The 71,599-nt window shown below is 46.2% G+C and overlaps 1 protein-coding gene across 1 annotated transcript; it reads left to right on the top strand.

Annotated features, from left to right (window-relative positions):
• The first annotated feature begins 11,395 nt into the window (after positions 1-11,395).
• GPATCH2L (G-patch domain containing 2 like) lies at positions 11,396-45,674 on the top strand. The gene is made up of 10 exons (XM_065403865.1): positions 11,396-11,441; positions 11,559-12,226; positions 16,626-16,690; positions 23,335-23,511; positions 24,104-24,183; positions 26,304-26,371; positions 27,278-27,332; positions 30,198-30,283; positions 41,333-41,430; positions 45,502-45,674. Exons 2-10 carry the CDS (start codon positions 11,568-11,570, stop codon positions 45,672-45,674), a joined length of 1,461 nt encoding a protein of 486 aa, XP_065259937.1. The 5' UTR covers positions 11,396-11,441; positions 11,559-11,567.
• Positions 45,675-71,599: the final 25,925 nt, after the last annotated feature.

The raw sequence follows: 71,599 nt of genomic DNA, 5'->3' as shown, positions 1-71,599 counted from the left end.
CCTTGGTGAATCCATGTTGACTATTCCTGATCACCTTCCTCTCCTCCAAGTGCTTCAAATTCCTTGAGGACCTGCTCCATGATTTTTCCGGGGACTGAGGTGAGGCTGACCGGTCTGTAGTTCCCTGGATTCTCCTTCTTCCCTTTTTAAAAGATGGGCACTATGTTTGCCTTTTTCCAATCATCCGGAACCTCCCCCGATCGCCATGAGTTTTCAAAGATAATGGCTAATGGCTCTGCAATCACATCAGCTAACTCCCTCAGCACCCTCGGATGCATTGCACTTGGCCCCATGGACTTGTGCATGTCCAGTTTTTCTAAATAGTCCTTAACCTGTTCTTTCACCACTGAGGGCTGCCCTCCTCCTCCCCATACTGTGCTGCCCAGTGCAGCAGTCTGGGAGCCGACCTTGTCTGTGAAGACCGAGGCAAAAAAAAGCATTGAGTATTTCAGCTTTTTCCACATCATCTGTCACTAGATTGCCTGCCCCATTCAGTAAGGGTCCCACACTTTCTTTGACCACCTTCTTGTTGCTAACATACCTGTAGAAACCCTTCTTGTTACCCTTCACATCCCTTGCTAGCTGCAACTCCAATTGTGCTTTGGCCTTCCTGATTACACCCCTCCATTCCCGAGCAATATTTTTATACTTCTCCCTAGTCATCTGCATGGCCGTCCCTAGCCATTTGGGTGCCCTACGCAGCCCCCCTGGGGGGGGGGGCTGTGTGGGGCCCCAGATCTCCCTCCCCCCCCAGGGTCTGGGAGGCAGGAGCTGTGGGGGGCCACTTTTGGGGGCCCCACAGGCCCAGAGTGGCCCGGGGGATTAGCGCGGGGCCGGGAGCAGCCCGCTCTGCTTCCCTCGCCCCGTCCCCAGCCGTGTCGCTCAGGGGAGGGGTTTGGGGGAAGGGATCCCCCACTCACCGGCAGCGGCGGGAAGCGGAGCAGCCCGGCCCCAGCCCGCTGTAGTCCGCCAGCTCCCAGCCACGGCGTTCCGCTTCCCAACGTCGGTGAGAGCTGGGGGCGGTCCTTTCCCCAACCCAAGCGACATGGCTGGGGCTGGGGCAAGGGAAGCGGAGCAGGCTGGGGCCGCGTCTCTCCGCTTCCCGCCGCCAGTGAGTGCAGGGGGCGATCCTTTCCCCGCACTCACCGGCAGCAGGAAGCGGAGCGCCGCTGCTGGGAGCTGGCGGAGTAGAGCTGGCTGGGGCCAGGTTGCTCCACTTCCTGCCGCTGCCGGTGAGTGTGGGGTCGCTGGGGGAAGAGGTGGAATGGGGGCGGGCTGGGGGCAGAGCAGAGGGGAAGGGTAAGAGGCAGGGCAGAGGGAGTTGTCCGGGGCCCCACACCCCCGTAGGGACGGTCCTGCCCCTTGCAGGGGTGGGCCGGCCGAGGGATAGGGCTGGTCACCGGGGCTGGTGCTGCCGCGTATGCAGCATGCAGCTGCCTAGGGCCCCATGAAATGTGGGGCAATTTTGTGCCCCACATTTCATGGTGTCCTACGCAGCTGTGTATGCTGCGTATGCCTAAGGACGGCCCTGGTCATCTGTCCAAGTTTCCACTTCTTGTAAGCTTCCTTTTTGTGTTTAAGCTCACTGATTTCTCTGTTAAGCCAAGCTGGTCGCCTGCCATATTTGCCATTTTTTCTGCATATCATGATGGTTTGTTCCTACGCCCTCAATAAGGCTTCTTTAAAATACAGCCAGCTCTCCTGGACTCCTTTCCTCCTCATATTAGCCTCCCAGGGGATCCGGCCCATTAGTTCCCTGAGGGAATTAAAATCTGCTTTTCTGAAGTTCAGGGTCTGTATGCGGGGGGGATAGCTCAGTGGTTTGAGCATTGGAACTCAGGGTTGTGAGTTCAATCCTTGAAAGGGACATTTAGGGATCTGGGGCAAAAAATCTGTCTGGGGATTGGCCCTGCTTTGAGCAGGGGGTTGGACTAGATGACCTCCTAAGGTCCCTTTCCACCCTGATATTCTGATTCTGCTGCTTTCCTTTCTTCCTTTTGTCAGGATCCTGAACTCAAGCATCTGCTAGCCTGGTTCCTGCTCCCTGGGGCAAACACCCAAGTCAGCTCCTGCTACCACTGCTTCTTTCTCTTGCAAGCTACGCCAGAATTTGCCATCTATACTCAGGCAAAACTCCACCAAGAATCTGATTAGAATGATGCTTCATAATTTGGCCTGCTATATCCAAAATTTATGCCCCTAATGAAATAGTTTGTTCATGAAGAGAGTGGCAGTGAAATACTTGGGGGGAAAAGGTACAAGGAATGGAAAACCTAAGAGAAACTACAGCAGGCATCTGCTATAGACTTTAACACCTCTAGCACATATGAACATAGGAATGGCTACATAATTGTCTATCTAATCCAACATCACATCTATAACAGCAGCCAAGACCAGATACTTCAGAGGAAGGTGCAAGAAACTCTGAAGTGGATACTGATGGAATAACCTGCCCATAAGGGATGTTTCTTCTGAAACCTCAGCATTTAGTAGCTGTCTTACATCCTGAAGTATGAAGGTTGATTGCAGTAGTAGAAAGGGATTAGATTTTAGGAGGGATCTAAGATTTTAGGGTAAAAAACCCTGTACGGGAAATGGAAAAGTGGAAGGGAAAGTAATATACTGTGATAAAGCAAAATTAGTTACTGCCATCAAAAGGGTTAAAAAAGAGAGTAAGAAGGAAATTTACAATTAAATTAGTGCAACAAAAGTACCAGAAAGTATGTCCATTGATAAATGAGGGGGGTGGGTGGGTGGAATCAATAACTAAAAAATTGTCTTGATAGATTTTTTTTTTTTAAGTAAATCACTTTCTTCAACAAGAAAAAAAAGGTAAAGAGCCTCACAGTTAGGAAGTAATGAAAACTTTGTCACTGAAATGACTGGTGAAAAACAAGTAAGGGAATACTTAGGAAAATAGCTTGTATAGAAATCAGCATTGTGTGGTGGTGTGGGGATCAGCTAACAAACTCAATGAACTGCCTGAACTTTCTGGAACATCATAACAAACTAGAAAAGGTGCCAGAGGACTTTAAAAAAGCAAATGTAGTGCCATACTTTTTACAAAAAAAAAAAAAAAAAAAAAAAGTGATCCTGGAAAATTATCACTCTGAGTCTAACTTTTGTTCCTGGTAAATTAATGGAATAAATAGTAAAAGAAAAGAAAAATGTAAACATCTAGACGATAACAGAACTATGAGTAATAAGAAGCAGCATAGCTTTATAAAGAACAAATCACGTCAGTCAAACCTGATTACTTTCTCTGATTAAATTTACAAAATTAATGGATGAAGAGAATGCCACAGATGTAATATATCTGGACTTAAGCAAAGCCTTTGATACAGTGCCTTGTAAAACGTTACTTGAAAAATGAATTGATATTGGCTTGAATATGAGCACTGCCGCATGGATAAAAAACTAGCAGAAGGACTATAAACAAAAGGAAATACAAAATGGCAAAGAACTGGGTTGTGGGGGTTAGGCTTGTTTTTATTTAATGTCTTTATTGATGATCTGGATGAGAGACATGTTAAAGAAATTTGCAGTTGATACTAAACTGGGAGGAGCTGCAAACCCTAATGAGGACAGAGAACACAAAGGATCTGCCGTTAGAAATATGGGCAGGAAATAACAAAATTAAGTTTGACTTGGATATATGTAGTCAGTGGTAGAGCCAGAAATAGAACCCAGGAGTCCTCGTGCCCAACTCACTAGATGCATGTTTCCCATGACCAGGGCCGGCTTTAGGAAGTGTGGGGCCCAATTCGAACATTTTCGGCGGGGCCCCGGCAGGGATGGATAAAAAAAAAAAAAAGTGTAAAAAAAAAAAAAAAGAGCCTTTCATTTCTTAGCAACCAGTTCCCTATAACAAGTTCTGATTTAAGGGATGTGCCACAGTATGTATTTTTTGTACCAATAGGGTTACCATACGTCCGGACAGCGATTTAAGAACCAAAAAGCCTGACATGTCCGGGAAAATATGGATGTATGTTAACCCTACCTAAAGTTCTTTTTTAAAAAGATGGGCCTGAACTAGAAATGAGCTCAGTTTCACATGTGTGGGTCCCCGCCACTCCCTGGGGGTGTGTGCACATGTGTGGGTCCCAGCTGCTCCCTGCCCCCCTCATTGAAGCAGGTGTGTAGGGTTACTGCCCTGGGAACTGCAGGGCACCACTGGACATGGGGCTGGCTGGAGGTAGGGCAAGGGGTGCGGGGCTGGCTGAAGACAGGGGCTGGCTGCGGGTAGGGCAGGGGGTGCAGGGCTGATGCGGGCAGAGGGTGTGGGTACAGCCCACCCTGTACGGTAAGTGCCTCCTCCTCCTCCCTACCCCCACTGGGGTAGCAGCAGCAGCCCGGGGCTCTGGGGCTATTTAAAGGGCTCGGGGCTCCCCTGCTTCCACCGCCCCGGCCCTTTAAATAGCCATGGGAGCCCTGGGGAAGCGGTGGGGCTCCAGCGGCTATTTAAAGGGCCGGGGCGGTAGAAGCAACGGGAGCCTTGGACTTTTTAAATAGCCCCCAGAGCCCCGCAGCCCTATCCCAGGGCTCCAGCAGTGGGGCTCTGGTGGCAATTTAAAGGGCCTGGGGCTCCAGCCCCTGCTGGGAGCCCCAGGCCCTTTAAATTGCCCCCTGGGGAAGCCGGGCCACCCGGGTACAGCACACTGGCTCTTGCCGGTACACCGTACCAGAGCTTGGGCGCGGGGCCCTCTTAGGGGCGGGGCCCAATTCAGGGGAATTGGTTGAATTGGCCTAAAGCCAGCCCTGCCCATGACTAAAAACCAAAAGAAAACAAACAACAAAAGAATAAGCAACCGGTGCAAGCTGTGAACACACAGCTTCCATTAGCAGCTAATGATCTGTAGAAACAGGAGCTGAAACTCCAGCAATGGGACCTACCAAAGCACAAATCTTCAGAAAATCAATACAGGAATGTCAGGCTTTCAATAGGGAAGATGTAACTTTCATTCAAACCAGGGCCAGAGGTCAGACAAGCTAGTTGCTGATATTTCCATAAATAAGAACTTCATAAACAACCTGTGGTGACTGATAATATACACCCACTAAATCAGAAAATGACTGAAGATTAGACACTGAGTCAAGCACGGGGAGATACAGGCCCTTTTCCAGCTGGGTTTGAGAGACCACATATGCAGCCACAGCTCCTCTGACAACCTTCGGTCAGGCTGGGGCACAGAACCATCAACTAGAAGAGGTTAAAATAAAGACTAACTGGTGCTCTCTGTGGGAGGAGCAGTGGCTGTCTGTGAATGTGACACAAGAACTATGCCATTCCCTGACAGCTATGTATATTGGTCTAACGTGCCCACCTTCCAGGCAATGTGGGGACACGTGTTGTGGCATGAGAGTGTGCTAAATGGTTGTAAGCATAGGTGGTGCGTGAGCCTTCTGTTTGGGGAGGCTCACATGTGAGCACTGGAAGCTCCCTAGAAGTGGTGGGGGGCACCAGTTCCTGGACTATGACTCCACCCTCCTGAGGCCCTGCCTTCACTCCGCCTCTTCCCTCCCCCAACCTCCCCACCTGCTCTTCTCCACTGCCTTTCACAAGCCCCCTTTTGCCTGCCTGCTCCTCTCTTCCTCTTTCTCCATGCCCCCCACTCACAAGCCACTTGCTCCTCTGTGCGGCAGATAAGAGCGAGTGGCGGGCGGAGGGGGCTTAATGAGAAGAGGCGGAGCAAGGGCAGGGCCTCAGTGGAAGAGGATGAATGGGGGTGGGGCCTCGGGGCCAAGCATGGGTGGGGCCACAGTCTGGGCACCAGTGGCCCACTCACTTCTAGGGAGTTTCATTTCTGGTGCTCCAAAGGCAGCGGATAGGAATACCAAATTTCTAATCACATAAAACTGAACACCCTAGCCCCACTCCTTCCCCAAGGTCCCACCCCCGCTCACTACATCCCTGTTTCTCGGTGGTTCGCTCTCCCCAACCCTCACTCACTTTCACTGGACTGGGGCAGGAGGTGGGGGGCAGGAGGGGGTGAGGGCTCTAAATGGGGTGCAGGCTCTGAGGTGGGGCTAGAAATGAAGGGTTCAGGGTGCAGGAGGGGGCTTCGGGCTGGGGCAGGGAGTTGGGGTGCAGGAGGGGGTGAGGGCTCTGGGGTGGGACTGGGGATGAGGGGCTTGGGGGCAGGAGGAAGCTCCAGGCTGGGTGGTAGGGCCGAGGGATTCGGAATGTGGGAAGGGGCTGCGGGTTGAGGCAGGGGGTTGGGGTGTAGAAGGGGTGAGGGCTCTGGACTGGGGGTGCCAACTCTGGGGTGGGGATGGGGATAAGGGCTTTGGGGTGTAGGAAGGGGCTTCAGGTTTGGGGGGCTCAGTGCTGGGGCAGGGGGTTGGAGTGCAGGCTTACCTTGGGCGGCTCTCGGTCAGTGGCACAGCGAAGCTAAGGCAGGCTGCTTGCCTGTCCTGGCTCCGTGCTGCGCCCCAGAAGCAGCCAGCAAGTCCGGCTCCTAAGTGGATGGTGGCAGGAGCTCCGTGGTGCGCACTGATCTCACCCACAAGCACCACCCCCCCAGCTCCCATTGACTGGTTCCCGGCCAATGGGAGTGTGGAGCCAGTGCTCAGGCAGCGCATGGAGCCCCGTGGCCCCTCTGCCTAGGAGCTGGACCCGCTGGCCGCTTCCGGGGCACAGCGTGGTGCCCCAGGACAGGTAGGGACTAGCCTACCTTCGCACCGCAGCACCGTCGACTGGGCTTTTAACGGCCTAGTCGGCGGTGCTGGCTGGAGCCGCTAGGGTCCCTTTTCAACCGGGTGTTCCGGTCAAAAACTGGCATGCCTCCAAAGGGAGCATTTGCCCTCCTGCATGGCCAGCCTTTTTTGGAGAGGCTTAGCCTCCCCCAGCCTCTTATACATGCCGCCGCCCATGGTTGTAAGGAATGTGCCAGCGAGCAGACAACTGGGCAAGACACCAAAAATCAACCAGTGGTGAGAAAATTATTTCTATCTCATAACCTTCAACCGCAGAATCACAGAATAAATCAATGTCCTGCTTATTCTGGAGCACCCCCAGATACCCCGTTTTTCTCTGCCTTTTACTTTCAGTTTAACTTCCTCAAGTTTCTGTGATACCACACTCCAACTGATACTGCTGGATGCAGCTCCATCCAGTTTGTCTCTATTGTCAACCTGGGAGTGGGGGGAGGGGTGTTGCTCTGTCCCTCTCCAATAGGATAAAGACCCAATCCTACACCCATTGAAGTCAGTGGAAAGACACTCGTTGACTTTGCTGGGCATTGGATTGGTCTCTAAATGCATTGTCTCCACACTGCTCTGAAGTGAGTAAGCAAGGAAGGAGATTTGTTTACCGTGTCCAAAGAATGAACTAAAGAATGAGGGGATGAAGTTAAGAAAAGGAAAATTTAGGCTGTACATGAAGAGACATTTCCTAATGATGAGGTTTATTTGAGTTACTGGGCTAGAAGTTTTATGCTTTCCTCTGAAGCATCTGGTATTGGCCATTTTTTGGGACAGAATAGCAGCTAGACAGGCCACTAATCTGATCAGTCTGGCAATTCCCGTGTTAGTTTCCCAAGAGAAATGGTGGAAGCCCCTCACTTGGAATATTTAAAACTAAACTGGACAAAATCCTGGAAAAATTAATATAGGGAACAATCCTGCAGTCATCTCCAAAGGAAGGGCTAGATGTTTTCTAGTAAATGCCAAAATAAATGCAACATTACCTCTGACCCATGTGCTTATGCAGTATAATACAGTGTGATGGCATCTACAGGCCCCACTCTGAACCAGGACTGGGAGTACAGCAATACTGGGCTAGGGAGGTGCAGGGCATGTTCTCAGTGGAGGAACAGTTTAAAAGGACATTGGTAGCCCAGGAAAAGGGGGGAAATGAGTTGCATGTGGCATCAGGAAGCAAGGCTGTGGCTGTGGCTGTGGCAGGAGTGGCAAAAACTTTGTGATGGCTGCTCTAGTAGCAGGGACTAGGCTCGCTCCCCCTCTCTGGATGCTGAAAAACCCTAAAAGAGATTGATTGAACAGGGCTGTCAGAGACTGGGGAGAGTCTGCTAAGTCAGACACCATACCCCAAACTGAGGAGCTCTAGTGTGGTAGGAAGTACCCAAGGGAAAACCTAATTTGGAGTAGCTCAATAAGTGGGCTGGGTACTTTGATAAACCCTAGGGCCCTGTGTTGGGACCTGGTGGCGTGGGTGTGGGTCCCCCTATCTTCCCCTCCCCTGCTCCACTGTAGTGACAGAATCTCTGAGGGAGGTTTGGAGTATATGGGGGTGATTGTGGCCCTAGTCAGCCTTCTCTGGGATGACTAGGCTGACAGAAGATATAAGGCCATGAGCTGACCACTAGACCAGGGTGGTCATTGGACATGCAGTCTGTAATTACATGATTACATACACCTCTACCCCAATATAACACGACCTGATATAACACGAATTCTGGTATAACACGGTAAAGCAGTGCTCCGGAGGGAGGAGAGGGGCTGCGCACTCTGGCGGATCAAAGCAAGTTCGATATAACGCAGTTTCACCTATAACGCGGTAAGATTTTTTGGCTCCCGAGGACAGCATTATATCGAGGTAGAGGTGTACTATTTTTTTCTGCAGGACCCCCATTCATTCAGTGTACAGGATGGATAGTGAATGAGGCAGGAGTGTGCAGAGGTTGAATGGTGTACATGGGACCGTATGTTCCTATTGGATTCTGGGAAGTGGGCAGGCTTATGCCAACCCACTGCTAAAGGATCCTCCCCCAGCCTTAGGGGAGGATCCACAAGGTCCAGGTACTCAAATAATTACAGGGGACAACCAAAAATGTAACAGGCTGGTGTGAAGGTCAAAGGGTCAAACAAAGGGAACCTGAAGGGGACACCGAGCAGAGTGGGACCATATGTTGGTAGGCATCTGCCTTATTCACTGTCACTGTTCAACATGTGCATGGAATGAGGTAGAGAAAACAGTCCATGGACATGTAATTGAATGCTGTATGGTAATATGTGAACAACCTGAATGTTGCCACTCCCTGACTTTTGAGTGCTGCACTCTCCCCTGTAACAAACAGCCATTTTGTATGTAACATATGTTTGCAATACTGCTATGTGAGGTATCCACTGCCTGTTGTGTTTGGGGGCCATCTGTAAACACAGACAATAATGACAACTGGGCATAGAGGATATAAGCCCATTCAGTAGGATAAAGACTGATGTAATCCCATGTGTCCACTTCAGGCCAAACACAACATTCTGTAGATGTAGCATACCTTGGGGGCAGGTACTAGCTGGGTCACATCCACCTCTGATAGAGACCCAAGCCCTCAATCTCCTCACACTTTAGTAACACACACAGATTTTATCATGCCAAGAACGATTTTGGCTTGTGTCTCGCTTGCCTATCATCTTGTCCTGTGGTGAGCTCCTTGGGGCAGGAGTCTTGTGCTCACACCTGTACAGAAGCAAGGATGAGTCTCAACAAATAATCTGAGCAGGGTAAGAGAGTCCCACCCAGCCCTGAGAGTTCTCCACTGCAGCCTGCTTAAAGCCAGGTCCTCGTCTAGGGCTTTTGGTGGGGGCATGGTAGAGTCCCCTGAAGCTCATTGCCTTGGGAGGGAAGGAGGCAGTGGTTCCAGTTCCCTGGGAGAGGATGGACAGGCTGGGTCACACCAAGCCCCCCGCTCTCTGTTTAGGCAGCACAGCAGCGGGGCCGGCCCCCTGCCTGACAAGCTGTTGCTGCTGCAAAGAAAGAGTCCGACAGGAGCAGAGAACAGAGCGCAGGCATCGTCCTGCCCCTCTCGCCTGAGCTGCGCAGCCCTCAGGCGACCCCCCCACCCCACCATGTGCCTCCCACAGCCGCTCATCATTCGTACACCTCCCGCCTCGCGGGGCGGAAGTGTGCACGATGAGGGGGCGTGGCGCTGTGCGGGGCGGAAGTGACCCCCGCGACCGGAAGTCCTGTTCCGAGAGGAGGCTGAGGACCCGGAGAGGCCGAGGCGGGCGCTGGGTGAGTGAGTGAGACCCGCCTTGGCCTGGCCCGGCTCGAGTCTCGGGGGGTTGGTTAGTGCGAAGGTCTGACATAGGTCGGGAGATGATGCTAGGGCTTGGGGTGGTGCCAGACAGGGACGGGGGGCAGCTGGGGCCCGTGTGGGGGGTAGGGCCGGGGTATGGCGCCCAGGCAGGGAGGGCGCCGCGGGCGGGCGGGGCGAGGGTGGTTCCGGCCGAAGGGTGATAGCCGGCGGTGGGGAGATGACCTGGGGGAGTAGCTGAGGAAATGGAGCATGAGTCGTGGCATCGGTCTGTGCTGGGGTTGGGTGATGGAGGATTTTACCTACTTCTCCGACTCCTGGGTTAGAAAGGTGCCCAGAGCTTCAGTCCTGTGTGTTTCCCTGAGGCTTCTCAATCCCCAGGTCCTGGCCCCATCAGGGCTCTGGGGGAGGGCAAGGCCCAATGTCCTCTATTTCCTGAGGCAGTTCTGCCCCAGTGTACACAAATCTACTGTAAATATTCCCATAAGGTGTTTTCAGTTTTCTGTGTTGTTGGTGCAGTTTGTTGCTGTGGTTAGAAAGTGTCAGCATCTTAGTAGGAGTGAAGTATCAGAGGGGTAGCCGTGTTAGTCTGGATCTGTAAAAAGCAACAGAGAGGTCCTGTGGCACTCTCTGTTGCTTTTTAGTAGGAATGGATTTATTGTTTTTGTTGGTCTTTTGGCCTCAAGATGAAAACCTTGCCTTTGTTTCTGGGACCTTGAAGTGAAAAAATTCTCACTCCAAAGTGCATTAGATTAAAGACACGCTGTGTATCGAGTGAGCAGTCATTTGTGGGGTGGGGAACCACAGCTGTTTGATAGTGCACAGCAACACTACACAACAGTTTTGGGTGAGAGATGAAGAACAATCCTGTATAGAACTGCAATGGCTGGGGAGATGTAACAAACTAGACTATAATTACACAGACTGAAATTTGATCAGTACTCCAGGAGTTAATGTCTGATTCCCCCACCTCAAAAAAAAAAAAAAAAAAAAAAAAGAGGGGGGGGAAGCATCATGGAATCTTTTCCTCTTTGGAAAGACTGACCCTCATGCAGCATAGAGTCTTTAATACCCACTGTGCCATTGGTCTGAGCCAAGTGTGCCACCTATTAAGTCACTCAGTCCCTACGTGACTGGTAGAGGCCTCCAATCCATGTATTGAACAGGCCCAATCTTGTTTTTTGGTTATAACAGCTGATGGTATGACATCACATGGTGTTCTGAATGCAGGCCATTTCACTTTTAGGCTGGATACTGGGACATAGTGCTTCAAGGAAGAAAATGCAATCTCATGTCTGTATCAGGCATAAACTTGTCTCTAATTGCTATAGCATGAGGTGCTCTTGGCTGGAAAGGGGAAGTGGTAGCCCTAATTTTAAAGGGAAGACTGAGCTGTAGCACAAGAAGAACAGTTTGCCGACATTAGACCTATTGGGCAGGTCCAAGGTGAGTGTCTAACCAAGTTGCTGATGTGAAGAAGGCTCTAGTTTATGCTGGTCTAGTGAGGTGCTCTTACAGTGACATTAGTGGCTGGTGCTAATTGTTTGTTTTCGTGTTTAGTAGACATTTCCCATGGATGAGCTGGTGCATGACTTGGCCTCGGCCTTGGAGCAGACCTCAGAACAAAACAAGCTGGATGAGCTGTGGGAAGAGATGGCCCTGAGCCCACGGCAGCAGCGGCGGCAGCTTCGCAAGAGGAGGGGTCGTAAGCGGCGCTCAGACTTCACGCACCAGGCGGAGCATGCCTGCTGCTACAGTGAGGCTTCGGAATCAAGCTTGGATGAAGCCATGAAGGACTGTCGTGAGGTGTTGACTGCCAACTTCAGTGACTCAGATGACATGGCTGTGGCCAAACGCCACCCTGCTCTGAGTGCCACCCTAAAGAGCAAGCAGCATTCTTGGCATGAGTCGGACTCCTTCACGGAAAATGGACCCTGCCGACCCCTCAGGCGTCGCCGGAAGGTGAAACGTGTGACCTCAGAGGTAGCTGCTAGCCTCCAGCAGAAACTCAAGGTGTCAGAGTGGAACTATGAGAGAGGCTATAGGTTCAAGTCAGCCAAGAAGCAGCGTCTGTCACGCTGGAAGGAGAACGCTCCTTGGACTTCATCCAGTCATGGCCTGTGTGAGTCAGTAGAGAACAGGCCCTTCCTCAGTAAAGGCGGGAGGAAGGAGAGGATGGAGTGTGAAGCGGATGAACAAAAACAGGGTTCTGATGAAAACATGTCTGAATGGTGAGCTCTCCAGGCCTTTCCTTCCCCTACCACAATCAGATTATCAACTTCCTTTACAGCTGCTTGCAAAGACTGTGCCCTGCTCTAGGTAATTCCCTCTCAAACAAAAGTGCTACTTTTCCCTTAAAGATACAAGAAAAAAAAAATCCCCAAACCCTTCATATGGTGCAAACCCTTGCCTGCAGTCCTTGCGAGCAATCCTACGGTGCTAAATCAATGTGCATGTTGTCCTCATGACCCAGTAGTGACGTGTATGTTGTATTCATAACAAACTGGTGCACTTCTGGCTCCAATGAGAAGTCTGTTGTCTCTGTCTTCACAGTGACAACCAGCATGCTAGTGGCTCTAGTCTTTGCAAGTAAAACCATGTTGACAAGTCTGTGAGTGATGGATGAGACTGATTTCAGTTTCATGATTCCAAGGGTTTATGAGAAACAGCAAAGGAAAACAGAACAAATTTCCTGTAGTGACCAGTTAGCCTTGTTTGCAGTTACTGTATGTACCTTGATCAAAACATTGTTCTGTTTACAAGTTAGTGCATGTTAGTTGTCTAGTGTAGTTGTAACAAAGGCATAGATCAAGGTGAGGCCTTTCTTACTGAAGAGAGGATGCTTTTTTTGCCATCTAAAGATGGGAAAAGACATTTTTATCTAGTAGTACCAGAGAGGAGATATCGAGTAGCACCTTGAGAATGTACATCAATGACAATGGGCAGATAGATTCCCTCACTTGATGGAGCAGTAATAGATATTGCTAGCCTCCTCGAGGTACTTTCTACACCAATCAGTATCTCTTCCATCATGTTCAATTGAACTTAAACCAGCTGGCTTTCATCCAGCCTTATCTATGCCAGCCATTGAGAAAGCAAACACACAGCTTTGTTTTGGTCCATCACCTGAGGAATGCGCTGGGTGATTGTTTTGTTTTCCCTCAGTTGGTTCCTTTCCCTCAGACTAATAAGGGTATGTCTACACTACAAAATTATGTTGACCTAAGTTACCATGACATACAGCCACTGCATTAATTAAATCGCTTTTGCATGTCCAAACTATGCTCCTAGTGTTAGCGGTGCGCATCCTCACCAGGAGTGCTTGTACTGATTTAACTGTCAGTGTGGGGCGGCTTCTGAAAATCAGCAACAGTCGATGTAAGCAACACAGTATCTACACTGACGCTGCGTCGACCTAACTAAATCAATCTAAGCACTACACCTCTCACAGAAGTGCAGTTACTAAGGGTATGTCTACACTGGAAACTTCAAAGAACTGCGGGAACGCTCCTGCGGCAGCGCTTTGAAGTGCGTGTGTGGTCGTGCACGAGTGCTGGGAGAGAGCTCTCCCAGCGCTCCTGGTAATTCACCTCCACGAGGGGATTAGCTCTGAGCGCTGGGAGTGCGGCTCCCAGCACTTGGAGCCTGTCTACACTACTGCTTTAAAGCGCTCAGACTTGCTGCACTCAGGGGGGTGATTTTTCACCCCCCTGAGCCAGCAAGTTACAGCGCTATAAAATGTAAATGTAGACAAGCCCTAAGTTGCAGTAGTTGGCGAGTTACATCAGTGGGAGCTACATTTTAGTGTAGATGCTTACAGAGTTGGGTCGATGTAAGCTGCCTTGCATTGACCTAATTCTGTAGTGCAGACCAGGGCTTATTGTGCATATGTTTGCATCAAATGACACTTGCCATCTGCTGCCAAATCCTTCGGATTCTCTTTGGAAATCCAGAGGTCAAAAGGTTTGACCATCTCACCTCCACATGTATGGGCTGTGGCTTGGTGAGGGGAGTGGAGTTAGAGGAAGAATACTTAGGGCAGATCAACCCAGAATAGTCCAAGGGCTGTCTGAGAACATCCTTGAGTAACACATGTGCTACCTCAAGTTCATGGATGACGCATTGTCTGTCTAATCTTTCACATAGAACAAAATCTAACTAGACTTGTTTTGTATCGCTCAGTGTCAAATTGGATGTTGTACTAAGTTTACCAGCCAGTGATAAGGTGAGCCCTTGTTTTGTCTTGATGTTTTCTGGGCTCATAGAATGACCAGTTACTCCCCAGTTTGTAGTTTAGTTCCTTGTAAATAGTAGCAGGTTTGGTGACAGCCTGTAGTGGCAGTCATGAGCCTGGCTCAGCTGATGTATTAGAGGCTGATCTCTCAGGAAAGAAAAAATCCCCTTCTCCTGGAAGGCAAGTGACAGAGACAGAGTGCTCAGCCTCCCCCTCCTTCTCCAGCCCGGCCTGACCTTCTGCAGCCCCTTGGTGCTTCTTGTTTTCTTATTTTTATAGAAAATCAATATCCCTCCTGACACAAACAATAGCTCAGGAGCAGGAGTAAACGTCGGAAAGCTGAGATCTCTGTCCATCACCTCTCACTTTAACTCCCCCAAACTATTTAATTATAAGCGTGCTTTGCTCCAGGTGTTTGCGACAGTGAAATTGCTAAATGAGGACCATTTTAACCAAAGATTGGGCGATCAATAACACTCTATAGCAGTAGCTTGTCGGATCAATAGCATTCATTATTTCATGGTTAAGGTAAGTAGCCTCCTTTGCAAGTGGAGGTCATTAATCAGTGCTTACTGGACCTGAGGAAAGGCTTGTGTACAGGATACTCAGTTTTCCAGGCCTGAAATATAAAGGGGGTGTAGGTAAGGATATCTTTCCATGAACCTTTCTGCTGATACTGCAGGTAGAATGCTGGGCATAGTATGCATCCATAAGGCACTGCAGGGTTTTCTAGTACTTTTAGGCACCTGCTATGCTGTTAATTTGATTAGGAACTTGGTTTAATAAACCTTTCCCTTTCTTATGTTTCCTGGTCCTATGCTTTAAGTACTGTCCCTTTCTCATACAGCATGTTAGGGGATGGATGGCACAAACTATAAGAGGCTGGCTTAGAACTTGGTGTTAAGTTGCATGCTAGAATATGGGAGGGACTTGCAACCTCTTCCATTTGTATGTTTAAAACTACCAACAGAAAAATGGACTCTAATGCATTGATGAAGGTTCATACTTTCAGGTATCCAGTGTAATGGATTGTCTTAGCTAGTTTACAGAACATGTTTTAAAAAAAGCAATAATATGCTTCACAGCATGTGGTTTTAGTGAGTACTTAGTTAATTGTGGATGGGGTGACACTCACTGTCCCTTTGCCTTGTGTCCCATAAAGTTCCCTGAGGATATAACCACACACCATGCTGTGTGATGTTGCTCTTCCAGGGTACATGGGGATCTTATCTAACCACACTGTTGAGATTGTTTCAGATGCTAAGTTACAGCTAGCATTCACTTCTCCCATAAAGCCCTGTAACCCATGTGCGGGGTGTTGCTTTTGCTGAGAGATCTCAGAACAATGGAGGTATTGTATAATATGTCCTAGAAAAGAAAATCCTAGCATTAAACCATCAAATACCTAGGATTGACAGCACAATGTTCAACCTTTTCAAAACTTTTTACAGACAGTTAGCAGTTTTCTACTCAGATTATTTTCCAAATAAATTCCTTGGTAAACTGTCTTCTGGAGCAGCTGCAGTGGCCAAGTTTAAAACTCAGTGTAACTGGTGGTTACCTACAGCAGCAGGCTATGTAGTACTAGTTTATTTGGATGAGTAGTTAGGGACTTGAGGCCTGGTCTACATCTAAACTTAGGTTGACCTAGCTACGTTGCTCAGTCAGGGCTGTGAAAAATGTCATGCCCTGTGTGATGTAATTAGGTCAACCTAGCCCCTACTGTAGATGCAGGTAGTCTGAGGGAAGAATTCTTCCATTAACCTAGGTACTGCCTCTTGAGGGGGTGAACTTACAACAACAGCAACCAAAAAACCCCTTCTGTTGCTGTAGTATCTATGCTACAGTGGCACAGCTGTGCTGCTGTAGTGCTTGAAGTGTAGACCCTTACAGTCCCTTATCCAGCCAAAGAGAGGAGAAGGCATTGAAGAGAAAGCATTTGTTTCATTTATGTTGGAAAATGGGAGTCTAAAAAGAAAAAGTTGTGGTACAATTGTCAGTGGCCATCGGGTGATCTACAAAGGGAGCATTTAGCTTAATTTCTGTTGCCTGGTCGTTACCAGAGAAGGGGATATCTGCAGAGAGTGTCATAAATATGATTGTTAGCCTTGGTGCCTTGGCCTAATCCCATTTTTGATAATTATGTTCTGATAACCTAAAATTTCCATTTTTAACTGGATACAGGATTCTTCCTAAACTGCATAATGTTATAGTGAGCTGTTAGACAGCTGTCATGTTCCATGCCAGAGGCAGCAGTCATGTGTCAGTGATGAATTGATTCCCATTTTGTGTGGTATATAAAGCACTTTGGGGTCCTTTTGGGATGAAAGGCACTGGCAAAATGTAAAAGTTTATTACTGCATACCCTTCAGCGGTTAACTGTTTGTTCTTTGCAGTGAAACCAGCAGTGTATGCAGTAGCAGTGACACTGGCCTCTTCACCAATGACGAAGGCCGTCAAGGTAACTACTGTCTCGTGATTTCTCTCCGGCACAATTTGGGAATTTCTCTTTTACTATGCTTGTAAATGCAAATTCAAGGCAGTGCAGGACTAGAGATTGGAGGGGATCAGGATGTGCGGAGGAGGGATAGTGGCTGGGGAAAGGGCTAGGAGTCAGAGGAATTGGCTCAGATCACAAAGGTGTTCCATGTGATTTCAATAAAAATCATGCTTTTCTTATGGAAATGCTGTGATATTTATCAAATGTATAAAATCCAAATACTGGAAAGTGTGATATAAGGCAATATGTATATATGGGTTCTTGGGGACGACTACTCAGACTTTGCTGCTTAGGCCTTGGTTACACTTGCGAGTTACAGTGCTGTAACTCACTCCCCGTCCACACTGGCAAGGCATTTGCAGCGCTGTATCTCCGTGGTTGCAGCGCTGCATGTACTCCACCTCTCCGAGAGGAATAGCGAGTATTGCGCTGCTGCTGCGGCGCCAGTGTGGCCGCCCAATGCGCTGTGAATGGCCTCCAGAATTATTCGGCAGTATCCCACAATGCCTGTTCTAGCCACTCTGGTCATCAGTTCAAACTCTACTGCCCTGGCCTCAGGTAACCAACCATGTGACCGACCCTTTACATTCCCCAGGAATTTTAAAAATCCCCTTCCTGTTTGCTCAGCCCGGCGTGGCGTGGAGTGCTATCAGCGAATCTTTCCAGGTGACCATGCCTCCATGCGCCAAGCGAGCCCCAGCATGGAGCAATGGCGAGTTGCTGGACTTCATCAGTGTTTGGGGGGAGGAAGCTGTACAGTCCCAGCTGCGCTCCAGCCGTAGGAATTACGATACCTTTGGGAAGGTATCAAAGGACATGATGGAAAGGGGCCATGACCGGGACGCCCTGCAGTGCAGGATTAAAGTGAAGGAGCTGCGGAGTGTCTACCGCAAAGCCCGCGACGCAAACAGCCGCTCGGGTGCTCCCCCCGCGACCTGCCGATTCTACAAAGAGCTGGATGCGATACTTGGGGTTAACCCCACCTCCACTCCGAGCACCACCATGGACACTTCAGAGCCGGTGGGGGGGGAGGAGGAGGAGGAGGAGGAAAACGAGAGTGATGGTGGTGGGCCAGATGGAGACACCCCAGAATCCCTGGAGCCATGCAGCCAGGAGCTCTTCTCGAGCCAGGAGGAAGGTAGCCAGTCGCAGCGGCCGGTACTTGGTGGAGGACAAACAGAAGAGCAGGTTCCCGGTAAGCGGGTTTTTTTTTCGGGAAGGAATTTTTTCGGTGCGGGCTCTTTGGGAGAGGAGGGTTAGGCATGCATGCCTAGATGCGGAATAGTGCATTGATGTGGTTTATCACATCGCGGTAATCGGCCTCGGTAATCTCCTCGAATGTCTCATCCAGAACGTGTGCAATGCGCTTGCGCAGGTTTATCGGGAGAGCCACCGTGGTCCTTGTCCCAGCCAAGCTAACGTGTCTGCGCCACTGTGCCGCGAGGGGCGGGGGGACCATTGCTGCACACAGGCAAGCTGCATATGGGCCAGGGCGGAAGCCGCATTGCAGTAGAAGACCCTCCCTTGCTTCCCAGGTCACCCTCAGCAGCGAGATATCGTCCAGGACGAACTCCTGTGGAAAATGTTGGGACAGTGTTCAGTGTAGGTGCCCCCTGAAGCTGTTGGCTCTCCCCAAGGCACAGAAACCCATAGGACAGTGCAGCCCTGAAATAATCAGTCCCCCTTACTCACCATTTTGAGGCTCCCGTGGGATATGTGTGCTCTGTTTCAGATGGGGAAATTATGCTATTGTGTAGACCCTGTGTGTTTTCTACTCCTTAAGTGCGGGGGGAATCATTACTCTGTCTGGTATAAACAATGCTGCCTCTGTTAAATGTTGCATTTTGCCTATACAGCTGCATCAACCTTGAGACCTCAGCCGTCCCTCTTATCGCCTGCTCAGAGACTGCAAAGACTCAGGAAGAGACCGCGAAAAAGCAAAGAAGACATGCTGCAAGAAGTGATGCGGCAATCTATTAAAGAGAATGAGAAAGCACAGAACTGGAGGGAGAGAGAAAGCAGGATCCGCCAGGAAAACGCAGCGCACTGGGGGCAAAGCACCGCGCACTGGCAGCAAAGCACTGATAGGCTCATAAGCATCCTGGAGCGCCAAGCAGATGCTATCCAGGAGCTGGTAGCCATGCAGAAAGAGGAGCAGTACCGCAAACGCCACCCCCCCCTACAGCCCTTGTCCCAAAACTCTTTCCGTTGTGCCCCACTGTCACCTCCAACCCACTTTCCCCAACTTCCGTGTTCTTCACGCCACCCGCTGCCTCCAACACCAGTATCTTCACCACCCAGCCCTGAAAACCACGACCCTTACCCTCTGCACTCAACCCCCATCACCATGCAGTATAGCTGTCCTGAAGTGCAGCACTCACTGCACAGCACACCAGACAGGACGTATGCCAATCTGTGATTGTACTGTTCCCCACTCCACCCCCTTGTTTCTTTTCAATAAATAATTTTTTTTTCTTTTCAATAAATGGATTCTTTGGCTTTGAAAACATTCTTTATTATTGCATAAAGTAAAAGACTCCTTAGGCCAGGAAATAAACAGGCACTGCAAGTCTGCTTGTCTGCTAAGCAGACACTGATTCCTAAAGATTGGAACTACTGCACTTCACTCCCGTGCAGGGCACCAGATATCATTGCTGGTTTTCAGCCTCAAATTGCTCCCTCAAGGCATCCCTAATCCTTGCAGCCCCGCGCTGGGCCCCTGTACTAGCCCTGCTCTCTGGCTGTGCAAATTCAGCCTCCAGGTGTTGAACCTCGGAGGTCCATGCCTGAGTGAAGCTTTCACCCTTCCCTTCACAAATATTATGGAGGGCACAGCACGCGGATATAACCGCGGGGATGCTGTTTTCGGCCAAGTCCAGCTTCCCATACAGAGATCGCCAGTGGCCCTTTAAACGGCCAAAGGCACACTCCACAGTCATTCGGCACCGGCTCAGCCTGTAGTTGAACCGTTCCTTGCTGCTGTCAAGGCTCCCTGTATAGGGTTTCATGAGCCACGGCATTAACGGGTAAGCGGGATCTCCAAGGATCACAATGGGCATTTCAACTTACCCTACCGTGATCTTCCGCTCTGGGAAAAAAGTCCCGGCCTGCATCTTCCTGAACAGCCAAGTGTTCCGAAAAATGCGTGCGTCATGCACCTTTCCGGGCCAGCCTGTGTTCATGTCAATGAAATGCCCACGGTGATCCACAAGCGCCTGGAGAACCATAGAGAAATACCCCTTCCGATTAACGTACTCGGATCCTAGGTGGGGTGGTGCCAGAATAGGAATGTGCGTCCCATCTATCGCCCCTCCACAGTTAGGGAACCCCATTTGTGCAAAGCCATCCACTATTTCCTGCACGTTACCCAGAGTCACGGTTCTTCTGAGTAGGATGCGATTAATGGCCTTGCAAACTTGCATCAACACGATTCCAACGGTCGACTTTCCCACTCCAAACTGGTTTGCGACCGACCGGTAGCTGTCTGGAGTTGCCAGCTTCCAGCTTGCAATAGCCACCCGCTTCTCCACTGGCAGGTCAGCAATCTCGTGTCCTTGCGCCGCAGGGTGGGGGCAAGCTCCTCACACAGTCCCATGAAAGTGGCTTTTCTCATCCGAAAGTTCTGCAGCCACTGCTCGTCATCCCAGACTTACATGACGATGTGATCCCACCACTCGGTGCTTGTTTCCCGAGCCCAAAAGCGGCGTTCCACGGTGCTGAGCATGTCCGTGAATGCCACAAGCAATTTCGTGTTGTACGCATTACGCGGCTCGATAGCATCGTTGGACTCCTCACCCTCACTCTCACTGTCACTTTGGATCTTAAGGAATAGTTCGACAGCCAAATGTGACGTGCTGGCGAGGCTCGTCAGCATACGCCTCAGCAGTTCGGACTCGATTTCCCGCAGACAGATCGCGCTGCACAGAAACCGTTGAAAGATGGCGCCAAAGGTGGACGGAAACAAAGGGATTTCTGGGATGCGAAGCGATGCATCACGGGGCATTGGGACAGGACCCGGATCCCCCGCACCCACGCCCCCTTCCCACAACCCACGGCACCAGAATGGGAAAAGGTGCTCTGTGGGATAACTGCCCATAATGCACCGCTCCCAATAGCGCTGCAATTGCCGCAAATGTGGCCACGACAGTGCGCTGGGCAGCTGTCAGTGTGGACAGACTGCAGCGCTTTCCCTACTCAGCTGCACGAAGTCAGGTTTAAGCTGTACATCTGCAAGTGTAGCCAAGGCCTTAGTTACAGTGAGGTCATCAGAACTCCATGATGTCTCTATCAATAGAGGTCAATTGTTTGTATATTATATTGCAAAAGTTCCCAGAATCTGCTTGTCCTACTCCGTCCATTCAGAAACATACTGGTCCAGAGAGCTCACAATCTAAGATGACAAGCAACATACTAAGCCTGGTGAAGGTGCGACAACCAAAATATGTGTATTGGGCAGGGGAGAAGCAGTTCTCAGAAGTTTGTGGACTCTCACACTTCAACTGGTGTTGGTGTTGAATTTGTAACATACACATTCTTTGTCCAAGATTATTATTAGGTACTGGAGTTAAATAGATGTCAACCAAAGAAACAAACACAAATGTTTAAACAGTGACTAAAAATCCGTTCCCCTCTCTGTTGCTCAAGTTCCAATCTCTTAAATCTTGTGATGTCATAATTTCATTAATTCTCCAGTCTTTGGCTGTGCCTACATTGGGAAAATGCTTTGTTAGAAAATATGTTAATTAGTACGTTTTGGCTAATATGTCAAATGTGGCATAGTACCTACTGCAGACAGGGACAGTTGCGTTAAAAATTACTTTTTTTTAAACATGACTGTCTCTGTCTACACTAGTTGCCACTTCATGTTTGACATCATTTTAGCTAAAACATGTTAACACATTTTCTTACATGATGCTTTTTCCCAACATAGACAAAGCCTTAAATGTTCAGATGCTGTTTACACTCTAATGTGAAAAACAAGCAAGGAAAAAATACCCTTTTTGGACAGACTCCTTCCAAAGCTTCTTTATCAATCATAAAGAAGCAAAAGAAAGGGCACAAACCCAATTGTTTTCCTTTGCAAGTCACCTTTAAACTTAATGTTCTGGCCCAATCCCAACTTAGTTATTTACATTCTGCTTCACTAAATTTCCCATGTAGTTTCAACTGGATACAGGTTTCTTCCCTTTTTGTCCTTTAACTATTATGTTATTGGAACAGTTGGTATTATCCATCCCAGCAGCAGATGCATTTCATTGGTGGAGGAATGGTCCCTGTGCATAGTTTGAACATAAGTTTATAAAATGCTTTGGGATCTTTCAGGGTGAAAGGCACTGTAGGAGCAGTGGATGCTGATCTTTATTGTCTGTCTAATGTAGCAAGTGACTTTGAAGGAAATTGCTTGAGATATGAGTTACTGAGCTTATGCTCTAGTGTCCAAAGTAGCTGACATGTTTATACACATGATCCGTTTTCCAGTGTTTGGGGGAACAGTCCCTATTTAATTTTTTAACACTTCTGAATCCTCTGTCTAGAGTGTATGTATCAAATATATATAAGAGTAAATATCTGAATGAATTATCCTGATTCCAGGCACTTGCCTGTTATTGTGGGTAGTTTCGGGGGCTGCTGATGTGATCGGGGCTGCTTGCTTCATTTGTTTAATGATTGGTTTTCAGAGTGGATGCAGGACTGGATTATTGTCTCAGGATGAGGTCTGACACCAGTGCTGCATGGAGCTGCCTGCTTTTTCTCAGCCTGCTCACTTGTTACTTTTCCAAGGAGAATTCTAACCAGGCAGCTTTAACAGAATATTGTGTAGTGCAGTTCAGTTATCAGGACACAGCTGTGTTAATTGCACTGGCTCTGCTTTTTGGAGACTTTTGAGGTGGTTAGTTGTTGCTATCCCAGGCATGAGTGGGTTGTGGTCTTGACCAGTCCTGAGGAGTTTTCATAGAGCCAGATGTATGGCACAATTAATACTCATTGACCCTTTCTGTGCTCTAAGCCACCAGCCATTCCTAAAGGCGTGATGTGCTTTTCCTTGAAGCTGCTGTCCTCTGAGTGTGGCTCATTCTTCCTGATGTACAGGTTGGTAGTATGTGCAGCATTTGCTCCTCTTCCCCCCCCATTTTGAGGGCTCCTTTGTAGTAGCTGATAATGCTTGTGCCAGACCACTACACTTCCACCTCCCCTGCAGTAATTACATTGGAGAAAGAGCTGCACCTGTACATCAGACACCACACAGCACTGAAATAATGTAAGTGAGACGCAGCCACAATAGAGCAATAAAGCTGCCTCAGCCTCCTAAACACGTCAGTAAAGAGGACCCATCCAACAAAGAGGCCTTCATGCTGGGCGATCTACGTTCTATGGGAAATGCTGTTTATGCCACTGTAGACTGAGCACAAGAATAATTGGAGCACTTGTTGAATTCCCCATAATTATAGTACTATCAATTAAACTTAACATAAAACTGCTATTAAATGTAGGAGTAACTCCCAAAGAGTCTTCAAGTGACGTTGGTAGTTTTTTGATGTGGAATATGTAACATTTTGATGGTCACTCAGAGGAGATGTTGAAGTAACTCTGTGCTGCTTCTCTAGGGGATGATGAGCAGAGTGATTGGTTCTATGAGGGAGAATGTGTCCCAGGATTCACCGTCCCCAACCTACTGCCCAAGTGGGGAGCAGATCACCGGTCTGAGGTGGAGCGAATGGACTCTGGCCTGGAAAAACTCTCCGACTCTACGTTCCTTTTGCCCTCCCGGCCTGCTCAGAGGGGTGAGCTCCACAGGGAATGGGATGGGTTCAGAAGTGTGTTTGTGAACCTTTAAATGGCAGAGAGAGCAGATTTCATTCACAGAGATGCTGAACTTAAGCTGATATTAAAGTTGACCTGTTTATAGATTTTTAAAATATGCTTGCTTTGGATTATTTTGTTGTGCCCTATCTTTAGACTGGTGTGATGTGGACACTCTGCATGTACCTCTACAGTAAATGGAATTTTGATATTGTGTTTGCTGTTATCTGTAAAGCAAACAGAAGTCTAGATTAAAGATGGCTGCACCAGCCAAAAGAGAACACTGTGAAATGGTGTGTGATCCTTCATTTCAGCTGCCTAAATTCTTCAGTCTCCCTTTTATAATGTATAGATTTTTATCTGTAGCTCTTGGGGAAGTCTTCTCATGGAGAAACTGAGGCACAGAGGTTCTGACTTGTCCAAGGTCACACAAAGCAGAGTATAAAACCCAGTTCTCATGACTCTGAATTCCATACTCTTCTACGCACTGGAGCACAAGGCCTCTCATCACTGTATTGCCAGGAGCAACCTTCTGCCTTCAGTGTTCAGCCTTTTCCTTTTTTTGGTTTTCAGGGTTTCATGCTCGTCTGAACCGCCTTCCAGGAGCTGCTGCCCGCTGTCTCAGAAAGGGACGTAGGAGACTCGTTGGCAAGGTATTGCCTCTTCCAAGAGGGTAATTCTGTATCTGCTCTGCTGGTCAGTTTGGAGCTGCTGCTCTAAGGCAGAAAGTGGATTATTTTGTACAGAAGGACCCTGTGTGGTGGTCTGTCACATACTACTTGCTTTGAAAAATAACTATTTGGTTTTCAGCCGGCTGTTAAGACTCCATAGACAAGCAGCCAAAGAAGGTGGGTAGATGGAGGGTGAATACAGAGGGAGCTATATGGCAGGAAGCTTGGCCGAGCATAAGGGGAAATGACAGCATTGATGTATCTGGGAGAGCTGTGCAGATTCAAACCCTGGGAGGCAAAGACTGTGAGCTTAAACTTGATGTTGAAGGTGAAGAGAAGCCAGAGTTTTGAACAGAGAAGCAACACGGTCTGATTGGCACCAGAGAATGATGATTTTAGCTGTATCATTTTGGATGGCTGAAAGGACAGGAGGTCAGAGAGAAGGTTCCACTAATGAATGCAAGAAATGACCAAAACCCTTGGCCAGGATTACAGCAGTTGGCATAGAGAGAAAAGAACATATCTTATATCTCTTACAAAAGGAGAGACAGGATTTACCACAAGCCTGCATGTGGTGGGAAAGAGGAAAGCCACGTCAATGTTGGGATGATGGGGCGGAGAGCAGAGTTATCAACGGTGATGGAGTAAGGAGGCTTTTGGGGATAAAGTAAGGTGAGGGATTGGGTGTTTATTGGTGGGACTTACTCTGCGTTCTTGGAGACTCTGGTTTATATTCACTGGTGAAGGTCCAGTTTCCCTGCCAGCCTCCTGCCTAAGGATTGGGGGGAAAGGGTAAGACCTCTCAGCTGCAGAGAGGAAGCCCTCCCACTTTGTGAGGACAGCGTCTCCAATGATTCAGAGTTTGGGGGGTGTGTGTGTGTGTGTCAGGGGTGTAGTTCCTCTCCCTTCTCTATTAGTCACACTCAACAGCTCCTGTTCTTTCCTTCTTCAGCCCATTCACCTTTAGTTGTAGCCAGCATTTAAAATAAGAATCCTCAGCTGATGTGAAATCTGCTTTGAGCGGGGCTCTTCAGGCCACCTGAAAGGGCCTGTGCCTGTTGGAGGCTCCTCTAACGATCCCAAATGAGAAGGATAATATTTACTTGTTTAATTCATCTTCATCACCTTAAAGGGATCTTTGTCATTTCCAGCGGAGGTCACTGCTCCCCCCCCGCTTCTAAATTGTAATCATAAATAATGAGTTTCATTCAGCGCTCCCCGCCAGCGAGCTGCTAATTACCCAAAGTACGGCTTGTAATTTACACAGTAATAAACCGTAAATTTAAACATTACGGCACTTTAAGTTAATAATTTTCCTGCTGTAACAAATAGCCCATCTTTGTTCACCCCTGCTGCCGCCGCTGCCTCCCCTAAACCTCATGTTCATTTGTGCCCAGGCAGTTTGGCATAAGCTCTGGAGAGTGGCCTGTGAAGCCTTCTCCCCTCATATCTGGAGCCTGACATACACCTCTTTCCCCACCCCTCCCCCCACAGTGAATTTTTTATGGCCAATTGCTATCTGAAGATGAACAGCCTGATATTTAGAGTCTCCTGCGTGAATGTGTACAGGCAACAAACATGCGCTTTGGTGAGAACCAAGCTCCCAAAGCAGTTCCTCGCTCCTGGAATGTGTTTTTACTCAACTGCTGCAGGGGTTTTGACTGAATCTACTGCTTTCGGACAGTCCAAGCTCCCACGCGGAGCCCTTCAGTTCCCCTCTCTGTGCTGGTGAAATTCCCCTTCCCCATCGTCTCCCCCCCCCGCCTTTTTGTGTGTGTATGCAGTGCATGTTGTAAAGGAGGGAGAAGGAGGAAGGTTCAGTTTCATGAGAAAGAGGATCTGACGGTTCCACTTAGTAGGAACCGTAGGAGCTCCTTGCTACCTGAGCTGAGTCTCTTGCCCACCTCACCCAGCAGCCTGGAGTAACTGCTTATAGGAGCCTTGAGTCCCTGAGGGGATTCACAGTCCTCACTGCCAGGCTCAGAGAGGTTATTCTGGGAAAACAGGACCTTGAATATATGTGTGGTGTCTGTGCTGTCTGCTTCTTGGAGAAGGAGGGGGGAATGTCTCAGATGAAGCTTTTGCCTATTTTTATGTTTCAGGAGACCAGCTTGAGCACTCTGGGCAGTGAGAGGATGGGTCACATCGTTAGTGACCCACGTCAAAAAGAGTAAGGACCTATCTGCTACTGATTATGGTCTAGCACTTTGAGTAGGTGAACGGGAGGGTAAACTGTGCAATACATTGAGACTGCCCCTTTCCATCTGCTCACTGGAACTGGACGGAGTGAGAACAAAATAACCTGTGAGATGGGAGATAGTTGGGTCCAAAACTGACTTGTTCCTCCCTTCTGTACTATTTGCATTTGCTCATATCCCCCCATTATGGGTCTGCCCCAATGTATGGCTACGGCATGCTATCCCTTTAATTACATTGAACCTTCCTCCTTCTCCCTCCTTTACCACATGCACTTCTCAAATCCATTGGTCCCCAGCACAGCCTTAGAGATTCTGTCCCCGAATCTCATTATTGAGTAGCACTGTGTATGGAGGAGCACCATGGGAACAGAGCTGGGCAGCGGAAGTGATGCTGACAGGACAGCAGCCAGTTTGCCTTCTCCATAGATGCAATGTTCTGCATATCCCTCCCAGCTCCTCCTCCTAATCATAACCAGTACCATGGGTGATCAGGGTGGGTTTCCCTGGAACTGCCACTGTGGTGGTTTGACAGTTAGGGTGGCTTTTTCTGATCATGCTTCAGTGAATCCTGTCTTCACCGGCTATCGGCATCCAGATTCACGTCCTGGCTCCCTGTGTCTAAAACTTGTCATTTTTAGTATGAGTCCTGTCAATGTTTAATCTCTCTCCCTTTTTTCTCCATCTCTGTTTTTTTCTCCCCTTCTCTCTATTCCCCCTCACTCTCCCACCCCCCCTTGCTCCTTCCTTTCTCTGTCTCCCATTCCATCTTTCCTCCCTCCAGTTTCTGGTTACCATCGACGGGGAAGAGAGACCGCAACCAGGTAAGATGGCTCTGCTCTGCCTTTTTTTATTTTCTCACTTGGTTTCCTTCTTTCTAGAAAGAACAAAGTGCTGGCTTCCGATTTCCACCACATTGTGGCCTGTGCACATGAGGTAAGGCAGCCCCAGCCCTTCATCTCACTCTAACTGACATCTTCTGGGCTTCTAGTACATCCCGCATGCCAGGGATCGTATGGGCTGTTGGTACCGAGTAGCTCCCTAGGATCTCAGTCTTCTGAAATCTCCCTCTCTCCATCTGGTTGTTTAACTTCCTCTGTGACAATGAGCTGGAGGGAGGGTCTTCTTGGCTGTAGGAACTCTGGCCTTACAGAATTCTCTGCAAACTCCATGAATGGGACTCTTTCTCCTTTTAAACCCTTCACATCCATCCATTTTGGGTCATGCTTTTTCCTGGTGATCCTGCAGAGGAAGAAAAGCTGTTGGCCTGATTGTAGTTAAATAGCAACCAGACCAGGGAAGTACTGGAAAGTGATGGGGAGGGAGAATAGCCACCCCCTCTGCTTTCCATCACCCCTACGTAAGTGCACACTGTCAAGTCTTCTCCAATAAGTGTATTATCTAGATCAGATTCAGTGACAATTGGCTCATCTAGCCAAAGCAGAAGAGCCCAATCTCTGTGACTCTGCCAAGGCAATGGGCCTCTTCCTCGGGCGCACCAGTACTGTCTGGTTCCTCACAGCAATAGTGCCTCCTTCTGTTCAGTGGTCAGATGCTTATTTTGTTTCACAGACACTGATGTTGAATGCACCTTGTTTTTGAAATTGGGTTTCAGTTTTACTGTCTCAGGTGGCCCTGAGTGAGCACTTCATGTCTCCGGGGCGATAGAACTACTCTTGAGGCCATAGAGTCCCCTGCCTGTTAGAACAGCTCTCTAACTTTCAAACTATGTAATGCTCTGAGTGTCAGAGTGAAGACTAACTGTGTAGACCTTGAGAGAGCCACAGGAAATGCTCTTCTTATGATGAACTTAAATAGCTACAAGGGGTCACTGGAGGTTCCTCCCCACAATACCGTTGTAATGTTTGTCTGACAATAGAATAATGGTCCATTTAAAGGAGAAGCTGTCTGATAATTGACGTTTCAGAGATTATAGCATCTCTTCAGCCTGTATCAAGCCCTTTGTTTATAAAAGGTGGCACTGAGCTCTGGATTCCTGAGTGGTGTTTATAACCAGGGTCCTTTCATAGCTGAAGGATTATTAATTTATAATTTCTTAAAAGCACGAGCGCCCAGTTCTTTGAAAAGTGTCCCTATGGGTGCTCCACTTGAGATGCACATGCGCTGCACGTGCCTTTGATTGGAGATTTTTGACAGCAATGCCTGTTTGATCCACACATGCACTCTAGCTATCCTCAAGCCCTGTACTGAGGGTATATAGGTCTGTGACGGATGAACCACCCCCAGTTCCTATAGCAGAAATATGCATTGCTGCTACATGGGCTTCAGTTCACATCTTCTCAAGACACCATGCTTTAATGCATACCTCAAAGAAAGATGCTGCCTTTGGTTCTGCAGTTCTGCAAACAGTTCTAGACTGGGTTCCAAAGCTCTCCTTTCCTTCAGAGGGGACTGCTCGGGAGATATGTCAAGTGGAGCCACCATAAGGACACAACTCGAAGAAGAGCAAGAAGAGGTTACTTGCCTTGTAAAGTAACTGGAGTTGTTGAAGATGTGTCCCCCTCTTGGTGCTCCACTACCCACCCTTCTTCCTCTTTGCTTTGGCATCTTTGTCTCTGTGAGACTTTGCAGTAGAGAAGGAACTGATGGCAGTTTGTTCGTCACAGACCTGTATGCCTTTGGTATGAGCCATTACGATAATTAGGGCACATGCCTGGACCAAACAGGCACTGCTGCCAAAAATCTCCTATTGAAGGCACATTCACATCTTCCGTGGACACCCATAGGGGGACACATTTCAAAGAACTCCAGTTACTGTACAAGGTATGTGATCTCTCCTTATTTTAGGATAGAGTACCAGAGATGTATCTAGCATTTTATAACACACACACAAAAATGGATTCCCTGCCCTGAAGAGCTTCTAGTCTAAGTTGAGAACAAACAGGAGGAGAGGAGGATGATGATGCATGTGGTCACTTGGGAGGTTAATGCAGGCATCCAGAGGGTAGCTAGTAGGATGAATTCTGCAGTCTGTTTCCAAATTGAGTAAATGTTGCTCCATGTCATCGTGTGGTTGATTAGTGACTGTTCAATTCCCACCCCTCTCTTAAAAAGAATAAAAAGATTTCCAGGGTTGTGTCCTTCAAGATAAGCTGCCCTTAATAGGGTTGATGGCTCCTAGGCTCTTCCAGTGTCTGCAGTGTGACAGATCTTCGACTGGTCTAAAAACCAGAAGGAGGGGAAGAACATTCCTGTTTCTCTGAAATTGGCTTAAAAAGGGTCCCTGATGTGAGAGACCTTGCTAACTGGGGGAGGGGGGTCTCTCATTCAGCTAGTCCCTTTGCTGTGGAAGCAATGGGGGGTTCTCTTTGAATTGAGCCTTGAAATTGAGCTTTCGGGAGCATGGTTAGTCTTCTGGTAATGAATCTGCTCCATTAATCCAAGTGTCCAACATGAGGAGGAGTTTTACTTGCATCTTTACTTGTATTTATGGAAGTAACTTCTATCCTTAGACCCAAGGGCATGGGCAGGAAGCTCTCCCTGGGGGAGGTGGACACTCATCATGGAGTGCAGCAATCCCATACAGGGCTCTCTGAATATGCTCTTGTTTACCCTGATGCTTGTGTGCTGAGCAAGAGGAGCAACTCCTCTGCAGGGTTGTTGCCTTGAAAGAGGGTAGTGGAAGGGACAGAATCAGATATCACTTGCCCCCATTATTTGATGATGTGTTGGAGAGGCTCTGAATACTGCGTGAGCCGATGTGGAGAGTGGATTTGAGCTGCTGCATCTGGAAATTGTTCCTTTAAACACTGCTTAAATAATCTCTCTTGGACTTTCCAGTTCAATCCGTTATCTCCTTTGTACTCTCTGGATGTTCTTGCTGATGCCTCCCACAGAAGATGCTCACCAGCACACTGCACTGCCAGGTAATCCCCCTGCTTTGCTCCTATTATGAGGATTGTCTCATTTCCCTTCCTTTGGCACATGTCTGGTTCCTTCAGTACTAGCAAGCCTGTGGGTTAATGCTCTTGGAAACCTGGGTTTCAATCCTGATAAAGTGTACACATGCAGTGAGTTTGGTCTCCACTCAGTTGCCAGTGAGCATGCAGAGTAGTGAGCAATCAGGTCCTGGGGACAGAACAGTGGTCTGGGTTTGAAATACAGACTGGACCTCTGCCACACAGTGCCCAGTAGTACCAAGCTGGTGGGTTGCTGTAGATCATGTGAAGATATAGATGGCCATATCGTTGCCTATTATTAGAATTGGAAACCAAACTGCAAAGAAGGTGGTGGTAGGCTAATGTGCATTACTGAGGAACCCTAAGATCTCTGGGTGTCCTGAACCGATAGCAGACTTGGCGGTAGATAAACGGAGATGACTTTGTTACTGATGATCTCTCTGTGCTGTGGCATTATGGTGAGAAACTTGGGTCAGGAATGACCAAGAGTTCAGGCATGTTTGAGCTGGCATTATTTGGTTCGAGGGGGAAAGGTCATGTGCTGTACAAGTGCCTTCTGCTGGCCACTATTAAATCTGATTGAAAAGCTTGCCTCACAGCGGTCACTCCAGCATTCTCAGCAATTGTTGCTGTCAAAGTGTAATGCACCTTTGCACCCTTCTTACTGTGTGTGGATGAAGCCTGGCCAGGGAGGGAACTCTACCTATGTTCTTAAAGACAGATTTATTCTGAAGGCGCTCTCCATACTTAAAGCTTCAGTTTCCTTTCACTTGTTAATTAGTAAATAGGGCATGGAAAATATACTAGGGTTGTTTGTCTAAATGAAGGCTTGGCATCTTCCCAGCTCAGCCTCTCCTCCCACTGACTTCTGCAGGGAATTCGTGATGTCGCACCATGATGTCATGCATGCAGGTCTGTGACTTCTGCATAGGACACAGCAGCTGTAGGAGCAGTGGCAGGATGAGAGTAAAAAGAATCCATGAGAATACCAACCAGCAAACCTGCTCCTCTCAATGGTTCTTGCCTTCACATTTGCCTTGCACCCCTGTAAACTCCACCATGAAGCTTGGAGCTGCATCTCTACATAATGCAGTGAGCAGGTCATATGCCCAATGCTACAAGTGGAACCAGCCATTCCCTGTTCTCCCTATAAAAAACAAACCTGTCTCCTGCTAATGAATCCAATCAGGAAAAAGCTGGTGGCACCTAGCTTGGCCTGTGAAAGCCCTACCCTGCTCCCAAAGCTACTGGTTATGGCCGTGTTGAACAAGGGTTTTCTGAAGCAAGTGTGATCATTGGCGTTTCTCATTTCTGCTACATGAATAATTTAGTAACCAGTGGATGGGTGTGCATGTATCCTAAGACCTGTCCTTCAGAAACTACTGCCCTATTTCAAAGAATAAACCTCATGTGCTGGCCCTTTAATCTTTAAACTTTAACCCTGCTAATTGCCTCCCGTCTCAATTTCTTGTGCAGCTTGAAGCAGATGTTGCATTCTTTACCCCCTCTCCTAATCTGTGGTGGTGTGTTGCCATGTGCTGTTAAACAAGTGGTTTCTCTACTCTAGAGGTGGCTGCATTTCAGGGGCCTGCAATGAGGATGAAGTGGTTCCAGTATATAGTGTGAAAAGTGCTTAAAAATTCTTTGGGACGAAAGATGATTAGAAATGAAAATGCATGCGCAGTCCCATGTACCTAGGTAAGACTGAAATCTTTAATGGAAGGTGCTTTGCTTTACCTAAAGGTGTTGCCAAAAGTATAAAAATGCCAGCACACTTTCACAAACTCCATTATAGAAATGTCCCCACAACACACAGTTGCTCTTTAAAGCCAAGTTCTCCTTTAACCCCTTACAGAGCCACTAAAAAGGTGCATAAACAGCCTTCGTAAATCCTGGCACCAGGGTCAGACAGTCCTGTGAATCTACTCATCCACTGCTCTAGTTATCAAAATCTCCCAGTGTTCCAGGTTTGGAACCAGCTGATGTTGTTGTTTTATGCTTTTGTAAACTCCAAATAATCTTCCTACAGAGGCAGCTTCTATCTATCTACTTGTCAAATGGCGGTGAAAACACAGGGCATAGGAAGAAAGGTTAAAGATCATGTGATGTCTGGTTAGACATTAGCCTGTCCTGGCGGTTTTGTAGAAATGTACTGGATGCCCACTTTCAGCTTGGTGTTCACTATGCCAAGTCATACTGCTTCCCTCTGTTCAATGTCTTGTCTTTTTTACAATTGCTGGCTGCCTTTGGAAAGCCTTTTGCAAATGTATCTGCTAGAAACATAGTTATCAGGTGGAGTTTGTTCTCTTTTCCCTCGTGGAAATGTTTTCTTTGCCTCTAGTGGCTTTTGGTGCAGTTTGTCTGGCAGTGCAGTGCAGTGAGTGTTTTGGAGCTCAGTGCTTCATTTAAACAGAGCTGCTGTTCCGAATGCTGAGTGCAGAGCTATGGGCATATAAGAAGGGCTTTTCAGTGTCAAGGAGAAGGTTCTGTATGGAGGGTTCCTTGGGAAGATGCAGTTGAAAGGCTGTATAAATTGTACTATACAAGATTTCCTTTCTTGCTTTATGTCTGCGATGAGGAGAGATTTTGTTCAAAGTGTCTGGGCAGCACTGGGGATTTCACACCCATCATTAGAAGCGGTTTTGTGTGTGTGTGGTGACTCTGTTATCATTAGTGGTATAATTTTATTTTGCAAAGCGAGGAGAGTTTTCTGCTTTCTTGCAGCTCTCCCCAGGGATAGCTGGTGTATTAATTTGCTGTATTGCCTCCTGGCTGTTCCCAGGCTGTTTTTCCTCTTCATCATGGAATTTTTAATGGCCGTGCTGCCTCTCGGGAGGTGTGCAAGGAAGAGTACCTCGGGTATCACTTCCCTTTTTTCACATGCCTATAATTACTCTCCTTTAAGAGCACAAAAGCGTTTGCTAATCATGCCTTGTCTGTTAAGGTTTACACTTGACGATGCAGCCTTTTAGAGGCAAGTGAGCAGAGGCTTTCATGGAAAGCCCAAGTATTGTACTCCCCCTCTCATGTCCTCTATCCTTTCCACCACCACCCATTTTTCTCTGCTGCACCTAGAAACTGTATGGAGTGGTAGTGCTGAACAGCTGCTGACTTGCTTCTCAAGCCTGTTTGGGTACTGCAAATGGGCTAGGTTTATAGCAGCTCAGAACCATTGATTAGACATTAAAATGTTCCATGGCTCCATCATTGGGAAGGTGCTTCATGTTTGTTTTTGGCCTATTGGTCTGGTATCATGGTCGTCCCTAGAGTCTAAGAATTTCAGAGCAGACTTGAGCCTCTGTTCCCCTTTCCTCTGGACCTTGGAGTCTGAGTTATGGGTGGAGGGAAGACAGATTGCCTCCATTTCCACTTGTTCGCTGGTCATCCTCCAAAATGAGATTGGGGGTGGAAACTCATTTATTGTTCTTTCTGGAGGTCAGAAGAAGGGGGATGGTCTGTGTCCAGGAGACAGGATGTTTAGATTATGAGGGTGGGGTGTGAGGAGCCTAAACTAGGGAGCCTAAATTTGAATTGCGTTCCTGAATCCATATTGGAAAGGTAGAACAAGGCAGAGGGATCCCTTCTTCTTCTCTGTTTGGAATCTTTACTTGGGACACTGGAAGGAAGGCAGTTCACTTGTGTGCCATCACACACAGTTCTCAGTAAAGAGTGGTGTTTACTACATATTTACAAATCCTTTCTTGGGTGACTGTGCTGCCATTGCATGAAGGCTGAGGAGTATAGTAAATGACCCATGAGGTTCACATGATTTCAGAAGTCAACAATCTTACGGTGATTTTGGAACCTAAAAATGTGCTCCTTTAGGACTCCCTGGGGCTCAGGGTGGTAGAAGAGGCGATGCTGCTGTGCAAAGGAAATGTGTGCTCTGTGATGTGATAACAAGAGACCTTTTGCATGCATAGGAGCTGTGTGTGCTGATTGGATGAATACCTTGTAGTGATTTGCACATATGTGATGTGCAGATCAGACTTCGGTGCCCAGCTGGTTGTATCATTTCAAAGAGGAGGAGGAACTCTGCTCTCACTATTAATTTTGACCTTTGAAGCCACTGTAAACAGCCTCAGGTTTTACCTCAGGGCTTAGAAAAGGCACCTTTTATTTGGCCTGTTTTGCTGCATCACCAGCAAACAACAGCAACAGCTGGGCTGTGTGCTGCTGTTAGAAGGCTGTCTCTGTTGAACATTTACGTTAACATGAGGCTATAGTAGCCTTTGTTTGTAAAACATTAGATTCATGGCAACGCCTAATGCTCACTGTAACTTTCACTAGCATGATACAAATGCTTTACATCCAAGGATATGGTTAGAATAAGGTTGCCATGGATTATGTTGACAGAGAAACAGGGCAGTGTGGGATTTTAGTGAAAGACTCACACCTTGCATGTTCTATGCATCCAGCTTCCAAGGAAGTCTTAGATTGGGCATCATAATCACAAAGAGCCCAGGTGAGGTCCTTTTGTATGCCAGTGGGAATCTTTGCAACAGCTATTGCTCTGAAGAGCTTTTCCTCTTGAGTAAATTTTACTATATTTTTTTTTTATCAAGTGTGCCAATCTGGCATGGAGAGTTCTCTGAAAAGCCTGTGATGCCATCTTGTTTTCTGCAGTTGTGGTGCTTCTGAGCCAGTGTCTTGGAAAATTGGATGTTTATAAACCAGGCTTAGTTTTAGTGACTGAGTTGTTTCAGTGGACTAAGTGAAATGAACGTGGTGTTTCTCAGTCTAGTTCCTTGTAGACAGGTGTCCACATCACACAAACTACCATTGCAATTGGTGCTAATTGATTCCCTTCCAGAGAAGCGAAGGACTGAACTCTCCTCTTCGTCCTAGTGATGATTCCTCCAATTCAGGCTTGCTATATCTTGATGGGGAGGAGGAGCTTCTGTTGTGCTGTACTGATCTTGGGATAAAACAGCGGATTTCAGGATCCCAGGCTGTCAGTCACACCATCTCTTTGGCTAAGCATGTGATGGTGCAAAAGGAAGCCATAGTCTAAATTTTTCTGGTGCACGGTAGGCACAACAGCAAAACCCAACCAGCTGTCCATCAAAGGTTCTTCCCTTTCTGCAGGCTCAGCTTTATGCTTTGTACATCGTGGCTTAATACATTAAGAACAGGATGGGAGAGAATCCAGATGCTCAAGAGAACTCCCCAATCTTGTGGTAAAAATACCACTGTCTGTGGATAACCATAGATTTTTTTTCTCACAGAAATATATTCTTGCTGAACCCCCGTAGTTTCTCATTCATTCGCTGTTAGTGATGAGAGGCTGACAAAGGAGTTGCTACATTTTTAGAGAGACAAGGTGGGTGAGGTAATATCTTTTACTGGACCAATTTCTGTTGGTGAGAGAGAAACTTTCGAGCTTACACCTTTCTCAGGGCAGAATCTCCCAGTTCTTCCTCTCTTAGATAGGGTCCCTGGGTTACAGCCCTCAGCATACCTCCTGTGATTACTCAGCAGTCCCTACTGTGATTGGACCCTGCAAGGCTGTCCTTCAGGGCTCTGTCCCGTAGATAATGCATAATGACCAGATAACCTTCTCCAAAACACAATATTGCAGCATGCCATGAGAGAGATGATTTTAAAACAAAACAAATCTATACCCCTTTCTAGCTTACCTGAGTTTAGGCCCAACTCGTTCAGATTCTCCCACAGGACCTGCCTCTGACTGCTCCGCATGAGCAGTACCTGACAACTCACCCCCCCAGCCCTTCTCTTCTCTGAGCTACTTAGTAACTGGTTAGTGTCCTTTTAATATTGTGTAACTCCTGGCTGGAGCCTATGCTATGGCCCCAGCTTTGGAGCAGTCTGGGAGGACCCCTTCTGTGTGCCAAACACCCTAGGAGTCCCACTCTTCCTCCAGGGTAAGCCACGCACGCAGCTTCACCGTCTCCTTAGGCTGGACCTCTTGGCCTTCAGCACTGCTGCTTCACACTGTGAGCTCCATTCAGCGAGTCCCGCTAAGACAGACCCCGAGAGAGATTTTTACATTCTTAAGGAGCAATGCACTCCTGCAAGCATCTGCAGACAACCAGCCAGCGTTGTCAAACAGTCAGGCTTATTAGTCAACTGGAACACAGCTTAGGAGGTCCTTGGTTATCATAGAGAAATGAAGGTTAAAGCATAGTCCATTCTGGGTAGCCAGAACCCAGCCAAGCTGTAATGAACCCCATTGTTCAAGCTCTGTCTGTCCCTCCTTCATCAGATTCCCCAGTGTGTGCCCGACTGCTACCCGCAGCCCACACTTAACTTTCACCTCATATCCCACAGTCCTTTGTTCTCCAGCTGGGGAAATGCTGTTTAGCCTCCCTGCTGAGAGGTGGGGCAATCTATGGTATTTGGTTGCAAGGTTTTTTGCCATTGTCTTCATGGATTCTCCACTGAAGTGATGTGGGGCTGGCCTAAGCCGATTCCTTTCCAATGACACACTTAGACGCAGACAGCTAGGCACCATTCATACTTGTGTCTTAGCCTGGCCCAAGAGCAAACAGACATTTCCCCCCCCACTAGGTAACAATGCAGCATATAGGGGAAACTGAGATATACATAGGCTTCATACAAACATTACAAAAAATTCCCACTTCGTCACAGCCTATATGTAGGATCTTTACAGTTAATGGCTCAACCTGGTCTCTTGCTGTTTGTCAGAAGATGACTTATCTATACCAATTGACTGGCCTTCCTGTTTGCTTTTGCTATGCATGCAGCTCCAAGTAACCCAATATAGCTACCCTATACCTTTCCTTACAACAACCAGAGAATCATATGAAATGTATTAAATTTGTAGGTTAATATAGAGCAGTGCCACATCCTTGATAAGATATACTCTGTATGCCTGGACTTTCTCTGTCATCCTAATGCACTTTAATAGGGCACATCTGTCCCCCCACCCCCCAACATATGCCGCTGTATGCAGATTTACAGTGCCCTAAAGTGCACTGAGCACTTGAAATTGACACTTTTACCACCAGGTCAATCAAAGCTAGTGAGCAGTCAGTAGGCTCCTGATTAACTAACTGGAGTGTGGGTGATCAATAAGGGATAAATCTGAATGAAATACATATTATGCTTTATGACCCCCTGAGCCTTTGTAGTAGTAGCAGGGCTGCTGAATGCAGCATAGTTGGTACCCACATCTGACTAGAAAGCTGCTCCGCCTTTTGTTTTCAGTACAGTAAAGAATTCTGAAACTTTAATAACTAACCATTTTAAAAATTCTATTTCTTTGTAATTGTAATGAGAGGTGGTTGGGGTTTGAGCATGGAGCTCGGAGCTCCTGTATTCTAATCCTAGCCATAGTTTCCTTCAGTGGCCTATGGCAAATCACTTCACACCTTTGCCTCAATGCGAATGATAATGCCAGGAGTGTTGTGGGAATTAACTGGTTAATGTTTGTATAGAGTTATAAAGTTGAAAAGTGCTATAGAAGAGTAATTTTATTTTATATGGTCATCTAACTTGTTTATATAATCATCTTGTAATCTGGCGCTGCCTTAGAAAAGTGCAAAATAAAAATCTTAGACTACAATTGTTTGTTTTAGTCTCTTCTAGCTATTCAGGTTCAGATGTTCAGAAACACATGCCACAATTGTCAAATTTTGTGTGTCATCATGAATGTGTGTGCAAATCAGGTATTTGAGTGAGTAGGGGTCACGTAGGTGTCCAGCTGGCCTTCTGTGTGCACAAATACCTCATTTGCATGCACACACGCACACTAATTGTGTGAGCATTTCTGAAACCTGTCCCATAGGTCCAGATTTTCAGTAGGCTTCTATTTCCTGCACATACTCATGCAAATACTTGAGCCTGATCTGCACCTGCAAAATTGAGGGCATTTGAAAATTTGGCCTCTAGTGGAAGCTGACTTCCAGGCTTAAAATAAAATCATCCCATTGGTAAGATTTCTTAATATCTCCTCAGTGACTGATTTCATGTTGCACATAATGACTCCTTGTGGCTCTTAAACTTTAATTGATGGTACAGAATGCAAGATTTTGTTCTGTGGTGCATTTTTATTCTTCAGTGTTCATGAATTTGAGACTTCTAACTGGCTAGAGCCAGGGTTGCTTCCAGTTAGTAGCACACCCTGGTTAGCCTTGTTCTCAGGGCTTCCCACACTGTTGTGCTGATGCAGTTGAGAGTTGAATTGCAGCATCCAGTCCTGGATTCCTATGAGCTCACATTCACAAACAGTGTGAACACATTATGAGCAAACATATTTCTAAATGAACAAACACTCAGTTGGAAATATGAAAGCACGAACCTCATTTCCCTGATGACCTACAAGAGACTGGAACCCATGACCCTAAGGATGAAAAGCATAGTTATTAAACCACTAGAAAAAATAATTATAGAAATACCAGCTGTAAAAGCATGAGGATCTGAAAGAAATGGAAGCTTTCATTATATCTTAGGTACTTACAGGGCCTCCATTACTGTAGTATTTGAATGCCTCGCAATCTTTAATGTAATTTTTCGCCACACCTCTGTGAGATAGGAAGTGCTGTTATTCCTGTTTTACAGACAGGGAACAGAGTCAGAGAGAGATTTAGGCTGTATACACTGCCCCACAGTTTGGATTATGGGGCTGTGGATAGCAATGTGCACAAGGTGGCACATAATGGAGGTGTCATAAATAAAAAGGGAAGGGTAACACCTTTATGTATGCAGTAACATAAAATCACTCCTGGCCAGAGGTACAGACAGAGGTACAGAATCATTTTACCTGTAAGGGGTTAATCAGTTCAATTAACCTAGTTGGCACCTGACCAGAAGAACCAATGGGAAAATAAGATACTTTTAAATCAGGGGTTGGGGGTGGTGGTTTGTGCTCTTTTTGTTTGTTCCCGCTGGATAGAGAGAGACAGACCAAGCAGGTAACCCATCTCTTGAAAAGATACCTTAAAATGATACATCTAAAATTACAGGAATTGTAAGTAAAGGCAAGGAAATGCGTTAGATTATCTTTTGTTTTAGCTTGTGAATTTTCCCTGTGCTAAGAGGGAAGTTTATTCCTGCTTTTGTAACTTTGAAGTTGAGCTTAGCAGGGAATCTTCTGTGTTTTAAATCCTTTTATCACCCTGTAAAATTACCTTCCATCCTGATTTTAGAGGTGCTTCTTTTACTTTTTTCTTTGTAATAAAGTTCTTCTTTTAAGAACCTGATTGATTTTAGTGTCCTAAAAATAAAGGGCCTGGTCTGTACTTTTATTAAAGGCAATTGGTTGGTATATTATTCTCAAGCCTCCCCAGGAATGGGAGTGAAGTGGCTTGGGGGGATATTTTGGGGAAATAGGAACTCCAAGTAGTCCTTTTCCTGAATCTTTGTCTGAATCACTTGGTGGTGGCAGCAATACCGTCCAAGGACAAGGAAAGGATTTGTGCCTTGGGGAAGTTTTTAACCTAAGCTGGTAGAAATAGTCTGGGGGTGGAGGCCCTGGGGTAGTTTCGGTTGGGTCCTGCCCAGCATTCACCCCACAGTAGCGGTTCCTGCAGCTCTGGTACTGTGGGGCTGGGTGGGGCTGGCTCTCTGCTCCGGGCATTGCAACCTCTGGGGTTGCAGAGCCGCTCAGGTTTGGCCCTACCCCCCTGACTGGACCAAATTTGTGAGAGTGGAGTTGTGACCTCACTCAAATTTGGCCTATCTGGACTCCCATTATCATGACGGCTGGGCCAAACCTGAGTGGCTCTGGGACCCAGAGGTTGCAGTGCCTGGAGCAGGGATGCGAGCCCAGCCAGCCCTGTGGGACAGGAGCTGCCACGCAACCCTTTGAAACATTCTGGCAATTCAATTTTGGGTCCTGACCTATGGGTTGAGAAACCCTGCTCTACATTATTGCCAGTGAGGAACCTTTTAGATTACACTCACAGCATCCAATTGGGGGAGTTACAGCACTGCTATTCACATCCCTGAAGTCTGAACTGTGGAGCAGTGAAGAGAAGCCCTAAGTGACACAGGAAGTCTGTGGCAGAGCAGGAACTTGAACTCAATTTCATTGATAAGTTATTCTTCCTTATTCATTCTGGATTGTTTGGGTGGGTCTCCTCAAACTACTGATGAGAATATATTTTCTGAATTAAATTTCTTGATATTTCTTCTTATGAGCAGAGGTCAGTGTTGGTGGGAGGGATTAGATGACAGTACTCTGTTCAAACTTCATCCACAATCCCAGTTCCATTGTGATCCATAATAATAGAATGTTTTTTCTAAAGTGATAAACAGTCAAATTGGTGCCATAGAAACCATTATCATTAGGCTTCAGAGTTCACATAAGCTCATATGAATGGGCAGATCAGGCTTTTAAACCATTTCAGCCTATGCATTGGCTCAGTAAGGCTGCATTACAAAATGATGTATGTGCTAGCATGGACCTGGCACTGGTGTTTTCAGCACAATTGCATAACACAGTGTTGAAAACACAGGAACCTGATTTACAGCTGCACCAGCTTAAGCACTCATGTATTTGTGCCAGAAAACAGATAAAAAAATTTGTAGTCTAGGCACACCCCAAGATAATAACATTCTAAATGTGATGTGAGTGCAGAGCTATTTTCATAACCATAGGGGCAAGAAAACTTGCCTTACTTTTTAATGAAAGCTTACATTCTGCAGAAAGTGGTAGGGCCCCACAGAAATGCTGATATCGCATCCACTAAGTACCTGTTCAGTCCCATCTCTGCCTGCGCAATGATTTTATTAGCTATATCAGAGCCTTTGAAGAACAGCCTATATTTTGGGAAAATTAATCTGCTGCCCCAGCTCATATCCTGGATCTGGTGCCTGAGCTTGAGGATGAAACAAAGTTTTGGCCATAGGCTGTGGAGGCAGTGGGGGATGTGAATGAGTTGCTGCTTCTTCGAGAGGCTGTCTCTTTACCCAGGCAGCAAGCAGGTGGATGGAAGCTAGCCAGGTAGTGTTAAGGCTTAGTGGTCAGTGTCTCTTCCTGATAAAGTGATATTAGGACAATCTTTTTAATATTTCAGTTTTCCTCCCCAGACAGACAAATATACACCTGGGACCGCCCTGCTCAAGGGATATCAAGAGGAAACGAAAGCCAGCAGCAGCTGCAGCCTCTCTTTCCAGCCCTACTTCAGGTAACTAGATTTAACCCTAACATCCCTGGTCTGTGCACCGTCACATGTCCTGAGGGGACATTCCAGCATAGGCAAAACACTGGGACCAAGATTTTCAAAAGTGGCTAGTGATACTGGGTGCTTTGGTTTTTGGATTCCCAACTTGTGATGCCTTAAAGGGCCTCGATTTTTTCAGAAAGTCTGAAGCGTTCACCCTCTGAAAACCATGCCTTTTGAAGGTATTTTAGGTTGGGCACCCAAAAATCACTAGTCACTTGAAAATCTTGCTGTGGAGGTCTAAGGTAGGAATTCCTAAGTTGGAAAGAGGGGGGAAGACTGTCTGTCTGAAAATAGCACAATATTTGTAGGAATATTGAGGATTAAAGTTAAATGAAACACAAGTGAGAAGGTGATAGTGAGTTATGGCTGTAAGTGACTTGCATTTTGCACAGTAACAAAAAGAGTGGCCTAATGAATGAGTATATGAAGGTGCACCCATGGTGAGTTAGTATCATTTACATTGCAAGGTCTTGCAGTGTCAATAATCAGTGCTGCTGCTGCATAAGCCATTATTTCCACAGTTCTAAAATTAAGCCATGCAACCCCATAGTGATGAGGAGGTGAGCCCCTGTACTTCCCAGATCTCTTTCACGATGCCTGGTATGAACTGGTGTTTTGGTTCCCTCTCTTAAGGAGATCTCTGGACCCTTTGCTGCAAGAGCCTAATTCTTGCTAAGGTTAATGGCTCACCTCTCAATATCCATACTGGTAATGCCAACTCCACCTGGAGCCGTTTACCACTGCAAGTGGTAATGGCCCCTGTTCCCCTTCTTGCTCCAGGAATGTAACATCTAGAATTCTGGCTTTTTTTTCCAGGTGGATTATACCTCAGAAGTGACTATTTTGTAGGGTTTTGAAGGTGACTCAGGTGTGAAATGGGTATAAATCTGAGGATCAAAGAGGTTTTTGGGAGGGTGGGGAGATACCTGCCTAGAGTGAGTTCACTCCTTGAAATTTTTTAATTCCAACATGCAATTTCTATGTGACCCATGTTCCTCTGGTAGCTTGTGACTAAATTTTTGTGTCAGGAATCAGCAGCAAGAAGGTGGGTGGCCAAGAGCAAAGCGATGGTCAGATCCAGGAAACAATGGAAAAGACCAGAGGAACCACCAGTGGATGGGTGGAATCATGTCAGTGCCTTTTCTGGGAGTTTGTGGGAGATTAAGAATAACGGAGCTGGAAGGAAATCATGCAGTAAATACAGTTCAGATTATATGTCTAGTCAGTATGTATCCAGAGGGATCTCTGTGCTTGTTTCAAAGGAACAGAAAAAGTGTGTCTGGTAAGCAAATGAAGAGTGTCAGTTTGCTTCTTCCTGGCAAAAGTCTGTTTGCTGGTATTCTTGGATTTAGCAGGTCCATTGGTGGCCTTGAATGTTATAACAGGATAATCAGATTCCTAGTGTGGAAGGGCGTATAGAAAGGTATCTGAATAGCTAATTATGATCATTCTTGGGGAATATAGAGTTCTTGATGGGAATTATTGTCCTATCATTTTGTTTTATGCTTCTGCTGCTTTCCATGGTTCTTCCTGCCAGAATGTAACTTTTGTGGTGTATTTCTGCTCTGTTTCTATAGACTGATCTTCCATGTCTATGGCTGCTGTCATCAAAATAGATCCCAAAACACTTTAAACAATTTAATCCAGCCTTGTATTTATAAGATAACACAAAGAGATAATCACAGACTCCCTCCCTGTCTCGTGCACTCTCACTAGTTACTATCATGTTATTAATCAGGGTTTCCCCTTCCTTGGGTTAGTTTGGCAACCTCACTTTCTCTCACTGCAGATGTCTCTTTGAGGAACCCTATTCCTTCAATGAACGATAAAGTTCTGGGGTGAATTAGAATTCAGGCCCATAAATGAGAGTAGGCAACAGGCACATGTACAGTGCCAGACTTCTCCTTTAAATAGCTCCTTCGCTGAGTCCAACTGCTCTCGTCTCACTTGTTGACCAGGTCCTGCTTCATTGAGCTCCTTTTTCGCAACCTGAGTGCCCCATAGAGGTGAAGGACACAGCCTAAGCTGGCTCCATCAGTCAGCAGAACAAATGGGCTTGCTCTGCCTAACATCGGGCCATCTCGAATTCCACGTCTTTTATAGAGATGAGTGATGAAGAGGGGCTTGTTCCGCTTTGCAGCTGTATTAATACACATCAGGGGCCAGCTCCTGGCACTAAATCATGCTTCTGCATACATCTGTTATCGGACTCCTCACCAGCGTGATGAACAAGTCTGCAGATAGAGGCTTCCTTGTGTCATTCTTTATAGGATTTTCCTAAAAGAATAAATAGCTCAAATCTCTGCCAACACTCTCCCCTGTCATTGTGATGAATTTAGCTTCTTTCTTAAACATGCAGCTACAAATCTTCCCAGTCACACCCTCCCCCATCCACACAAAGTTTTAAGTTGAATTTGACTGAATTCAGCAGATGTTGTTAAAAGCCGTGTGAGATGCGCACACTCGCTCCTTTCCAGTGTCAGGAATGAAAGGAGAGACCTGGGACTCCATTTATTTGGTAACCTAACAGCCTAGCTAAGTTAATTATGCCCTTGATCCCCAGTAAATAGTGTCTGGTAACACTTGTTCTGTCAGAGAGACCTATATTCAAAGGCATGCCTGGATGTACCAAATAAGCTAAGGTGAGCATCCAAATCTATATCACATTGTCGGAGCAGAAAATTTCCAGTAACAGCGCTGCTGCCTGAGGCAAACTGGATTAGCGACTACTGCTAAAATAGATGTCACTGGAGAAGAGAGATTTGGGCATTTCCCCCAGAACTCTTGAGAACTTACAACAGGAAGGAATTCAGAAGGTGACTTCAGTGCCTCAGGAAGTGACTCTTGTCTTCAGAAATGTGCTGGGAAGTCCTTTTTACTCAGGTGCTCAGAAAGGCTGAGACTTAAAGCCAGGGCTTTCCAGCTAGAAAGCGGAGTAGCAGATGGGAATTCTGTCATGTTTTAAACACAAATTCTGGCTAGAGCAGGTAGCCATAGGAGTCAGGAGATGTTTGTAATGGAGTGCATCAGATTGGACGTCCCAGATGGTCTTCTGTAGCTTGGCTGAATGCAAAAGGGATGTGAACAATTCTCTTCTGTTGTGAGAATATTTAAGTATTGGCTGTGTACTTGGTGCTGTACAAAACACAGAAGCAGAAAGAAACTGTAACTAACTGAGACTAACAAATGAAATAATGTATCATTTAGTTTATTCCTCTAAACAATTATTCATCCTGTCAAGTTCTGTTAATGGGGACTGGTTGACCCAGGAGATGGAGATTTAGGAATGGGATATGGAGCATTTTACCTCTAAACTGCTAGCTGCAATCCAGTCCAGACATTAGGTGACCATTGAGCTTAGGTATAGAGACTTTGACCTGTTCCAGTCTGGTCCAACTTGAAGAAGTGTTTGGTTTAGGAGATTGCAAATGAGTTCTACTCTGGTCTGTCTTGCCCCATCTTTGTAGCTGTTTGTGATACACTGTCTACCCTACTGAGTCCATGCAGAGGTTCACAGTGCATTTGCTTTATCTGTACCATTCTCTATTTGGACACCAGAACATCACTGCCTTTCCTTTGCGGGTCTCTCCTTATAGAGCTCACATGATCACTCCACCCTGTCCCTCATGCTAAAACAGTTGTGCTTGCCCAGGATGCGTTATTCAGTAGTGCATAAAGCTTATTTTCACCTTCTCTGGTGCTAATTAAATTATCCTCTTTCATCCAAACTATTCAAACTTGAATTTTAAAAAAATACCTGCAGAAGAGATGCTCTGGGTCAGGATTTCTCAACTTGGGGGTCACAAACAGGTATTGGGGTTGTGACCTCGTTGCCCTACACACATTGCTAAATGGGAGAGAGGTTCCAGTATGGAAAAGGATGAGATTCACTGCTCTAGATCTTCTGGTAGCCACTAGAATAACATATAGAAATCTATGATTAGGTTGCTATGAGGTTACCAGTTTTAACTTTCTTTTCTCCTGTCCTCTGTCTCCACATTCTCCTTTTCCTCCTACTGTTTTGTGTTCCAGCAGCTTTACCTGTCCACATGGATGCAGCAGACTCATCCCTGCCAGCGACACAGTCCCAGAGGTCCCAGAGCTCTGACTGGACGGGCAGAACCCAGGCAGCAGAGAAATCCACTGCTGCTGCCCCAGCTAACTTCTTTAAAACACCACAAGAGAAGGGCTCTGGATACAGCTAGATGGAGGTGTCTCTACTCGGAGCTGGTTGCGTTTATGAAATGTTGGACTTCGAAGTACATCAGCACTGAACGTCTCATTTGGCAATAACCATCTCATCAGTGTTGGTGCGTGATGCTCACCGTCCTCCAGCTGTGTGCCCCACACATCCCCAGATCATGTTTGTGAATCTGTGTAAAAGTAACTGGTGATGTTGGGGCTGCAGCTTTTTTAAAGCATTCCTGCTATTGCTGTGAGTACTTATTACGCACTCATCTCCTGTCCCAGCACCTGTTGTTATCTGCTGGGATGTGTACAGAGCCTTGTGGTTTTGCAGGTGTTGGTCTTTGTTATGAAGCTGGTCACCACTTGGGCATATTGTTTGTTGCAAAGGGTTGAATATAACAGGAGACAGTCCTACTGCGGCTATGCAGAGGCAAGAATCTGTCTTTGGCAAGCATAAGGACAGAAACAAAGGCCAGCTTAGGATTCCTGGTCAGGAGAGGAGGAGGAACAGCAAGTGCAAACAAGGTTTGAAATGTGGGACTTGAATTCTGTATTAGCAAAACACCTATAGGCCTTTCACTGAGGGACTTGGCAGTCAAGATGTTGTTTCTAATGAAACAAACGTGATGCTTGTCCTGTCAGGAATTGCCAGTGGCTCACTATCAGCATGGTCCTTCAGCGCTTTTTGTCCTTCCTTGTTTGGAGTGTCTTTAGTCTTGCCCTGTGAATTGCAGTATTCTTTCCTTATTCCTCATCCTCTCCATTTATCCTGCTGGACAAGGGGTTGGCAGAACTAATTAGACAAAAATGTGCAGACTGGAGTTATGAGAGGAAGCTTGGATCAAGTTGCCCTAAAATATCCTCTGAGAAGTCTTCATTGGGGAGATGACAGAGAGGAAATATTGGAATACTATCCATGGGCATCCAGCTTCAGAAGCTACTGTAAGCAATCCCGAGGACACTTGAAGTTGAAGTCCATGTCCCACTGTGTACTAAAAGTTATATAGGGTATTATCTGAGTTCAAAGCACTCTTTAAAGATTGAACCACTTCCCCTGTCTCACATTCTCCCTGTCTTCCTCAAAGGTTAGTGTTCTGAAGTATATATAAGTGGGGTTCCCCTCTATCTCCGGAGTATACATGGAAGGGGTCTCCCTCTATCACTGATTGTACTCTGCTCTGTAGTATATATGGGAGGGTGTCCCTGGATTTCCAGTTGTACTCTGCTCTGTGGTATATATAGGAAGGGTTTACCTTCTCCACCTTTCCTTGCATCCCTGATGGCATTTGCTCTGCAGTATATTGGGGAGGGTTCTTTTCTCCCCACAACCCTTTCCCTTTATCCCTGATTGCTCTTCAGTTTGCAGTATTGATGAGAGGGGGGTCTCTCCTGCTTTCTCTTTTCCTGTATCCTTGGTTGTACTCTGCTTGTTTCCCTATCTCTTGAAAGACCTCTCTACAGCTTCACTCTGGGTTACATATATAGAAGATGTGCCTGGATAGTGTGTACAAAAGGAACCATGCCATGCTTGCTTGACAACCCTAGTTGCCTTGTGAGCTCTTGGGTGTTTTCAAACAGGTGGCCCGTGTCATTACAAAACCTACTGGTTGGCTGAGTGGGTGGAGCTCCAGACAGGACCATCCATTAAGAGCAAAAATAAATTTTCAACATGGGGTGGAACTTGCACCCCTAGATGTAGATGATGGATTTGCATGTTTCCCTTGCTTTGCTCTCTATGACCTATAAATCAAATGAGTGAGGGGTAGATTTGATTATGAGCATATCAGAAAATGTTTTAATTGTTTTTAAATTTTCTTTGTATTAAAATTTTAAAATTAAATGGCCAGCCATGAAGACCCATAACATAACACACAAAGTAAGTTACAAAATCAAACAAAACGCTCTCGAACAATCTAAATCATGAATGATGAATAGTTACATTAGACAAAGTGTCCATGTCTTATCCACTAATACCTGTTTACTCTTGGGGAGAGACCCAAATTGGATTTATGTTTTGTGTCCCAAGGAAAATCTCAGCTCTGCCCACATAAATCCCTCTGAAAAATCTCATGCGTCTTTCTTATACATATTGAAATTCCTTAGAGGGAGAGCCTTGTTACCCTCATACAGGGGCACAGAGTTTAAAGGCTAGTTTGGATTATCTATGAGCAATTACAAGGGATTTGAGGGGAAAGAAATGTTCAGATTAAGTTAGTGTCTTTACATTCTTATTTTTGTGCTTTGTACAAAACCAAGTCTGTAGCGCTTAACAAGTAATAAAGACAGACTCTATCATGAAGAGCCTGTGATCTAAAACCCGTACAGAGAAGATGGGACACTGGGAAAACATAATTAGGGAATAACTTGGCTTCTTTTATTATTTCACTCCTTGTGGGCAAAGCAGGAGATAAACTCTATCCAGCTGCTAATTTGCTTCTTGGTTATAGAAGATGTTGTTTCAATGGAGAGATGAATGGAGATGTTAGATACTGTTTGTTTAATGCAAGGGCAAGCACAGGCACGGGACATGTATTAAAAGTGAGGGGCTGTGAGCATTGGGGAGCTGAGAGTAGGTAATGTCACTCCTATTCCCTGCATTTGTTGATAATCCAATAGTGGGTTGCAGCTAACTGCAGGTTAGCTGTGCAGTTGTCCCATAGTCCCTTGTTTCAATTCCATAAACCTTTCTTCCCATGAACAGTTGTATTCATCATTTTAAAGCACAAGCCTAAACCATGTCCCTGGCTTCCTCATGAAAGAGAATTAGACCAGTGGCCTATTGTGGTACTTGTTTGTCTCTTGGAAGAAGCTCAGATACTTCAGTGATGAGTACCATTAGAAGAATTTAGACAGGCCACCTACCCTAACAAAACACACTCTGAAAGTTGTTCCAGTGGTTAATTACTGACTGTTAAAAAAATTACATGTTATTTCTAGTTTGAATTTGTCTAGCTTCAGGTCCAGCCATTGGATCGTGTTATACCTTTCTCTGCAAGATTGAAGGAGTCCATTAAATATTTGTTCCCCATGTCGATACTTAGACTGTAATCAAATCACCCTTTAACCTTCTGTTCATTAAGCTAACTAGATTGAGCTCCTGGAGAATTTCACTATCAGGCATGTTTTCTAATGCTTCAGTCGTTCTCATGGCTCTTCCCTGAGCCCTCTCTGATTTATCAATATCTTTCTTGACTTGTGGACACCAGAACTGGACACAGTATTTCAGCAGCAGTTGCACCAGTGCCAAATACAGAGGTAAAGTGACCTCTCTGCTACTTGAGAGTTTCCTGTTTATGCATCCCAGGATCATATTAGCTCTTTTAGCCACAGCATCACATTGGGAGCTCATGTTCAGCTGATTATCCACCATGACCCCCAGATCTTTTTCAGAGTCACTCTTTCCCAGGAGAGAATCCCACATTTTGTAAGTATGGCCTACATTTTGTTCCTAGATCTATCCATTTCCATTTAACCATATTAAAACACATATTGTTTGCTTGCGCCCAGTTTATCAAGTGATCCAGATTGCTCTGTCTTCATTATTTATCCCACCCACCCCCAATTTGTGTCACCTTAAAACTTTATCGGTGATTATTTTGTTTTCTTCCAGATCATCAATAAAAATGTTAAATAGCATAGGGCCAAGAACCGATCCCAGTGGGACCCCGTTGGAAACACTCCCACTTGATGATGATTCTCTGTTTACAGTTACAATTTGAGACATGTAAATTAGCCAGTTTTTAATCCATTTGTGTGCCATGTTAATTTTATAGTTCTATCAGTATATATAGTTGTTATACAAAATCATAAATATCAGAGAGGGAAAAGTTCTATTAAAACGGGGCTTTTCAACGTTTTCTGTACTTTGACCTCATGTTACAACAGAAAACATTTTATGACCTTCCTTCTAACCGTAGGAAGGTGGTCACAATCCCCAAAACCTGTTTGCAACACCCATGTTCATGTATGAAAACAGGCAGTCTTTCATTGCTAATGCAGGATTGTTCTCCACAAAAGAATTTTCTAGTGCTTTGTCCAGTCTAGCTTTTAAATATCCCTAGAGAAAGATCCTTCACAGCTTCCCTTGGTTGCAAGTCTATTAATCAGCCTAATGCATCTCACTGAGAGTTTTCCTAACCGTCATCTTAATTTTTCCCTGTCTTAAATTCATCTCTTAAATTCGTCTACTGCCTTTTGGCGGTAGACGGTGCAGCATGACTGGTAGCCTTCATCGGCGATCGGGATGCTGGTAGCTGTGGGGCTGGCAGCCGTAGGGCTGCATTGCACCAGCCCCTTACCTCTTGGCAGTAGATGGTTTATTACGACTGGTAACCGTCCTCGTCGGACAATGATGGCTATCAGTCGTAGTATACTATTTTCTGCCAAGTATTGTCTGCTAAGCACCCAGAAGAGGCCGAGGGCGATCTGGGTGCTGGCAGACATGTGGCTGGCACACGTGGGGCTACATTGCTACACAGCAGCAACCCCTTGCCTTTTGGCAGTAAATATTAAATTCATCTCGTTACTCCTGGTTATATTCACTTGTATCACCCTACATAATTCCTCTCCCTCCTGGGTGCTAGCACCATTCACCATTAGTAGATTGTTATATAGAATCAGCAGCCTAGTCTCACAATTGAGGGGTCCAGGCTGCAACTCCATGTTCTCAGAGGGCAGGGTGGAAACAATTTATTCTCAGATTTTCCTGTTGATGTCAATAGAGCTGCTGATCCAAGCAAGGACTGTGGGATCAAGCTCTTAGATTGTAAGCTCTTCAGGTCAGGGTACCGACACAATTTCTTTTGTCTCCAAAGGATTGAGCATACTTATGGCACTATTGAAATAATAACCATAGCAGACACCTCCTTTGTAGGTAGCATCTCTTGCCATGGGATGTTTCCAAAAGGGCTGGAGGTCCCAACCATATGAGTTCCTGCTACTGCTTTCCCTTCCCCACTTGCAGTCTAGAATCCAATTATGGGCCAGCCAGGCTCTGAGCAGGGTTGCTGATTTGTAGGGGATTCCACAAGCTTAGTTTAGGACACATGTTATATCCTGTGCTGTGACTCCAGAAATTGGAGTGTTATATGATTTTTTTGTAAAATCCCTTTCAGAGATCAGTAGCTTGCTTCAGGTTTTAAATAAAGATTCTTAGTATTGCTGTGATCCAGCTGATTTGTTTTGTTTCTCTTTCTCTATGGCAGGTGTTCTCTTTCCTCCCCTTCCCTCAGTCATGTAGTTTATTGTATGTCCAGATTCCTTGCCCCTCTCTGAGGAATGCTACTTGTGGCAGCAAGGGGAGTAAGGGGACAAAGGTTTTTTAGAAGCAAGTGTCAGTAAAATAATAAAACAAGGAAACTTTATGCAATGCAATGATCCTGCTTCCAGCGCAGCAGGAGCTGACACCACCTCAGGGAGCTGGTGCTGAGTCCCAGCATGAGGCTAAGGCCTGGTCAACACATGTAATTTAAATTGCCATAGCTGTGATGCTTAAGGGTGTGAAAAATCCACCTCCCTGAGCGCCATAGCTCTGCTGACCTATCCCCTGGTGTAGACACAGCTAGGTCAACGAAACAATGCTTCCATCGACCTAGCTACCCTTGTTATGGGGAGGTGGTGTTCCTACAGCAACAGAAAAACCCCTTCCATCACTGAAGGCTGAATCTACATATGGGCTTATGCTGACAGCTATGGCACTATAGTGTAGACGTGGCCTTAGCTGCACCACTTTAACTCTGTTGGGATTGTTAAAGTGGTACAACTCCCAGCGTGGATGTAGTTTTACTGGTATAAAGGTACTTTTACCGGTATAGCTACCTCTGTACAGGAAGGGGAATAACTACTGGTATAAATCACCTTTATACCAACTGCAGCCACACGGGGGATTATACCAGTATAACTATTTTAGTAAAAATCCACACCACTAATTGATGCGGTTATACTGATAAACCTTTTAGTTGTAGACCAGGCCTTAGTGAAGCAGGAACTTGAAAGATCATAGGCTGTGTGACCCTGAAGGGAGCAGGAACACCGTCATGGCTCAGGGGGAATCGACAGCCCAGAGCCAAGTCCCAGTGTTACACTTAAGTGTTAGTGTAGACAAAGCCTTTGTCGGCAAAACGTTTGTCGGTCGGAGGGAGACACCCCTGACCTACACAAATTTCACCGACAAAAGCACTGGTGTGCACAGTGCTATGTCAGCGGGAAATGCTTTCCCGCCAAAATAGTTACCTCTGCTCATTGGAGGTGGTTTAATCGAGCCAGTGGGAGAGCTCTCTCACGTTGGCATAGAGCAGCTACATTGGAGGCCTTACAGCAGCGCAGCTGCACTGGTGCAGCTGTGCCGCTGTAAGGTCCATAGTGTAGACACAGCCTTAGAAAGAGTTAGATTGGAGGCATCTGGAAAGATGTGGGAGGTCCAAAAGCTCAGTCTGGGCGCACATGTTCAGAAGGCTGAAAGAGCAATTTGAGCTGTAGAAACAGCTTTACTGAACTAAGGTAGAATGTGAAGGAGACAGGGCATTATAATGAAATCTGTCTGAGGATCTCCTTGGACCTGTTCCATGGTCTCACACCAACCTCACCATGTGGCTTTACGCTTCAGTCCCCCACTTCAGAGCTCTTTCCTTTCTCTTTGAACACTTGGGGTTTCTTTCTTTATTTCCAAAGGGACCCCCCCCAAAAAAGTTTCATTTAATCATAATGACAAGGGTGGAATGATGGATGTGAGGTGGAAGAGAATTCCACAGCTGGGAGAAGCATATGGTTAAAACATCTTCAAAGCTAAAGGTCCTGGAACAGTAGACGCTACAAAACCGGCACTGGCTGGTCTCACAGCTTGGTAATTGTGAGAGAACAAGGAAGCCTCTTATTTAAAAAGGGGCAAGACCTGTGGAAGAAGTGTTATCTTGCAACCAGTCTCTTATTGATATAGGTATTTGATGCCTCCTATCACCATTGTATCTGAGCAGCTCAACTACCGTGCCATTTATCACTGTGAAAACCTTTTTGGAGGAGAGAGATGTTCTGAATGTTTAGTAACTGTGAGGAGGAGAGAATTTTGGTTGCTTCCTGGAGAATCTATGGACCACAAGCCCAGCTCTGCAGTGGTCCTGTCCTGCCAATTGTGATGCAGTGTACTGTCAGTTGTGATGCACAGAGCAGAATTACAGATGTTTTTTCAGGAAGATGGAACAGAAGCTTAAAAAGGGAGAGTGAAACACAGGAAAAGGGAATCCGATATTACATGGAAACCAAAAGCTAAGTTAAGGACAGCCAAAAGAATGTGAAAAAGCTAAAGTAACAATGGTTAGTAGAGGTCAAAGGGGAACGTAGGTGATACTTTCTGTAGGACAGAACGGAAAGCATTGTAGTGTCATATAGACAGAAAAGATAATATAGAGGCTGACTTGGAACCCTTGCAGGACCTATGTAGTTACATTTCCTGCCTTTAACCTCAGTCCAACATGCTAACAGTACCAAGATGGCTAGTGAAAGGTCTGCAAGTGCAACACATTGACCTTCTGAGACAGCTGTATCTTCATGACAACATTAGGAAAGATGCCCAGAAAAGTTTTAGTTCAGGTATTTATTGGTAAATGTACCACCTAGCTCAAAGGCTCAGCAGTGGAGCATATGAAACCTTTATCTCTTAAGTCACTGATTTTGAATTCACCCAGTAGTGACTAAAAAAGATTGCCAGCTTGCAGATCTCCAGTAGATTTTAAGGAGATTGCTCACAGTGTTATGTTCTTAGTGGACAGATGTATACCACACAATTATTATTAATCACCAACAACGTGCTTGGCTCTGTCTAAGACAGGAAATACAGACAGCCACTGCCTAGGCTAGCTTACCATTTAAAGAGAAATACTGAATATAAAAACAAAAAATACTGTTGCCATTGGACCTGATTAATACTTGTGTTGGTAGCATCAGGGGACACAAAGGACTGAATGAGCTGTGGAAGTGATTGTGTGGTGAACTGGGAATAGCAAGGCTGATTCACCTTTGCCCGGTGCTTTGAGAGCTATGTATGAAAAGTGCTATAGATAAGTTGTGTCTTTAGATTTTCCCTAGATGTAACTGTATTTTCCAGGTTGAATTTACTTTTACTCCTGTATTTTCTACCTCTTCTTGTTCATAATTCTTTGCCTTGCTGCTATTCACAATTTCCCAGTTAGATTTAATGTAATGTGCTGTCTCCTCCCATTTCCAGAGCATTAATGAAGAAGTTAAATAAGACTGGACCTTGCACTCAAGCCATGTGGCTCTCTACTGAACTTCTTGCCCTATCTCACCATGTTGTCATTTATTATTAATTATTTTTATTACAGTAGCCCTTAAGCGCCCTAGTCATAGATCAAGACCCCATTGTGCTGGGCCCTATTCAAACACAGAACAAAGACTGTTCCTGCCCCAAATGGCTTAGTCATTGCTCTCTTGGCCTTTCATCTAATTTGAGTCCGTGGTGTGCTCAGAATGATTGTCAGTTCCATGAGAACAAGTAAGATTTTTGTGTGTGTGTGTGTGTGTGTGATGCTGTATAAAGTGAAGTCCGGCTCTATCGCACTATGTTCCCTTGTGAAGGCGATCACTCACTTCATGAGCCTCCTAGGGGGCTGGTGAGGACAAAGCAGGCTGTCTTCTTTCCTAGTGCCCTCTGTTAACAGTTGTTCCCGCACAGCAGTAGTCTGCCTTTCAGTGACAGCCCTCTGGCCAACTCATGAATTGTGTCCACCCCTTTCAGGGTACACAGAGTCCAACAAAGGATAGCTTTAGTGTCAGGCAAAGAGGTTCCAGGCCACACTGGGCCAAGGTCCCAGAGTCATGACCCTCTGGGTTATAGAGTCTTCCTAGTCCATATTCCTCAGTACCCAGTGTAGCTTTTTGTCTTCAGCCCTATCTGGGAGTTGGTAGGGGAACCCAGGCCTACCCTCTCCACCAGGTCCTAATCCAAGGCCATGTGGTAGGCAGCAAGGTCCTGCACCCTAATGGGCTGTGCCGCTGCTCCCCTGCATTGCTTCCCACCAGTCTCCTCTCACAGAAGGTCAAAGCAAAGACATGTAAGCAAAATAAATCAAAAGATAAATCCCAGACCTTGCAGCTATCCAAAGTCCCTTTTCCCTCAGCAGATCAGGTAGGTTCTTAATAGTCAGGGGCCCCAGGCAGCTGGTCCTTCCATAGTACTCCCTCTGAGAAGCTAAGAGCATCGGCCTGCTCACCTCCAATGACTGACTACGATTGAGTTGCTCTGCTCCCCTTTTAAACTCCTCTCCAGTGCCTGCATGCATTGCAAGTGGGGCAGCCTAGGCCCAAAGTAGCTCTTTAACCCATTCTTTTCCAGTGCAGGATTTGTACACCCCATCACATCCCTTCATCTGCTAATTCAGTAATTCTATTTTATTATATGTGTTTTACTGTAGTTCCTGGAGGCCTCAGGAAGGATCAAGGCTCAGTTTTGCTAGGTGCTGTACCAAATGCAGACTAAAAGAACAGCTTCTGCCTTGGAGTGTTTACAATTTAATAAAGGGTGAAGAAGGTATGAAGACAGACGTGAGGAAAAGAAACGAAAGAGGCATTGTGGTTGGTGTCACTGAATGATCGATTATTACAACTGAATGATTGTAGTATGTGCAGAGATGCATATTACCAGCGCCTTGAACAAAGATGACACTGAGGCAGTTGTCTGCTGTGCTCCCAGCCACAGGTGATCATGCCATCATGGACATCACTGACCCATGTACACAGTGGGTATGGGATGAAAAAGGAAATTGCCACAGGGGCAGCTAGAGATTTGGTTGGTTGCCACTAGTTTCATCTTTTGTCCCTTGGTCTCTCTCCTCCCCTCCCGCCCCCCGAAGAAGTAGGTACAGTATAACCTGAGAGTTAGGAACACCAGAGTTATGAACTGACCAGTCAACCACACACCTCATTTGAAACCAAAAATATACAATCAGGCAGCAGCAGAGACCAAAAAAACCAAAACCACAAATACAGTACAGTACTGTGTTAAATGTAAACTACTAAAAAATAAAGAGAAACCAGCATTTTTCTTCTGCATAGTAAAGTTTCAAAGCTGTATTAAGTCAATGTTCAGTTGTAAACTTTTGAAAGAACAACCATAACGTTTTGTTCAGTTATGACCATTTCAGAGTTATAACAACCTCCATTCCCGAGGTGTTCGTAACTCTGAGGTTCTATTGTATTTAAAAGAAGAAGAAAAAAAAAAGGTAGGTGCTTCAAAATCATAAAGGAATTATATGAACTGGAAAGGACCTGGCATTCATTACTGAGGTATAGACAAAGCATGTTACAGGGGGACTGTCAAATGCGCAGCGTGAACACCACCTGCCCCCAGTGTCTCTGTTCTTGTATCTTTAATTTTGTCCCCTACATCTATGTAAAAAACAACCCTCCCTCCCAAAAAAAATGCCTTCTAGTGAGTGACTTAGAGCTCAATCTGTTTAGCTTAGCACTGAGGTTGAGAAGTGACTTCATTATGGGGTAGAAGTTCTTTCATGGGGAGAAAAGGCTGAGTACTAACCGTCTCTCTCTGACCTAGCAGAGAAAGGCATTACAAGAACCAATGGCTGGAAGCTCAAGTCAGACAAATTCCAGTTATAAACTAGGCACAAATTTTTAACAGTCATGGTCATTAACCAATGGAACAACCTACTCTGGAAGTGGTGGATTCTCAATCTCTTGATGTCTTCGTATCTAGACTGGATGTCTTTCTGGAAGGTATGCTTTAGTCATACCTATGTTACTGGGTTCAACACAGGGGTAAATGGGTGAAATTCTATGGTCTGCTTCATAGTGGAGGTCAGATTAGATGGTCAAATAGTTTTTTGGCTCTGAAATGTATGAAGCAGGTTGGCTTTTGTCTTCCTATCTTTCCACTCTATTGTGTGAGAAGAGAGATGCAATGAAAGGTGTGTAGCATTACAGTTCCCGGCAGTATAATCTGGGCGAAAAATCCAGAAGATCTGTGAAATGACTGAAGATATTGTGTTGCCAAAGGGCTGCAAGCATGGAATCAGCAGTTGGTGAGACAAGGAGAAAGGCAAGAATTTTGCTTATGCAAATAAACGTACATCTCTTACCCCATTTGTATGTAATCTCACAGGACTGGAGACAGTGTGGCAATGTGTTGTTGATGTGCAATTTCGAGGCACCCAACTATCTCCTGGTTAAAGATTCCTTAACAGTTAGGATGCCCCCCTCTTCCTGCTACACACAAGCGAAGCAGGAATCCCTCCTAGTTCTATGCAGAATCTATCAGTGTTGAGTCAACTTCAGGAGCTCTATCTCAGTTCTTTAGCTCAGTTGTGTATTCTGTGTGGATTCTCCCCTAGACTAAAGCAAGTAGGGAACTGGTGGGCTTGCTATCGCCTTGGCAGGATATCTGATGAAATAAAGTACTTATAACTTCCTTGCATTTTATCGCCTATAATCAGGAATTGATTCCACTTCTCCTGGTGTGACATAAGAAAAGATGCCTCCCTGCAGAAGTGCTCCACTGGTGGCCCCTGGTTTGATATGGAAATGGAAGGGGCAGGTGTCTTCCTATGGAAGAGCTCTGCTGCACCCAACTTCTGACAGGAGATGATGTGGCTGAAGAGAGTGTTGTTCCCACTGGTATCATGGTCTCTAATAATGAGAGGGCAATGACCAGCTTTAAAATGTACCAAACTGCATCTCCTGGCATGTTTCAAAATAAATGTAAAATTCCTGCACTGATAGGGCAGTGCCCCATGCCAGCTCTGAAATCACGGATCCTGGAAATGGCACTGACATCTAGTCCTAGCAGCTGTCTTTGTTGCCCGGAATGATGTATTCTAGTCCTTGGTACTGGAAGTTCTGCTATTAATACCCTGAGCTGAGGCCATGTGCACTGAGCTGGCCCCTGGGCAGAGCTGAAGTCTAAGAATTCCCACTCTCTCACCTTCGGCTGCACCAGAGACTAAGCCAAGAGTGGGAAAAGCTAGAAGAAACCTGATCATTCATCTGTCATGGGCAGCCTATCCCAAGAGAGTCCTGGGATGGCTTTCCCCCAGAAACCTGTATGGGGCACTATGTACATATCAGAAGTGTTTTGTGTGGTCATGGAGTTTCCCTATTAACAGGGCTTGGACTCCAGACTGTTAGGACTTTTTGTTTGTTTGGTAAGGTTGTAAACAAGGAAAACTCATGGCTGTGTCCCTTGGTCTAAAAACATGCTGTGTAGTCTCTGAGCCAAGCTCTCAGAGAATCTTTGTTCAGATTGTAGAAACTGGAAATAAAAGCAATATTCAAAATAAAGAGTTTTATGTGATGTAAAGCAAACAGACCTGCAATGGAATGAGGAGGTTCACTGATTTCTAAATGAACTGATGCAATCACGCCTCAATGACATACATATTTCTTTTCCTATTCACTTTCTTCTATATAGGTCCAAGTAATAATAATGTACAACTCAACTGAGAAGTCTGCAGGGGAGATTATTCTTTCACCATTCAGGTCACAGCTTCTTGACTCCAAGCGAAGGGGTTTGCTGGGCCCACCCCACTTTACCATGCCTATACCATTGCTCCTTGTTTTGCAGTGGCCTTGTTGTTTGCTGGCTTGCCATGACTTCATTTCCCTGTTCTTGTTATGCACCCAATTTGTAATTTGAAACGTTAAATCTAAGTTGCTCTCAAGTACCTGTTCACCTGAATCACCATGTTAAATCTGGCCCAAGTTAACAGGAGCCATGTTTGAAATGAGCTGGTGGTGTCAGGTCAGTGTTTAGTGGACATGTCTTTATTTCACCAAAACTAGCATCACCGTGAGCACTGATTAATCTGGTCTTCAGCAATTTCAGTAGGGAGCTCAAGGTTCAAATTGGCCTGGAGATTGAATTCCTCTCTCACACATGATGTTGGTCTCTAAAAGTCGAGGTTGAGGCCATCTGTGAGGAGAGCCATGTAGGAAATTCCCCTGTGCATCAGCTGCTGTAGGTATAAATTATAGGACTTCGGCTATCACATCAATCTGGCACTTTTCAATAGCACAGAAATCATGAAGCACTTAAAAAAATACTTTGGATAATATTTGATGTGTTCTTTCTGAAACTGAATCGTTTCAAAAGGCTCTTGATAGAAACAAAAATATCTGCAAACTGCACATCTTGTAAACAGGATGAGCCTGCCTCAGACTGATATTTTCTGGAAAGTTTTAGCAAAAATGGTTGAGCCATTTCGTACAATTGTCTCAGTGAGAAGCGTTAGCACCTCTATGGTTTGGAGCAGGCACTTGAAATTTAGCAGGAAGATTACCTTAGGGTCAGGCAAATACCCTTTTCTGTTCATGTAAAAATTAACACATTTGGCTTCTGAAAAAAATTGCTGCATGCACATGTTTAGGAGAGATTTGTTAGAGACTGGCAGCTAAATTATCTGAAGATTTCATCTGGATTGAAACATACTCTACAGCAGCGGCTCTCAACCTTTCCAGACTTCTGTACTACTTTCAGGAGTCTGATTTGTCTTGCGTACCCCAAGTGTCACCTCACTTAAAAACTACTTGCTTACAAAATCAGACATAAAAATACAGAAGTGTCACAGTACACTATTGCTGAAAGATTGCTGACTCTCATTTTTACCATATAATTATAAAATAAATCAATTGGAATATAAATATTGTACTGACGTGTATAGTACATAGAGCAGTATAAACATGTCATTGTATGAAATTTGAGTTTGTACTGACTTCGCTAGTGCTTTTTATGTAACCTGTTGTAAAACTAAGCAAATATCTAGATGAGTTGATGTACCCCCTAGAAGACCTCTGCATACCTGCAGGGGTACATGTACCCCTGGTTGAGAACCACTGCTGTAGAGCAGAATGGCTGGGACTGAGCGGATCTTTCCCTTCAATTACTCCTCCTAGCTGGCAAGTGTCACTGTGGTGCCAGACACCAGACCTGAGGAGAGTGTGAAAATGGCTTGACTCTAATGCAGAGGAGTAGGGAGCAGAGGGGGAATGGGGCAGGCTGGGGGGTATGGGGCAGAGGGGTCTATAATTGCTAGGGAACACTTGCCTTCAGAACCTGGAATAGAATCTAGAACTCCCCGTCAGCTCTACATTTCTATGATTCTTGAATTCCAACATTACTCTGCTGTCTAGCAACCTATGGCAAAGTGTGCCTCTCATCTCCCTGTAGCAGCTGTTCCTCACAGAGGATAACCATTGACTCAAATGGTAGATTGAAAGGTTTCCAACATTGCAGATAACCCACACAGAGGTCAGTATGGTTCCACATGAAGGGATTTCTGTCTTTTCAGTTTCCTTTTAAAAAACACTTTAAAAGAGTATTAAGGCTACAAAGTCCAAACACTGAAAGTTGGGAAATAGCACATTAATGTTGCCCATGTTGCTTTAATTTAGTCCCTTTGTGTGTGCATTATGATACAGCTTTTAATTTAATCACATTTTTTTCCATAGGACACCTTCATTCAGAACAGAGGGTGGATGGTGCTCACTGAACGACCAGCTATTCAATATTTCTTGTCACCCTCATTAATCAGTGTCCAGTCCTATACTATCCAAACCTTACTCTGAATAAAGTATTATTTATTTCCTATGGCACTCATCATTAGAGTATCTGAGTGCTTCATAAACATTAATGAATTTATCTTCACAAAATCCCTGTGAGTTAAGGTGCTATTGTTATCTCCATTTTACAGATGAGGCACAAAAAGATTAAAGCCAAAATTGTTAAATGTCTACCAATTTTGGGGGCCCAACTTGAGACACGTAGGGCCTGATTTTTTTCAGAGTATTTAGCATTTTTATAACCCTTTTATATGGTCAAAGCACAGCTCCCTTTGCCTTCAGTTGCAGTTGTGAGTGCTCAGCACTTCTGCAAATCGGACCCCAGCATCTCAAGTTGGGTACCAAGAAAATGAGGAACATCCAGTGGCCACCTATCAAAATTTTGGTTTAAGTGACTCGCCCAGCATCAGATAGGAACTCTGTGGCACAGGCAGACATAGAATCCAATCTCCAGGTGAGCACTCAAGTGCCTTAACCATAAGACCAACCTTTTTCGTCCTGCAGTCCCCTGCCTCATTCACTACACACTTTCCAACTTGTGCAACAAATGAGACGGGTTCTACAGACAATAGCCTCCTTCACTACACAACTCTGGTTCATCTCAGCCGTGGTCCATTCCATGCACTGAATAAGGAAGGAGTTTTGAGGCAAAATAGTATGTGAACTTACTTAAAGCTTGTATCACAATACACGCACAAGAGGCATGAATTAAGGTTGCCAGTTTTACAGTTTAACTGTAGGTCTGGCATTTCCTAACTTTTGAGTGCTTGTCTTTGCAACTATAACATTCTTTTAACATAGGGTTCTGTGGTTGATTGGGTTGGGGTTTTGTTTTGTTTTTTGTTTTGTATGTATGCATGCATTTCTACATGTTGGGATTTCTTTACAGGAAATTTTGGCTTCCTAAAAATGTGCATACTCCTTGGAAATAACTACATTTCCCTGAATTTCTGAAGAATTGAAAGCTGAGGAGCAGCCCAAATCACAATGTCCAAGATAATCTGTTGTTTAAACAGGTTGTCTGCTACTGAACCAGGAGAGGAGAAGTAGGTGAGTTTAAGACCGCTCCCGAGAGTGGAGATACATATTTTAAAAAAAACTCTTTTTTTAAAGCCACACACCAGAGGCAGTGCCAGATTAATGCATTCTCCTGGTCCATGCCAATGCTTGTTGTCATCCCCTGACTCTTCCTTCGCAGAGCAAGCTGTAAAACAGTGACTGATTTAATCTGTTTTTTGTACAGTTCAGAAAAACTCAGTTGATATTTAACAAATAAAAGACTGCCTACAGGCACCAAATTTAGCAAACAGGCCAAACAAGAATCTGCATGAATATTTTGGGGACAGTGTCTGAGGGATCAGAGCAACCAGGAAACCATAGCAAAATACATGACTGAGGCACATCAAAAAGAAGTAGAAAAATGTTATGAAAAAAATCATCTAAGTGTCTTGTTAGCTTCCCATTCACTGTCCTATTTCCCTGCTCCCCCTTCGCTCCTCAGCACTGGGCCTATCCTAAGAACTGATAAACAGTCTCCAGAGATTTTACATGAGTCATGTCAGACACAGGTGTGAAGGATCATTTTACAGAGCAACTTAAAATTTCTGATGAAAACTGACACAGTTCAATTCAGAGATGAAATATCAAAATATTAAGACTTTTACATCTGGCATCTGGATGTAGAGCAGATGTCCAGTGTCCCCCAGCTGTGCTCTATAGCACATTGGGTCTGATTCTCTCCTGTCTCATTGTGTCATCATTTATACCTGTGCTGAGCAGGTATAAGACACCACCCTTCTGATTGGGTAGCATTTTGCACTCACTCGGCACAGGTGCAAATGATGGTACAAGGCCCATAGAAGTGGAGTCAGATTAATTGTTTTTCAACCATGCTACCCACTGTGGGTCTGATTCTTATCTTACACCACTGTGAATCTGAAGTCTATGGAGTTACACTTGTGTAAATCTAGTGGGCAGTGAGGTGGGGAGTGCAGAAGCTAGAAGAGGAAAGTGTGGTAGCTGGGGTGACTGAGGCTGATTTGAGAGATGGAGTGTAAGGGGATAGAAATGGGGAGAAGTGAGAACAGAGCTTAGACAGTTGGTGAAGGAAGAGGAGATAGGAGGAGGAGAGGCGAAAGGAGCTGAAAATAACATCAGGGTTGCCAGCCAGTGGCGTTGTCAGTTGTGACGGACAAGAGGGAGGCAGTGTCTGTATAATTGTGTGAGGAGCCTCTACACATTCCCCTCCCACCAAGGAGTCCTATGTGTGAGCTGGGAGAGAATAGAGTCCATCCATTAGTTAATGATAGTACAGCGTTCTGAAAGTATAAAGCATTATGTCCAGGCTTGCTGTTAGGGTGATGCCGTGATGACTGCTGCCAGCCATGCCACTTCTGGCTCCTGCCCTTGGGGTGCCACAGGAGCGGGCTGCAGTCAGAGTTGGCCAAGTTCCCCCCTTTCTGAGAGCAGATGTTCAGCCATCCAAACAGGTTCAGGAAATGATTTGACTGGACCTGCAAAGGCGGGATTCAGTTTGGGAACCAAGTGAGTGGCACATGCTTAGCAAGGCCTCCGTATCTGGAGCCTATGTGAGTCAAGTGGTGACTTGTCTGCTGGGAGCCATGGGGAAAAGTTATTCTTAGATGAGATGTAACACTGAAGTGAGTTGATTTTGCCTCTTGGGGCCTGGATACCGCCTCCTGCCACTTCCCTCCCACCCTTTCCTTTCATCAACAGGGGAAGCATTAATTGGGAATAATCAATGCCGCGTCTTGGAGAGCTGTGTGAGTAAATAGCTTGTCATATTTCTCTGGTTAGTGGAACCGACAGGGAGCGGGTGTCTCGAGGCCAGGTTCTCCTCCTGCCAGATGCACTGACTCACCAATGCAGCCCATGGCCTGATAGGTCACAAACTATCTGCAGATTTCACTGATATGCACCAAGCCTCCATTGTGTGTGGCTTTTGCTGCGCTGAAGGGACTGGGGCCTTGCTCTCCTAGTCTGAGAGAGCGGGTTCTCTGAGAGTCAGGTTCATCACTACAAGCTGTACTGGGGTCCAAGGGTCTATCAGATAACACTGGACAGCCCCCAACCAAGAATAAACACGAATGCCAGCCTCTACTTTCCTAGGAGTTCATGTTGCCATTTCCTCCCATGCCCCTTGTCCTGTGGAGGTTCCTCCTTATTCACTGAGATCTCTGTGAACTTCTCCTCCATGGAAATCAGCCACGCATGTGAGGGCTGCTAATTGTCCCAAATGTTTTGGATAAGCAGTCTCTCTCACAGCCCTGAGCTGACTGGCTGCAACAAACTGAGCCCTGCCACATCAAAATCTTCCTGCTCCAGTGATCACTCTGCTAGCCCAAGAGGGGGTAAGCCTCTTTATCTCTCTCCATCTGCTGCTTGGTCTTTCTTAGTCTTCCCATCTCTCACTGTGTCCACCCCTTTCATGCTCTCCCTTCTTTCACAGTCAGGCCTGGATGTTTAAAAGTAATCATGGTCAGCATTTGTCATTAATCAGTTTTCTTTTTTATTTATTTAAAAAATAAGAGAGAGGGGGAGAGAGAGAAAGAAGGAAGCAGCAGCAGGGCGATTGCAGATGAATAATGAAAGGATTCATCACAGCCATACCGGGATATATATATTTTTTGCAGCCAAGCGAGACCGATTCCCATCACAGCTCGGGGACTCGTTCCACACAGCCACTCATCTTTCATGCTGGGGGGAAGGGAAAGATGGAGACAGTATCATTATGGATGTAACTGGGCTCTGAAGTGACTGGTCAAGGTTGCTGCTTCAGTCGCAACAAAGCTGCTTGTGGGAATTTTCTCTACACTGTGTTGTTGGCAAAGTGGCTGCCTTTTGCAGCAGATTTTCTCTTGCAAGAGGGTGGCTGGAAGTTTGTTTGCAGGGGAACCATTCCATGGAGAACATTCTCTGAGTTCTCAATTTGCTAGAAGAGGGTGAGATCATGGATGATGGAGGAAGGAACAATATGCTTGCTCCCTTTGTTTCTGAAAGGTTGGCTAGCACATTAGGATAAGCACAAGGCACTTTTCCCCCACACTTTTAATGACTTATCTCCACCCCACATGTCCAGTCTGCCAGTGATGCCAGCCTCAGCAACGCCATCTTCCCCTTTGTCCAAGAAACACCTCTGTGCTTTCGGCCCCCCCTCCCCCGCCCCCTTCCCTAGCACCCTCTATAGATGAAAAGCCCTCCCTGGACTGGTCCACATGGCTGCTATCTTCTTCTCATTTGTATCTCTCCTGAAGATATGCAGCTTATAAGGAACTACAATAGAATGACCAAAGGATCTGTAAGGACAGGCACAGGTGGCTCTAGATCTTCTCCAACTGAGGCTTTAAGGCCCGGACCCTTGGATCCATGTTTGGATCAGGGGTCTGTTACCTTGAAGGGACAGAGTAAAATTCCCTTTGACTTCAGAGTCCTTTAAACTGGGGAACTGGAAGCTCTCAGTGCCAGGGCCATCTTCTGCTGGTGAGGCCAAGTCTGCTAGGCTTCAGAGGCTTTCCTACTCCTGAGAACAAGTTCCAGGGCTTGAATCTATTGGTAGCAAGTTGTCTTTGATGCCGAGACCTTTATCGGATGTTGCTCTTAAGCAGGAAACAGGTGATGGTGGGATGCTCTTGGTACTGGGGGCTTCCTCAGTACCAAAGAAGCCCCATCTAAAGAGGATACTGTTGCTGCTGGGCTGATTGTGATTCCATCTCCCTTGTTAAGCTGGTCTTTTCTGGAGGCATTGGTTCTGCTTTTCCCCTTAAACACAAGGGGAAAAAACCCTGGAGGGGGTCTGGTGTCCTGAACCCTGCACCACAACAGGAGAAACAGAACCCCCACAGATCCAGGGGATGTCCAGGCATATCAAAGGCACGGATTCCACCAGGTCAGGTCCAAAAGCATCTCCAACTTTCTTGTGCCACTGATTCTAAGGACTCCAGGAGGATTGCTCTCTTTAGAGGGTGTATTAGTCCCTCAGCACTGGTACAGGTCTGCTTGCCAGAGAGTGCCCACTCTTCTGCACAAGAACTGGAGAGGAAGGTTCACTCTCCTGCTTTGTACACTCTCTTCTGGGGATTGCCTGGATTGCCTCTAGAGCCATCCAAGATGGGTTTAGAAGCTGACCTAGCTAACTCTCAGAGGAAGGGAGCTTCAGATTTCTTTATTCATCCTACTCTTGGATCTTTGGTAGGTTCTGGGCTAATTAAAAGGCCCAAGAGCTGGCTGTATCTTTCCGTCTGAGAAAAAGACAGTTAAGATTGAGTTCTTAGGAAGTTCTGTTCTACAGGTACCTTGGGGAACCATATCACCAGTTATCACATCTTTGTGCAACAATAGCAATTCCAGTTGTTGGATCAGATGCTACTTCTGTTAGACTATCTCCGAGGAGCGGAAGAAAGCAGCAAAGGACTTTGCCATAGAGGACTTCATGACTGCCAGCTAATGCTTTCTCTGCATGTTATGATGCTTCAAGTACCTCTGCAAGGACAGTAGCATCAGAAATTGCTCTTTCCAGGCATTCCAGGCTTAAAAATTCCGTTTTCTTAGCTGAAGCAAAAGGTCAATTGGAAGAGCTTCCAATTGGCTAGGAGGATTGTGTTGAGTACTAAGGCTGATGAGATCCTTGAAAAGTTGAAGAAAATCAGATACATTGCTCTGTCAAGTCTTTAGGGCTGTCTCAACCTAGCCAGAGGAAGAAGAGCTCAGCTTCATCTTTCTTTGGGTTCCAGACTCTTCATCTTGTTCTCTCTATCCTCCTCTCCAGAAAACCCAGCCTTGCCAACAGCAGAGGAACCAGGGTAAAGAAAAACACTTATTCCACTGCCCATCTATTTTCATCTGGGGGGGGAGGGATAGCTCAGTGGTTTGAGCATTGGCCTGCTAAACCCAGGGTTGTGAGTTCAATCCTTGAGGGGGCCACTTAGGGATCTGGGGCAAAATCAGTACTTGGTCCTGCTAGTGAAGGCAGGGGGCTGGACTCGATGACCTTTCAAGGTCCCTTCCAGTTCTAGGAGATAGGATATCTCCATTAATTTAAATTTTAAATTTAAATTTAAATTTAAATTTAAAATCTGCCCAGCAGATGTGACATGTCACTTTGAAGCTTAGATCCAGTCTATTTCCTCTTACCTTGTCCTCCTTGCTTCCCTTTCAGAGAGAGTTTGGTCCATTACCTTGCGGCATAGAGTGGAATTACAATAGATTGTTGGGTGTTGGGAATTATTTTGTTTGGATACACCGTCGAGTTCCACTCTCTGCCTCCTCCCAGTCCTCCATTCCCATCCCTTCTCAGGGATCCCTCTTGCTGCAGAAGTGGATTCTCTGTTGAAGATGGGAGTTATCAAAGTGCCACAGCAATACAGAGGGAAGTGCTTCTACTCCAGGCATTTGCTCATTCCAGAAATGAGAGACTGCTTTAGTCCTGTTATGAGTCGATGTTGAACGTTTGCATCAGGAGGTTCAAATTCAACCTGCTGATCACCGGCTTCTATTATCCCTACCTTTCCACTCAAGACTGACTTGGGTCTGTCATGTATTTTTACATCTCCTTCAGATCAGCTCACCGAAAGTAGCTTCACTTCTGTGTAGGCAAGACACTACTGATGTGAAGTCTTTCCCTTTCGCCCTTCTGTAGTCCTAAGGGTGTTCCCCAAGTGCTTGGCCAATGATTACAGTTTATTTCAGGCATCAAAGCATCTACATGTACCCATACCTACATAACTGGCTGGTTTGCACTTACATGTAACAAGCCTTGGAGAATGTAACATGCTGCTGGGGATACCCAGAGCTGCGAGCCACTATTACCTTTCTGTCTCAGCTAGGGTGAGTTTGGCTGGCAATGAGATGGTGTCAGCTCCCTGCCTCACCAGCCTCTTTTCCTCACTGGCAAACTCCTCAAGGCAATCCTAGCCCAGACCTTCCCTAGACGGTAATGATCAGTGAATTCCAGCCCCCAAGCTCCTCACAGGTGTTTCTCTGCAATGTACAGCCCCTACCACTGTGCATTCACAGAAGATAATAAATTTGCTGCTCTGATAAAGAGTCAGTATATCACAGCTAACTCCACCAGAGAGGTCCTTTGGGGCCATCTGCCTGTCCCAAGTCAGGATAAAGGAGGAGGGTTGGGCGTGGGGCTAGCAACTGCACCCCGTAAAAAATCAACCTGCTACAGAAACGCCAACAATAGAGATAACAGAGACTTTTACCCTGGAAAAAGAAGGGTCTTCAACTCGAAGACGCATGACGCTGGGTGGTGAAAGTCGTGAGGAAGCCACTAAACCGATTACCCTTCTTGCAACCAGGAGGATTACCATCGGTACATGGAACGTGAGGACCATGTACGAGTCAAGAAAGATGGCACAGGTCGCAGCAGAGATGAGGACACCTGGCGACGCGACCTTCAGGCTGATAGCATAAAAATGGGCTATACCTGGAACCAGCTAGAGCAAATGGCCCAGGATAAAGGACTCTGGAGATCTGTGGTTGGCGGCCCATACCCCGACTGGGGTGACGGGCATGAGTGAGTGAGTGAGTGATATCACAGCTAATTAATTTAACTGGGGTAATACATCCTTCCCTTCAAACCCAGCACTGAATTGATTTACAGTAAAAGTAAAACCAGTTTATTAACAAAGGTGCATGGATTAAGTGATACCAAGTAAAAGAGATTAAGGTAGAAACAGTTACAAGCAAAATAAAAGTGAAAACGCACATCCAAAAGTCTAAAACTTAATCTAGCAAGATAGTCTTTGTTCAAGGTGGTTTTTTTCACCCCCCCCCCCAGTCTTCTTTCCAACCTTTTACTGGCCAGGACCCATCACTGAGATTAAATCACTTGGTTTCTTTGTCTCTGTGATGGGGTGGGACTCACCACTGCGGCACCTCCTACTGGCTGTCTTGGGAATTAGCTCCACACCCTAGTCTGGTGGTGTCTCACCCACCGTCACCTCTGTTCCTGGATCCACGTCACTCCCAGGACCGCGGTGTTCTCTTCATGACACTGCCCTCCAGCTGTGCCACACTCTGTGTTCTCCCCTTCCAGGGGACCTGCAATCTCCACCCAGCCACTTCCCTCAGTGGCAACGGCAGTCCGTTGTCCCGGGGCCACTTCCCATGCGGCACTAGCACCCTTTTCTGCCCTTACCTCAGGGCCTCAGCCTGCAGGCCCTGGTGGCCCTCCAGGAGCTCTCTCTGGCTCCCTGGTTCATGCTTGCAGCACTGAATTGTCCCAGGTGCGGGGGCTTCTTCCCCCTGCTAGGAGCCTGATCTTCTCCCCTCAAGCTCCAGTCAGCTACCGAACTCTGCTCTGCCCTGCCCTGCAGCCCTTCTTATATGAGCCTGCTGGGCCATGATTGGCTACTCTTCTCAGCCCCTTTCTAATTGGCTGCCTCTGCTGCAGCCTCCCTAGGACTGCTTTTAACCCCTTTTCTGCCAGTGAGGGGCAGCTGCCCCATCACAGTCTCCTTATGGCAAAGGATCACTTAGGTGTTTGCTCCCCTCTCTTTATAATTTGAAATGTATTCTTCTGAAGGGTACTCCCAGATAAAGCTCATTTGTCTGGACGATAAGTCTCCATGGTGATTCCTCCCTTGCTCAGGGTTGCTACTATGCAAATGATCTCTTCCTGCTGCAACTTCCCATCCAAATGAATAGCCTGTTGAATTTGCTACTCCTGGGATGAGGTGTTGGCCTCTTTCCTTTGTCCAGAGAAAACCTATTTATCAACTCCCCTGACATGTCTGGTTTAAATACCTTTTAGTCACAGACTTTAAAGCATAATATCAGTGAGTATCCATAATTTCCCATACAGAATCATAACATATATTTTACAATGATATTATTGACCAGTGTGGTGTTTGTTTTCAAATGATACCTCACAACATAGGCACGGACTCCGTGGGTGCTCCAGGGCTGGAGCACCCACAGGGAAAAATTAGTGGGTGCTCTGCACCCACCGGCAGCCAAGCTCCCCTCACCCCCCACCTCACCTCTTCCTCCCCTGAGCGCGCCGCGTCCCTGCTCCTCTGCCTACCTCCCAGCGCTTCCGGCCCGGCTGCCGCCAAACAGCTGTTTGGCAGCATTAGCACTCTCCGGGAGGGAGGGGGGAGGAGCGGGAATGTGGTGCACTCAGGGGAGGAGGCGGGGAAGAGGCGGGGCTGGGGATTTGGGAAAGGTGTCAGAATAGAGGCAGGGAGAGGGCGGGGACTTCGGTGAAGGGGTTGGAATGGGGGCGGGGCACGGGTGGGAAGAGGTGGGGCAGGGACGGGGCCTCATGGAAGGGGTGGAGTGGGATCGGGGCCAGGGGCAGAGCGGGGATCGAGCACCCATGGGAAAGAGGGGAAGTCACCGCCTATGCCTCACAAGGCATATTTTGTACAGAAATCATTGCAGTAATAGGTAGGGTGTGAATATGGGGGTGCCTAGATCACAAAGAAATCCCTGAAAAATATGAGCTATGTTTTTTTCAGTCCCTAAGACCATGGATAGACTGCAGAAAACCGGGCCTGTTACTGACTGTGAGGGTATCCTGTTTCTAACAAGACCAGATGGTTCCGAGCAAGCTGTAAACTCTCTGTATGGATAAATATGCACCAACATGTCATTGGGGGAGAAGCTTCCCCCTAGCCCCAAAGAGTTAGTGGTTAGCTTATGAGGTTTTGCTCATGCCAAGTGCCACCTCCTCAACCACTCTAGTCAAGTGTTCTCTTTAGCAGTACATGTGATGTGTTTGAGCTGCCTTTTCTGGGTTTTCATTTACCGAGGCGCTGCCCATGAGATATTTACCTACTGCTCTGCAAAGATCTGGCCTAAGTGTCTGGCCTTAAAGTCTATGAGTCTATATTCAGGGTTTCCATTATTTGGCCCCCATTCCCTTCTCTTCCCCTCTGCTCCCCCTCCCAGAATAAAAATCAGAAGGTAGATGAAGGGTGTTTTATTCCTATTTTGGTGGTGGTTGTCGTGTTCTACAATAAAGTAGCATTTCTTGGACCCTGCTCTGGTCCCTCTTGCTAGTGCAGGCCCCAAAACCACCACCACAAGATTAAATATGAAAGAAGACCAATTCCCCAGCGCAGGGCATAGCTAAAATATTTCATGTTTAAATAACGAAGCTAGATTTTCTCCAGCCTTGATCAGTCTCTAAAATATTGCCGGTGAGAAAATTATTGCTCTTGCTGAAGGCCTGCGCTACAGCATATAATCTGCTGGAGCTCTCTCCTCCCAGCCATGCAGGCTCTTCTCAATTGGAAATATTTAACACACTATTAGTTTCTGATGTGTTCTTTAATATATTGGTGATTTCAGTGTTCCCTGTGGGGCCTCAGTTATGAGGATATAACTGGATGCAGGTTTGCATAACCTGTACCAAAATGCTTCAGTCCATCTGATACATGTTAGAACTGCCACAATGTGAGTTTGCATGGAAACTTGCTTTGATTCCAGGCGATGGTTGCTACAGTAGTGTTCACCTTCAATGCCCGAGACAGCAAGGGCTGTGCGAGTAGAAGCCATTCAACAAAACCAAAGAAAAATGATACTCAGAGTCTGGGGCTTAAAAATGTTCTTTGCATTCTACAGAACAATTCATGGGCCAGTATGATGCCTTGAGCTGCTATGGCCTCATCATAGGCCCTACCTCTATTTGTATGACACTAACCCCCAGAGGCTCCGGACATGATTGGAATTTCATTGTGCTGGGAGCTGTGCAGACATAAAATAAGAGACTGTCCCAGCCCCAAGAAATTTAGAATCTACCTAGGAACAAGACGTGACGTGGGTGGAGAACATAAGGGATGGAGGTGGGAAAAACTTGGATGATAGCAATAGGAATATGGGGTTGCATAGATTACAAAGCCCGCACTTAATTTTTGTTGTGTTTAATAATGAGATGACTGAAAAAGAGTATATAAATTGCTAACAGACCACTCACCTAGCCACTAGCATTAGACACCATGATAGAGGTGGGTCTTAGGAAGAGATTTGAAGGAGGACAGGGTATTGGCTATGCAAATTGATATGAGGAGGGCAGGCAACAAGGAAGCAGGTGTGAAGGCACTTGTGGGAGGAGTGGACGTGTAAATGATGGTGGCTGCCATTGATGGTGGACTGAAGAAGGTGGATCATAAAGAGGAGAGATTTGAGGCAGATAAGCAGTGGGGAGATAAGCTATGAAGGGTCTTGACTAAAAATGTGTGTTTGATGTGGGGAAGGAAGGGGAACCAGTGCGGGGACTGCAGGAGGAGGGAATGTGACATGATCTATTCAGAAGAGGAGCAAGGATGCAGAAGTCGAGGCCAGAGTGGAGGAGGTTGCAGTAATCGCGGTGCAAGATGAAGCGGGCCTG

The sequence above is a fragment of the Emys orbicularis genome, chromosome 4 (genome assembly GCF_028017835.1).
Source record: "Emys orbicularis isolate rEmyOrb1 chromosome 4, rEmyOrb1.hap1, whole genome shotgun sequence".
Classification (NCBI taxonomy): domain Eukaryota; kingdom Metazoa; phylum Chordata; order Testudines; family Emydidae; genus Emys; species Emys orbicularis.
The sequence above is the reverse complement of the archived record's forward strand: the minus strand, read 5'-3'. Positions and strand labels throughout refer to the sequence as shown.

Excerpts from the sequence above, each read along its gene's own strand:
- GPATCH2L (XM_065403865.1), top strand. The coding sequence starts at position 11,568 with ATGGATGAGCTGGTGCATGACTTGGCCTCGGCCTTGGAGCAGACCTCA. Across the intron at positions 23,512-24,103 it reads CTCCCGGCCTGCTCAGAGGG|GGTTTCATGCTCGTCTGAAC; the intron begins GTGAGCTCCACA and ends TTTGGTTTTCAG. Across the intron at positions 26,372-27,277 it reads AGTGACCCACGTCAAAAAGA|AAAGAACAAAGTGCTGGCTT; the intron begins GTAAGGACCTAT and ends CCTTCTTTCTAG.